The sequence below is a fragment of the Eptesicus fuscus genome, chromosome 3, assembly GCF_027574615.1.
Source record: "Eptesicus fuscus isolate TK198812 chromosome 3, DD_ASM_mEF_20220401, whole genome shotgun sequence".
Lineage (NCBI taxonomy): Eukaryota > Metazoa > Chordata > Mammalia > Chiroptera > Vespertilionidae > Eptesicus > Eptesicus fuscus.
The window spans coordinates 30,802,948-30,875,036 of record NC_072475.1 but is presented as its reverse complement, the minus strand read 5'-3'; the positions used below and the strand labels follow the sequence as shown (position 1 = coordinate 30,875,036).

General features: G+C 39.5%; 2 protein-coding genes and 1 pseudogene across 3 annotated transcripts; all 3 read right to left on the bottom strand.

Moving 5' to 3' along the window:
* Positions 1-1,527: 1,527 nt before the first annotated feature.
* SEC62 (SEC62 homolog, preprotein translocation factor) lies at positions 1,528-30,423 on the bottom strand. Of its 2 annotated transcripts, XM_008142278.3 has the most exons (8): positions 30,103-30,423; positions 20,022-20,130; positions 18,913-19,018; positions 13,348-13,552; positions 13,005-13,097; positions 10,534-10,594; positions 7,619-7,738; positions 1,528-2,746 (listed from the first exon to the last, which is right to left on the bottom strand). In XM_008142278.3, the coding sequence occupies exons 1-8, from the start codon at positions 30,136-30,138 to the stop codon at positions 2,277-2,279; spliced, it is 1,200 nt and encodes a 399-aa protein (XP_008140500.1). In that variant the 5' UTR covers positions 30,139-30,423; the 3' UTR covers positions 1,528-2,276. The 2 variants fall into 2 exon arrangements, with proteins under 2 accessions (XP_008140500.1, XP_028002390.1); XM_028146589.2 differs by lacking the exons at positions 20,022-20,130; positions 30,103-30,423 and adding an exon at positions 15,565-15,666 and having other exon boundaries at positions 18,913-18,998.
* Positions 30,424-48,535: 18,112 nt separating this feature from the next.
* SAMD7 (sterile alpha motif domain containing 7) lies at positions 48,536-67,290 on the bottom strand. Its single transcript, XM_008142275.3, has 7 exons — positions 67,205-67,290; positions 64,434-64,558; positions 60,832-60,910; positions 58,589-59,217; positions 57,172-57,293; positions 52,500-52,610; positions 48,536-48,730 (listed from the first exon to the last, which is right to left on the bottom strand). The coding sequence occupies exons 1-7, from the start codon at positions 67,288-67,290 to the stop codon at positions 48,536-48,538; spliced, it is 1,347 nt and encodes a 448-aa protein (XP_008140497.3).
* LOC129148090 (keratin, type I cytoskeletal 18-like) lies at positions 64,943-66,398 on the bottom strand (annotated as a pseudogene).
* Positions 67,291-72,089: the final 4,799 nt, after the last annotated feature.

The window sequence follows — 72,089 nt, the reverse complement described above, 5'->3', positions numbered from 1 at the left end:
ATTGATTTTAACAACAGTCACAAATGCACTATTCTTATGTGGACTCAGTTGGTGAAGTTAATCCTGCTTAGTTAGGCCTATTTATACTCACTCCACAATAAATCAATCCTACGTGATCCCAAAGCTTCACGCTTAGACTTTTCAGTAATATGGCAAACCTGAAGTTCTTTTTTTTTTTTTTTTTTAAATCACCATTTCATTGGCTAATGTAAACAGTTCTCCATGCTCTGGCATAAGAATATTTAATATTAGCCAACAAAGACAGCCACCTACTCTGAGGTTATATCAGTGGCAGCCTTTTGATTTTTATATTTGTTTAAAGTACACAACCTTAAATAGTAAGACACTGAGCTGAAATTTCTAATTCGCTTTCTAACAAAGAATGGCATTTCCCCCAGGGACTACCAGATATTTATAAAAATTTGTACTAACATTTTGTAAGAACACATAAACATTATTAAGAAGCTGACTTTCCTGCCATGCAACAAAGGTTTTTAAGAGGAGATGTAATACATATATTATAAAGAGCTTTAAGATAAATATTGAGTATTATCATAGTAGTAAAGGTTATTTTTATTTCAGAAAAACACTTTTGGTACCATTACCATAACCCAAAATAGGTAGTAATGCTACTGGTGGTTAAGAAGCTCAGAAGCTATAATTATGCATCTCTTACTGCGGAAATTATGCAGGAGAGCTCTGAAAATGTGAGGAGAAAACGCCCTACACTTAAATCAATAAATATTTACTAGGAGGAAATTTTTTAAATGACTGAAGCCTTTAGGTAGAGTTACATTAATACCAACCAGCCACACTTCTGTCCACTTACAAGAAGTATTATTAAGAAGCTAAAAAAAAAAAAAAAAAGCAATAAAGCTATGTGTAATAAAATGTCAGTTCACAGAAAGTATATTTTTTCACAATAAAAAAATTTAATATCTTTAAACACTTAGATGGGAAACAGCCTAAAGAAAAATCAAGACTTACACACTCCACCTATATCAACTACAAAGCAAAATGCTCTCACTGTGACTGAAGGAAAATAATTTAATGTTCATTATCAGTTTATAAGAGTATAACTCCAAGGAATGATTATGCTTATAAATAAATTCAATGCAAGATATAAAATCAAACTGCAAAACTAGTTCAAAGCAATTAGAGTCCAATGGTTTTCTTATGTTTTCTTGTATGCTCTTTATTTTAAATTGATATTTTAGAACAGTGAATTATCTTTCATAGCAGTGCCTCCAGGTCTGATAATACAGTACCCACTTCAGAATGTAGAGATTTAAGATAAATCAAAATGAACATTAAGGCGTACAAACAGCTAATTTAAGTCTGTTCTTATTTAATAAGGATTGTTTTAACTCATTCAAATACATGGAATGTTGGCACAAAACTTGAAGCTGCTGTAGAAAGATCACAGATGTTCTGTGGGTTATTGGAACTTCCATTTCTCTAAAAACATACCCTTAAATGGTCTTAATTTTACAAATTTAAGTGTTAGGAAAATGTCTAAATAATAAGTAACAATTAAAATAAAATGTTTATTTGTAAATTATATACAGAATACATTTTACTTTACGACAAGGAAATGGGGAGAAGAGCCATCACCTCCCACCCCACGCTGCTTGCTTTCTCTGTTGGAGATGACCACCCCTCTCTGAATCCGATACAAACCAGTCTGGATTTCCTAAGCTGGAAAAGGAGAATTTGTAGCTAACCTGCAAGTGCTGTTTCAGTGTACTAGCTGGCTCGTTTCCACAGAATGCTTTTGAACCCTGCTAACTCAGAATCTTAGAAATTTCCTGATGTAATTTTATAATCAACAAAAGTTAACTGTCAAAAACAGTGAGTTTCAGCATTTCATCTCAATGAAACTGTGAAGTGGCTACATAACTGCACATAATCTGAAATTTTGTTGTTTCTTTTTTTACCCATTTAACTATTTTGATTAGTCTAACAGTAAAAAGCCATACAACTATCAAAAATGCCATTAATCTAAATGTCATTGTGGAAAGTGCACCTTTGACAACTATCAAAATTAATGAGACCTATGTACTGTAAAATTATCAAAAAGATAAAACTTATAAATGGCTTTTGACTGTACCAATAATAGTATTCTATGAAATGAAGGACTGAATAGTCCCTGGATGTCAAATACATTTCAGTAAGTGGACTTAAAGAATGCTACAAATATCAGGTATGCATTATGATGATCAGCCAACATAGAAAATCCAACCTCTTGTACTTTTTTAGTCCCCAAATTAGGCAGATTATGATTTTTCATGTAAAGATTTAGTTGTTTCTCCATCATTGTCATCTTCTTCCTCCTCTTCACAATCACCATCTGTTTGTTGTTCCAATTCCTCCTTTGTGATCATTTCAAAATCATTCCCATTTCCACTACTGTGCTGGGATCGGTCATCTTCCCTCCTGTCACTGTCTGTGTCAGAATGCCGTTCTCCACCTGAGCCTTCTGTCCCATGATTTCCTGGTCCTGCTTTCCCCTCCTCATCTTCCTTTTTCTCACTGTCTGACTTTTCCTCACTGTCGGACTTCTGCTGCTTTTTGGTTTCAGACTTTTCATCTTTCTTTAAGTCTGCTTTTGGTCCTTTATATTCATGTGTGTACAGAGGCCTGAAGGAGTCAATGAAGCCCACATCAGCAGTCAGATTTGGCAAGAACCAAAAGTGGTGCCTTCCTCCAGTTATGAGCCAAATGATGAGAAATAGAATGCAACGAGCTGTGGGAGAAAAATCTCTCTAATTAAATAATTCAAACATTGACTCTGACAGCAGGGAAAAGTTATTAAGAAAAAACTGAGAAGGCATCCAGAGTGTTATTATTTGCACATTACATGCACCCTAAATTAAACAATTAAATTCTGATTAGTTTAGCAGCTATCACAGTATTCTAGGCACAGAACATTCTGTTCTGAACTTGAGGGCATAATGTTACAATGCCATTCAAAAAGTTACTTCTATGTCTTTTTCAGCTGGGTGCTGTTTCATAGATAGATACTTATGGTTTAGCAATTTTTTTTAAAAAATATATTTTATTGATTTTTTACAGAGAGGAAGGGAGAGGGATAGAAAGCTAGAAACATCGATGAGAGAGAGAAACATCGATCAGCTGCCTCCTGCACACCCCCCACTGGGGATGTGCCCGCAACCAAGGTACATGCCCTTGACCGGAATCGAACCTGGGACCTTTCAGTCCGCAGGCCGAGGCTCTATCCACTGAGCCAAACTGGTTTTGGCATAGCAATTTGCTATGTTCTAGTTCAAGAAGCACAGCCATCAGTTGCACATTAAGTATGGACAAGACCATGGTATAAGAAAAAGAAAATAAATGCGAGTAAGGAATGAAGGTATCTTAAGAAGTCTCTAAGAAGGAAAAAGCAGGGCTGCACGATGACTTCCCTAGACCTTAAGTACTTCAGCAATTCTCCATAAAAAATTAAAAATTATACTTTTAGGACCATATTGGCATAAATACAAATATAATACTGCATAGATTCATTACTATATACATGTATAGATATTATTATTTCTGATTTTTAAAAAAATGAAAATGAAAACATTGGGTCCAAGGCCACCTGCCTACTCTGTCTACAGGATAAGTCTTCTAAGTGAGAACCTTTGAACAGTAAGAGAATATTTTCCTAGAAGTTATACTTTCAAAAAATTAAAAAATTCTGCTTTATTACAGGACAAAAATCCTCTCCCAATATTAGGAAATAATATAATGCTAATGAAAGCCAGATCACTTAAACAAATAGGGTTTGTGGTTACCTCCAGAGCAATATATGACAAAACTGTGGTTAGTTAATAGAAGAATAAGAGAATTTTAAAGTTTATCATAATGAGTTATCACAAACAAATTTAGTTTCCTCTTACTTTACCAATTACATAGAGCTGAGTGATTTTCCTGTTTTTTTTTTTAAAGTCATAATGATTACATGAATGTTATAGACTAGTCAAGTATGTTAGTTTTTTTTGTTTTCTTTACAGACAATTATATCACTATTTTCATCTAAGGCCTAAAAGAAGCTCATGTATGCTTCTTCCATTATTTTGCTTTGGATAAATAAAAGGAAATGGTTTTAGCTGCCTTGACTTTTCTGCAGCGGTAATTTCTTTTCTTTTTAAATATATTTTTATTGATTTCAGATAGAAAGGAGAGGGAGAGAGAGATAGAAACATCAATGATGAGGGGGAATCATTGTTCAGCTGCCTCCTGCACACCCCCCTACTGGGGATCGAGCCTGTAACCCAAGCATGTGCCCTTGACTGGAATCAAACCTGGGATCCTTCAGTCCGCAGGCCGATGCTCTATCCACTGAGCCAAACCAGCTAGGCAGTAATTTCTATTTTCACAAAAGAATATAAATATTCTAAAAGACTGTGCTACAAACAGAAAAGGCAAATATGTTGGAAATTATGATTGAAGAATAAATTCCACTAATAAAAAATAATGAACATCTTTTAAGGAGGCTGCACAATTTTTCTCCAAATATAATTATGATGCTATGATAGGCTTTATAGGGTTGTAAGATAGATGGTTCACAGCATGAAATTTTCCCTCAAATCCAAGAAAAAGCAATACAGAAATGGCACAAATAAAATCTAAGTTCTCACCATATCTAAACTGGGCACAGCAGAATTCTAATGTTTTATGGTTTTTCTCTATGTGACCTTCAATTACCATGGTCAAAAGGGGAAGACTAATGGAAAAATCACTGTGACATATATTGTCATACTGTTTCTAACACTAAGAGTGACACATTTAGAAAATTGCCAAAGGTCTTATTTTAAATGGCAATATTAACAATACATATTCAAAGTAGCACCAAATATAATTTTGACCAATATATAATAGTTCATAGAATAATATAAGTGAAATACCCAGTTTATAAGTGGGCTACAGATCAAAATTGTTTGAAGTAGGTTTGGAACTGTATTTTCTAACAAAAACAACAAAATGTTGGGTTTATTTTCTGGTTTAATTCACAAGATTATTTAATGCACAATGCTATTTAAATCCATAGTATATTTTAAAGTAAAAAATTATAGAAAATACACTGAAGAAACATTTATAATCTCTTTTTAAAAAGTATGTTTTTACTGATTTCAGAGAGAGTATGGGAGAGGGAGAGAGAGATAGAAGCATCAATGATGAGAGAGAATCATTGATCAGCTGCCTCCTGCACGTCCCCTACTAGGATCGAGCCCGCAACCAAGGCATGTGCCCTGACTGGGAATTGAACTGTGACCTCCTGGTTCATAGGTGGACACTCAACCACTGAACCACACCAGCCAGGCAAGAAACAGTATTTTAAAATGCAAAACATTATAATAACCATAAATTATTGTGAATAGTGGTTTAAGTAAAAGATAAGCAAGTGGCCCTGGCCAGTGTGGCTCAATTGGTTAGAGCAGTGGTCGGCAAACTCATTAGTCAACAGAGCCAAATATCAACAGTACAACGACTGTTAATTTCTTTTGAGAGCCAAATTTTTTAAACTTAAACTATATAGGTAAGTACATTGTTATTAACTTAATTAAGGTACTCCTAATTTTGTGGAAGAGCCACACTGAAGGGGCCAAAGAGCCGCATGTGGCTCGCGAGCCGAAGTTTGCCAACCAGGGGGTTAGAGCATTGTCCTGTGTACCCAAGAGTCGCTGATTCAATTCTCGGTCAGGGCATGTACCCAGGGTGCAGTTTTGGGGGCTCAAACGGGAGGCAACCGATCAATGTTTCTCTCTCACACTGATATTTTTCTTTTTTTCTTTCTCTCTCTCCTCCCCCGCCCTCCCCCTCTCTCTAAAACAAACAAACAAACAAACAAACATCCTCCTGTGAGGATTAAAAAAATAAAATAAGCAAGTGGGTTAATTCTATTCAGTGGAGTTAAACCTTTGCTGAAAATTTTCAAAGGGCTTCTCAATTTTCAAGGGTTTGAGAATGGTGCCAGAAGACACCATTTGATTATATCTAATGTCAGATTAAAGTTATGGCTTCTCATTCTTGATACACTACCACTATTTACCTGCTTCACAGTATGTCGTGGCCTACAAATGTGCTGTGTTACATGTAAAGCATCAGGGGATTTTCTCAAGGTGACTAAGCTAGAGGAAGGAAAAAAATGAAAGGCGGGTGGAAAGGCTTCACAGTCAGAGATCTGATGGAAAAAAGAGGCCTGTGAAAACACGAGCTGAGCTCCTGGGCCCATGGATGGAGGCACCAACTCAGAACATACCTTGATGTCTAGGATGAAGGCATATACAGAAGGAAATTGCTTAGGGCTGTAGGAGTAATGCTTTATAAACATTAGAGTCTATAATTATCATAGAACCTCAGAATAACTTGCACTCACTTCAGATACTCTTGGTCAAAATATGTCCTCTAACAATAGGTACTAGGTAAATAATGTGGGTGTTGTTTTTAATTTTTATGCAGAAGTACTCCTATATGTCTTGGTGGAAAAGTTGACTTATCAGTTGGAAAAAATAATCAGAAATCAGTACCACATGCTAACATAAACTCAAGCATGTCAAACTCTATTTGGACCATGTTAGCCTTTGAGTTTGACATGCTTGCTCTAGATGGTTCAAGGAATTATATATATACAAATATAAAAAGTCACTAGACAACTTTGGATAAGGTAAGAAAAATTCCTTTCCCAAAGCGAAAAATTAAATTAGACCTGCCCACCCAATGTCAGAAAATCTTCAAAGACTAGGATTTTAAGTAAAATAATATTTGTTGAATTTTTTCATGGTAAGTAACATGCTCATTGTAAAAAATACAGACAAGTGTAAAAAATACCATTAAAATCATTCATAACTATCACCACTATTTATACTGATGTACATTTCCTTCCAGTCAAACCCTTCTTGGCATTGAGTGCTTCCATTTCAAAATAATCTTCCTAATAGACAAACCCCACTTCATTATTTTATTATTGTATGATTACTAGTGATGAGCATTTTTCATGTATTTATTAATCACTTATTTTTAATATCCTCTTTTAAACTGGGTTTTTATATTGTTTTGTTTTTAGCTATGAAAGACATCCAGAAATGTAAAAAAAAAATTACTTATGTGTTCTTGTTTGATTTTTAAAAAACATTTTAAATTTCCTTAATGCATCTAGAACTTATTTTGGCACATAGATACAAACTGATTTTTCCTAATGGTAAATCAATTGTTCAGAATCATTTATTAAATATATACAAAGAATTTAAATATTTAATATGTTTCTTTTGCCTTAAGTCAAAATATAAAAATGTTTTACTGAAAATATGTCTAACAAAAAACAATCATGGTAAAAATATTAACATCCTTGTGGTAGCTAATTTTTAAAGCCTATCAATGTGCACATTAAGCCATATTAAATCTTTTTTCTTCAGAATAGACCAAATCTAATCAAGCATATACACTACTCCTTCAAGTCTGAGTCAGATTTGGGATATGACCCAAAAGGTAAGTCCATACACTTTTTTTATTTACCAATTTAAATTATGCTGTTAATTACTGATGCTCCAGACTACAGTTCTAAATACTCAATATCTACCTTATTGAAGTCAGTTTTACTAGTAACAATACTTACCAATAGCAAGGAGAAGAATGCTGGCTACAAAACAGCCTGCACCCACACTGAGGTAATAAACACCCACTCTCATTTCTGCTGGCCAAAGAGGGAAAAGGGTGGCTGCTATCACTGCAATCACTGGAATAAGAAATGACAAAGTTACATAGATAACTTTTAGATTAAAATTTTAAATGGCATGGATGATGTAACAGTGAACATATTCCTAGGGTGGAAAACTGAAACATAAATATATAAAAACTAGGGGCCCGGTGCACAAAATTCGTACACTAGGGGGGTGGAGGTCCCTCAGCCCGGACTGCACCCTCTCGCAGTCCAGGAACCCTCGGCAGATGTCTGACTGCTGACTTAGGCCCACTCCCCACCAACAGTTGGACATCCTTAATGCTGCCATGGAGGCGGGAGAGGCTCCCACCACCAGTGTTGTGCTCGCCAGCCGGCTTCTGCCTGAGCGGCGCTCCCCCCTGTGGGAGTGCATGGACCACCAGGGGCAGCTCTTGCGTTGAGCATCTGCCCCCTGGTGGTCAGTGCACATCATAGCGACCAGTCATTCCTCCGTTTGGTCGATTTGCATATTAGCCTTTTATTATATAGGATATATTAAAAATTGCCATTTTTGTAGATAAAATATGGTCAATTCTCAACCATCTCCCATAATTCTCTTTAACATTTTAACTACTGTTCCTAAATTAGGTTAAGATTTTTCTAGTATAAATTACATATAGTTAGAAAAAAAGTGCTGTCAAAAAATGTGAAATTGTTAGCTCCTTAAATGATCAATTGCTACTGTTCTCCAGCAATGTCTACTTTATTTTTTGACTATAAGATATCTGTCTACTGAGCAGGGGAGCTTAAAGAAACAACAACCCAACAACAAAACTAACAACAACAAAAAAAGATTCAATAGATCCTCTCTAGAGATTCTGATTCTGGGGTGGAGCTCTGACAGATAAAAATTGAAAAGGTCACCTTGTGGTGACCTTTTTGGATAAGCTAAGTAAAATTCCTACCTCTTTCCCAAAGTGAAAAATTATATTAGACCTGTCCATCCTATGTGGAAAAATCTTTAGAGACTAAGATTTTAAGTTAAACAATATTTATTGGATTTTTTTCATGGTAACATATATGCATATTGTAAAAAAATACAGACAAGTATAAAAAATAACATACAAATCATAACTATCACCACTATTTATATTTAGGTGCATTCAGGTGGTGATACAGATGGTTTTTGGTAGTTAGGGAAACTGTATACAAGTATCTTCAGTTTTTTTCTAAGTACAGTGGGACCACACTGAATAATTGTAAGAAATTAGAAGTCTGATTATTAGGTCTTTAGAGCAAAAAAAGATCAGGATTCAAATTCTAGCTATATCATTTATAAGCTAAGTAACCCTGGGCAAGTTATTTAACCCTGTTGAGGCTAGATTACTTTATATTTAATATGTGTCTGCTCCTATTTTTTAAAGGTTGCTGTAAGGATGAAATGAAATAATGCATATAAAATATTTAGCAACATTACTAGTACTTAGTAGGTGATCAACAGCTATCAGATATTTGGGTTGGAATTATTTGAGTTTCAACTTTTTGAATAGGATCTATGATACCTTATTGATCAAGCTTGTTTAACTGCTTTTTTTTTTTTTTACTTGTTAAATCATTCTCTCCCTGCCTACTCATGCCCCCTACCCTGAATAACACATACCCATGGTTAAAAATACACACAAATAAAAACAAAGCAAAAGGTATAAAGGGAGGTCTTCATCCAATTCTTGGTTCACTCCCCAGAAGTTAATTAGTAGAGACTGCTTATATAAAATTAAATTTGTTACACAGAATTTTTTTCTACATAAATAAGCTTATACTAGTCTTACTCTTTTGCAATTTCTTTTTCATTTAATCGGTTCTAGATATCTATCAGTACATTCTACCTAATTCTTTAAAAGCTGTATTGTATTCTAGTGGGCAATTTCACCATTTTCCTTCAGAGTAATTTCCTACTGAAGAATATGAATTATTTCCAGTTTTATCCTATTATACACAACAGTTCAACAAATACCAAACTACATGTACATTTGTGCAACTGATTACAGCACAAGATAAATTAGTTGAGGTGTAATTGTTAGGTCAAAAGGTATAGGTATTTAAAATTTGAAAGATAGTTGCTAATTACCCTCCTAAATATAATCTGAAGGATTTGGATTAGAATCTATAACAGTGTCAATGCACACTTCTGAATAGACTCTTTGTGCAACTGTATTAAGAACAGCCATGGCCCCTGGCTGAGTGGCTTAGTTGCTTGGAGCATTGTCCCATACACCAAAAGGTTGTGGGTTTGATCCTTGGTCAGGATGCATATGGGAGACAACTGATTGATGTCTCTTTCACATCAATGTTTCTTTCGCTCTCTGTCTCTCTCACTAAAAAATGCAATAAAAATACATCCTCAGATGAGGAGAAAAAAAAAGAATAGCCATGGGATAAATTTTGAGAAGTAGAATAGCTGGGTCAGTGTATATACATTTAAAATCTGAAAAGGTATTATCAATTGTTGGAGAGTGTTGGTGCTTCCCATGAAGTTAGACTAACTTCATTAAGACTAGATATTATCAAACTCTGAAATTCTCTTAATCACTGTTGCTTTACTTTGTATTTATTATGAGTGTGATTAAGTATCATTCATGATTATTGGCTATGTATTTCTTTATCTGTGAGCTATCTTTACCATTTTTCTACCAGGTTATTAATCTCTTAAATATCTTTGCTTTAATGTGTTGCAAATACTCTCTTCATTTTATCATTTATCTTCTGACTTTAAAGTATATTTAAAAAAAATAACTTTTTTATATTCAATATTTTTCTTTATGGCATCTGCATTTTTATTTTCCTTTCTAAATTTTAGAGACTGTACTTACCAAGAATTAGTCCCATGACAAAGGTTTTAAAGTGAACTGGGTCATAGATCCACACGAATACCTAGAGGAATCAAGAAACCACAGTACTTTAAGTTTTAAGGTCACATTAGAAAGTTAAGCTCAATTCTGTTTTAGATCTACAAGAGTAATTTCCAACCTCTTAACATGTGAGAACTGCTTTTTAAGGTAAACAAATTTCAAAGACCTTTCCTTCAGTAGTATTTTGTTTTGTTTTTGTCTCCAGTTAGAAAATTGTTTAAAAAAACTATAAATTCTGTAATGCACTTAAGTAAATTTCTACGTACTTACATGCTTTTAACAATTTGTTCATGTGTGTAAACTATTACTTATTCAACCTGAAGACCAAAAATTTACAACCTTTTTTTCTTTAATATAATTATGTACACTGGCATGAGCAGAATAGTCTGGGTTAAGAGCACAGTTAAATAGATTCCAGCCAGGCTCTATTACAGATCTGGCAGCTCTCAACCCCACCCTGTTCTTTCCCATGGATGAGATACAAAAAACCACTATTAAAACATCACGCTTAGTGAACATAAAGATGCTATGACCCCCTGTAATAATTTCACTGCCTACTTCCCCAGGGAAGGTCTGTAGCCCATACACTGGAAACCACTGCTTTAAAGCTTAATTTACTTTATAGAACAGAAACTGACTTCATTCCAAACAATCAAACTCTGCATAATCATCATCCACAAAACTCCCAGATTTATCTCTTAATTTCTATAAATAACAATACTCCTTCCATTTCCTGGTTCTATTTTGACCAGAACTTTTTGGTACTGTCTTTTGATTTGGTTCTATTTTTAACACTGGGGGCTCCATTCTTCTTTTCTTTAACTATGCACATTTCCCCTGGAAATCAGATCCACAGACATCACTTCTGCCAGTTAGCATTCTAAAAAAACAATTTTTAAAGACATTTCCCACCTCTGTACGTTTGAAAGCATGCTTCTTTGCTACATCTTTCTACAGAATAAAATCTAGCCTTTTCAGGAATGCAAGCACCCGTGGTTTTGCTCAAACTACTTCATTTGCCTAACAGGTCTACAACACCTTTCTGGTGCACCTGGTAATGTGCTAATCATCCTTCAAGGCTCAGCTCAAGTGTTTAGGATCTTCAGAACTGCCTTATCCTCTTGATTACATTAACTATCTCTAATCTGTATTCTCACATCATTACACTTAACACACTGTAACACAGTACCATGTTTAAAAGTTTGTACATTTGCTAGACAATAAGAGCATCTAAGAAAAGAATATGTACCATGCTATTCCTAGAATCTATAAAAATATTTTGGCATAAAGCCAATGCTTGATGTGTGGTCTTCAATTATGTGGCTCTTAAGCATGGGTTCACATCAGAATCACCCTGGGACACATTACAGAACCAGAAAGAAAGACACACACACACACACACACACACACACACACACACACACACGAGATTCTCATGCAATTGTGTCCGAAATGAGCCTAGGGCACATATTTCCTGAAAAGCTTTCCTAGGATTTCAAACTCATAGCTCCCAGAATCACTACTTCTACTTTACATATACTGGTTTTGTATTAGGTATAGGAAGAAGAGATAGATCTTGAAATTCACAACAATTCAATGGCCAGTATATAACTAATACTTTTGTATTGGTTTAATGACTAAATTAACCATTCTGCTCTCTTTCCTTTGATAGCAATGGAAATCCTGCATGTTTGGCTGGGCAAATGACCACCCAGTACAAAAAGCATATTTCTTAAGATTTTACTGCAGGTAGGCATGACCATGTGACTAGGTTCTGGATAATGGAATCCAAGAAAGGAAACTGCCAGCTTCCTGGAAGGTGTCCTTAAAGGGGACACAGGTCCCTCATTTTCCTTCCCTCCTTTGGATGCAGATACAAGGTTGGCAGTCATTTGGGACCATGAGGGAATTATCCTTCACACGGAAGGGAGAGTTCAGATCTACCATTATCTGTAGTGCTTATCCTTCAGATTTCCTTGATGACAGAGAAATAAGCATTTATTTTAAGTAACTGTCATTTCAGGTTTCCTATCACTCATACACAGCTGAAACTAATTCTGACTGATTTTTCATAAATTTTGTCTTAATTCAGAGAAATTATTGATTTTTAAAGTATGTTTTTTATTTATTTTAGAGAGGAGGGGAGGAACGAAGGGGAAGAAAGAGCGAGAAAGAGAGAAACATCCACTGGTTGCCTCCTGTACATGCCCTGACTGATGATTGAACCTGCCAGCCTTTGGTATATGGATGATGCTCCAACACACTGAGCCACACTGGCCAGGGCCAGATAAATTATTGATTTTTAAAAAGAGTAAATTTTATATCTACATGGTTAGATTTATCTAAATTATTTTCTTAGTGAAAGCATTAAAGATATTTCTAAATTTTCCTATGGAAAACTGGATTTCTACCTATCAACTAGATACTCTCACCTCATTTCCATCCAGAAAAACTTGATCATCATGTGGCTCAAGCTTGAATTTTTTCTTAGTTTCCTTCTTTTTGGGAGTTCCTGGAGCTTCCTCCTATTAAAACACAAGTTAAATAGAAGAAAAAACACTTACAAACAAGCAAATAGGCAAAAAGCACTATGGCATTCACATAGTAAAAAAATCTTAATCTTTAAGATATAGAAGTAAAAATTCTCAACCATGGTATTTATAAAAACCGGAACATGCTTATCTTAAATGGTTGTTACATAGTATTTCAAGATTGCTCATATGCTAGTAATCCTGTGCACATAATGACTTTTGATTTTTACTTAAATGAAATCACCTTTTTGGATTCTTCCTTTTCACCATCTTTTTTTTTCTCTTTTTCCTTTTTGGTCTTTTCATCCTTTAGATTTTCTTTCTTGCTCTTTTTATCTTCTTCTTTTCCACTTTCAGCTTTTCCTTTTTCTTTTTCTTTTTTAATGTCTTTATCATACTTCATTTTCATTACTTTTAGTGCTCGATGAAAAAACTGTTTCTTTAAAAGCCTTTAGGAAAAAAGGTATGACAATTATAAGATACAGACTGAAAAGCAAAAATATCAAGACCTGAATAAAATGAGCAAGGGAAGACATACATTGGCAACTCACAGAGAAATTACAATTAGTAAGCCACGGGAAATAAAAACCAACCCCACCTCTAATAAAATAAAAAACACACACAATATAGCTAATCTGAGTATATAAAAGTTGTCAATCTAATTTTCATTTTTTAACTATATAATTTAGATTCGAGATTATATAGATTTGGAATTATCCTTATGAAATTTTCTCTAAGTTCATTAAGAGTAACCAAGACTGCTTTATTTAATGTTAAGTCTCAAATTTCTAACCTTATAATCCTACTGAAAAATCCTTACATTTGTCACCTAAAAGCCATCTTTTCAAATCTTATGTTCCAGTTTTAGTTTCTGATTTGTCTTCATTTCTGCCTAATAAAGTACAATCACCAAAACACAACTCACTGCCACCATCTGTGCCTATTAATGGTGATTACCCACCTTTCTACCCCTACCCCTGCTCAAGCACATCATACCACTTGTTAACTAGATGCCCCTCTCCTGCCAAATGATCACTTATTTCTGGTCATTATGTTCTACCCTCCGGAGCATTGGTTTTTACCTGGCTGGCTGGGCTTCTTTCAGCTGCCCAATTAGTACACCCCATGCACATCTCCACAAAGCTAACTTCTAGGTATCCTCACCTGGCCTTCTACTTGTTCAGAAGATCTATATAGCAAGTAATGTGCAACTGTCTGAAATATCCCCAAAGACTCCACCATTAATATCTGCTACACATATACATATGTATGTAAACCAACAAAAAATTGAAATGAGTCCCTTAATAATTAACTACTTATGAGTAGAAAGTGAGATTTAAGAGTAGTGGTAGGTATTTGAATATGAAGGAGGATTTCAAATTTTTACTCTACTTCAGAATTTCTTATAAAAATTTATAATGAACACATTCTAATTTTATTTACTTCTGTACTTATGTGATTTCCAGATTTTCTATCAGGAATATTCATTACCACTTACTATGAAAACAAAAATACATCCTATTCATTATATATTAGTTACAAACCAGCATTTCATATTACAGTTCATATTATGGATTTCCACATATGAAGAGTACATATATATACACATAGATTCTTGAGTACACATTCTCAAATGGTAATGTGTTTTATATAATTTGGATTTTCTTCTATATCATTTTAAGTGGAAAAATTTATTCTTAATAAAGTAATAAATAATTAAAAAAAATCAAACAATTTTAAGAGAAAAATATCTTTCCCTTAGTGAGTATAGACACAGAAGTGCACAGAGCCAGTAGGAAAATCAGCTCTGTCATCACTCCTGCACAGTTGCCCCACCGCCATAAAAGAAAAACAGACTATAACCCATCAAATTGTTGAAACGTTCACATTCAGCCCCGCTGGTGTGGCTCATTGGTTGAGCATCAACCCATCAACCAGGAGGTCACATTTGATTCCTGGTCAGGGCATATGCCTGGGTTACAGGCTCGAACCCCAGTAGGGGGCATGCAGCCTATTGATCAACTATTCTCTCTCATCACTGATGTTTCTATTTCTCCCTCTCTTTTCCTCTCTCTGAAATCAATAAAAAAAAAACCACACATAAAAATATTTTTACTTATTCCTTGATAGGTTTTCAGAGAACTTCTACTTCAACTCACTTTATGCCTCAAAAGTGAGATGACATTTACTATTGTAATAATATCAGGGCCTCCATAATTAAGCTTTCAGTACATCATATAGTACAAAACACTTACACAAAGCTCTCTGACACTTTCACAGAACTATTCATACTTTCCTATCTTAATTCCCCATACTTCCCTGTTCTGTGCCCTTTGCCAGGAACAAATGTCCTTTCTCCTATTGTTTGCTGGGTAATCAGCTATCTATGTCTCAAAATTTGAAAAGACACATTTTTCCTGTGAAGCCATTCTTGAAGTTTCCCCATCTCTGTCTTCCTTACGGAACACACTGCACTGTAGTAGTCATGAATCTTCTTTAACAGACTAGATTAGGTGCTTTGGAGGCAGGAACCAAGTCACAGTCATCTTTGTATTTCCGGGGCCTGGCATATAATAGATATTTGTTGAATAAATAAATTGATTAAAGGCAGCAAGTTATTAAATTGCTTTCCTCACCTTTTAATTTTTTTTAAAAATCTTCTTTAAGTTTAACAAACATTTATAGATGCCAGATATTTGTTTAGGACTTCCACCTATGTGACAATGGTGAGGTTTCATTAAATGCCCACATTGTGCTATGGAGTAACAGTAAAGTATAAAAGAGTCCTACAAGTGCCTTCAGATTTAGCTGCCAAGAAGTTAAAAAAAACTAATACATGCAACAATTCTAAAATAGTTAAGGGCTAAACTATATGATAGCAGCTTTATAAATACTGTAGAACTTTAGATACAAAGATTAATGTGGGTTGGAGGACCTGAAGAATATCACATGGTGGAGATGGAACTTGAGAGATATTTATATTGAAAAGCAGACAGGAGAGAGAGAACCATTTGGGAAAAGTGGCAGGTTATGATTAAGTAAAGACCAGAAGAGAGAATGAGTGTGGCATATGAACAGGAGTCAGAAGGACATTACTGGACTGGGGGTTGGCGATGCAGTCACTGGGAGAGTTAGGATGGTGCCAGATTAAAGGCTGAAGAGTTCATACTTGAAATAGGACATAAAGAAGCACTAGGACATATTAGATAAGTTTGTTTTGCGTATTATCCTACACTTTCTTGTTCTGTTTGTCTTCAGACTCCCTCAAGCCCACTTAGTAGCTTCAGAAAATGAGACTAGAAAAGTGTCCTCTTGTACTTTTGTCTATAGCCAAGCAGGAATCCATGAGGGCTGGCCATCATGAGGCCTCCATGGTTGTATTAGAAGTGGCTTTGAAGAATTTAAGTAGTTATGCGTCCCCATTTTAGTGCAGAAAGGACAAACAACCTGACATGAATGGGAATAACATACACAATGAAAAATGAGTGTAAATCTAGGACATTTTCTGTAATCAGGTCTTTTGGGCTTTTCATATAACAAGGTATCAATACTCCTAAAAGGCCAACAGATGTGGATTAATCCTGGCTGCTCTCCTCAGAGATTTGGGCTTATAGATTTAATATTTAAATAGTTCTATTTTCCCTGCTATTTGAAAGTAAGAGTTCCTAGGAAACCTTTTGTAAGCTGAAAGGGAGCAAAATAAGGGTATCCCTTGCTTTTCAAAAAATTTGCTTTGTGTCACTTCACTTTAGTACCTATTTTTGTTAACCTAAAGAAATCTGAAGAGGATTTTTGCTTTTACAAATAAAGCTGTTACTGTAATAATGTAGGTCTTGCCCTAGCCGGTTTGGCTCAGTGGATAGAGCATCGGCCTTCGGACTGAAGGGTCTCAGGTTCAATTCTGGTCAAGGGCACATGCCCAGTTTGTGGGCTCGACCCCCAGTAGGGGGTGTGAAGGACACAGCCAATCAATGATTCTCTCTCATCATTGATGTTTCTCTCTCCCCCTCACCCTTCCTCTCTGAAATCATTAAAAATATATTTTAAAAAAATAACATAGGTCTTTTGCGAACTTTCAGAAAGCAGAGGATACCTGCATTGACAGGTGAATCCTTCATCTTAATTTTTGCTTCATTTAAACACATCATCATTTTGTTGGAGGAGATAGTATAGCATGCAGTGGTTAAGAGCATGAACTGTGCCCAGGTTGGTGCGGGTCAGTGGTTGAGGTCACAGTTCAATTTCCGGTCAGGGCACATGCCGGGATTGCAGGCTCGATCTTCAATGGCAGGGGCGTGAGGAGGCAGCTGATCAATGATTCTTTCTTATCACTGATGTTTCTCTCTCTCTCTCTCCTTCTCTCTTCCTCTCTGGAGCAAGACTGTTGGATTTAGAATTCTGGCTCTGATAATTAGCTGTGTGACCTTGGGTAATTTACATAACATTCTCTGTTTTTGTGTTTATTACATCGCTTAGTTTTTATATCACATATAAAAAATCTATTTTGAGGCAAAGCAGGGAAATTTGTACTTTGGAGTACTAAACATACAAATGGCTGTACAGAAAAATACCAACTATACCACTGTTAGCTCATCCCTGCTCCAACAATGAAAATTTTATTGCTTCTGAAAGGTCCATTGGTGACTCTAGTTTTTAACAACTAAAAATTTTAAGAAAAAAAAAATTTTAAACATGTCTTTATTGATTTCAGAGAGGAAGAGAGAGGGAGAGAGAGATAGAAACATCAATGATAAGAGAGGATCATTGATTGGCTGCTTCTTGCACGCCCGCAACCCGGGCATGTGACCTTGACCAGAATTGAAACCGGGATCCTTCAGTCCACAGTCCAATGCTCTACCCACTGAGCATACCGAATAGGATAATTTTAAGAAATTTTTAATAATTCTTTAACTTTACAGCTTTAGAAACAAGGTTGTGAAGTAATGGTTTTTTAGAGGAGCCTCATGTGGCTGATACTTATAATTTCTTTAGACAATATACTAGTAAAGTGCTATGTGTACCTCCCTACCATATATATAAAATAATCTAAAATGTCAAATTTCCACCTACTATAAACTATAGTGTCATAAAAAAAACACTTGGTTCATCAATAGCTTAATAAATATGCATAACTATTTAAACCAAAGGGAAAAAAATGAAAAGAAAAAAGTGTACTTATTTCCAAGAGGAAACTGATTTTTGTATACCACTCACCATCAAAAGTTTTTCCCAAAGGAGTACTTATTATGAAAAACATGAATATATTACTGAACTGTCTATTCTTCATTTTGGAGTCAAGAAAATAGATGTTGCAGCTGCCTTGCTTTTACAAGGAATAAGTTAGCCATCACTAAACAAAATATGGAAGGGTACTGGCTAATGCGCAGTGTGTAGGCACTCTAAGAACAAGCAAGCAAACAAAAACCCCAGGAACAACAGGTCTATTAGAAATCCCTGCCAAATTTTAGAAAAGACTCCCCAACCATTTGCTCTAAAAAAGAAAGACGTTCTTGTTCACTGTAGGCACTGTTGTATGATTTTTATTGCTGACCTCTTTGGTTTAGTCAGCCTGGCAAATGTACAAATGTTAATAGAACACAAATAAAAATCATAAAAATACGATAGTCTAACACCAAATAAATGTATTTCTAGAGGTACTGAAGAAATCCAGTTTGCATGTAAAAGCTATGTTTGAGCTATGTTTTAATATCACTAGGTTTATTGATGAAAATGGGTAAGAAGCTTCAGAACTATGGAGAATATTACTAAGTTACTATTTAGTTATCCTTCACTAAGAAATAAACACTACCTGTTGCAGTAGTCAACCACAGACTCCCTTGTTGTAAATAAAGCTTCCTCTCCTTTCTTGGCCTTTGCCCACTTTGAATCCAAAAGGCAATCCACTGCTTTTGAAGCTAAAGAAGAAATTTATTATTTTAAATTTAGTATACATAGAAATTTATGCCTACCCAAATAATATTTTCTAAGGCAAATTTCAACATAATGGCATCAGAAAATAAAACCAAATTCAATAGAAAATTTAAGTCTGACATGATCATGATAAACAGTTCCTCAAAACCTCAATCTGTGAAGCATATCAGTAAGCATCTTTTTAAAGTAATGCTGGAAAATAAATTAATTTTAAAACATTAACTAAAGCAAGATTAATGGGAAAATTTTCTAAACAAAAAATTCAAAATAAATATAAATATCACTCATCGAATAATTACAATTAAATGTAGGCTAAAGAAACCAAAAATCTTCCTCTCCCCCAGTAATAAATTCTGTCATTATGCTTTTAACTGTGACCCACTGAGGAATAAGTTCTGAACAAGCTACTGCTAGAAGCAGCTAAATATATTAGTTCTGAAATGAACAGCACATCAATTTTTCTAAACTCTTAATGAATATAAAAATTAATCATTATATTAAAGAAAGGCAAGTAAATTTCTTTTCTATAATGGCAATTCAATCTTAATGGGTCAAAGAGGCAAACTCAACTACTGTTTATAAGCTATGGGACTATGTTATAATAACATTAGCTTATAATAAAGGTGTTGGATTATGTGAAGATCCAAAGCTCCTAAATTGGTTCCAACAGGATTTGCTTCACACTGAATTCGACTCCAGAGTTTTACAAAATGATTATCTTTAAGTACATGTACTATCTGAACAAAAGGTAGCATTAATACTGAAAATAAATTCTATTTTAAAATTTCCAAGAAATGTTATTACAAAGTACATTCTATTATCTTATTATTGATAGTTTCAATCATAAAAAGAAGGAAAAGGACAATCAATTGTCATCACCCAGCTTCCCTAATCACACTTGTAAAACACTTTTAAAACATCTACATATCCAAATTTAGGTATCTTCATAAGATATATACACTAATATATACACTCATATAATCCTACCAATAAAATAATCAACCCGATGACCCATCATATTGGTAGACTTCGTTGGACAGTTGAATCGAAGATACTTGGCTACAGCCTTCTCTTCTTTAGATGGCTCACCAACTTCCTGCAAAGTAAGAATATTAATTTAATGTAATCATTTACTTGATAAATTCATATACTAAAGAATAATTTACAGATATGTTCTGCAAATCTTTTTAAGTGGAACATAGGGCTTTCTTTCAAACTTTCTCTGGAGTAGACGTGGCAATCTATACAAAAGACAGGATGGAGAATTTTTAAAATTACATGTCTTTCAAATACAAGTTGATAGAGCCAAAACCTGACTGCCTCTTGGCCTCAGCCTCAGGCATTTATTTTGAGTTGTTTTTCCAGTATGGTAACTACATTGTACCAGTTCACCTTCACTCTTGCCTGGTCTCTTTTTATAAGCCACAAAGCAATAATTCAAAAGGTTAAGCGGATGCTAACAGTGAGTGCCCAAATGTCAAAGTAGAAACAGGTGCCATAAATAAATATTAAATAACAACCAAAGCCATGTACTCTGGACAATGAACAACAGACCTTAGGAGCAGTTCTCGGATTAACCACAGATGGCTGCCCCAGTGTGGTAGCCATAAGGATTATCTGAGGTCTGAGATGCTGAAGATTTATACGCCCTTCCCTTTCCTCTTGTGATTCCAAATCCCAGATACTGTCTGGGACTCCTTTCTCACCTTGTCTTGCTTCTTTTTTTCCCTTTTAGGGGTAAAGCAAAAATAAAAATGCAATAGATAAATTACACTCTTATTTGAAGAACTGTTCATAGAAATACATGGAGAGTGTTGGAAAGGCTGCTTTAATCCTTCCCTCTTTTCTTTCTTCCATTTCTTCCTCTAAATTTTCTCTTACTTTCTTCATTGTTTATCATTCCCCATCTTCTGTTTATTTCCTTACATTATAAACTACTTCTTTGATAATTCCTTTTGTGTACTTATTCTCTCCACCCATATACTGAAGAAAATGAAGGCAGTCTACATTTGTATTATACACACACACACACACATACACACATATACACATATACATACACTAGAGGCCCGGTGCACAAAATTCATGCACGGGGGGGGGGGGGGGGGAGGGTGCGGAGGGTCCTCAGCCCGACCTGCACCCTCTCCAATCCGGGAGCCCTCAGGGAATGTCCTACTGATGGCTTAGACTGGCTCCCCATGGTTCTCTGCTCTCTGCGGGGCCTGCCTGCTCCACACCATGGCAATGGGCAAACAGGCCCTGCTGGGTGCTGCCTGCAGGCCCGCTTGCCTGCTCACAGGTCACTGTGGCTACAGCCAAGCAGGCCCTGCTGTCAAGCTGAGCGGTCGCCCTCGCCTCCCGGGGCGGCGATGGTCCCAGGAGGCTGTGGGCTTAGCACCCATCCCTGGGACCTAGGCCACATGGTGCCGCCCCTCCCCCGGCCGCTTGGCGCCTGTGTATGCAAATTAACCAGCCATCTTTGTTGGGTTAATTTGCATACTTAGTCCTGATTGGCTGGTGGGCGGAGGTACGGTCAATTTGCATCTGTCTCTTTTATTAGTGTAGACATATATATATATATATATATATATACACACATACACATATATATATATAAACTTTTAGAAGTTGTCTTATTGCTGTAAGCTATTGAAACAAAAGTACTGTCTTTAAGTACATGTTTAAGCATAATACATAAAGCACACAAACAATATTTCTAGCAATATATAATCTAAATGTGACTAATTTTAAGAAAGTCTGTTTCTAAATGAATAAAGAGCCAAATAATAGTAAAGAATTATTTGCTAAAAATCTAGGATGCTGAGAACAATTAATGCTAAAGATACCTACATTTCAGGCAAGACATTCTACTAACATACAATAGAAAAAAATAAACTACCTAAACCATCTGTTTTTTGAGTCAGTTTTCCCACATATTACAGATAAGACTGAATTCAGCTATGTTTGATGATGCTAAGGAACAAGTAACAAACCACGGTTTCAGCTTTAATTTTATCCTGGAAAGGGGTGATTTGTTAGATGAAGTAAAAACCTGTGCTTTAGTTGAGTCACCTGGCAGCTACTTCTCATATTTCTTCCTTTGAATTTCCCAGCTCTACTTCCAGTAGCCCAACTGACGGTGTATGATTTTTTTAAAAAATATATATTTTATTGATTTTTTACAGAGAGGAAGAGAGAGGGATAGAGAGTTAGAAACATCGATGAGAGAGAAACATCGATCAGCTGCCTCTTGCACACCCACTACTGGGGATGTGCCCGCAGCCAAGGTACATGCCCCCTTGACCGGAATCGAACCTGGGACCCTTGAGTCCGCAGGCCGACGCTCTATCCACTGAGCCAAACCCGTTTTGGCTGTATGATTCTTATACTCTGCTACTACCCCATTTGTGGGTTATAATTTGTGTCAATAAAAATTAAAAGCCCAAACCATTCAATACAAATAAAGATTAGAGTAAAACCCAAATATTTATATAACTACAAAACCTTTAGTTTTATATATAAAAACTAGAGGCCTGGTGCACGAAATTCGTGCACGGAGGGGGGGGTGTCCCTCAGCCTGGCCTGCACCCTCTCCAATCCAGGATCGCTCTCGCAATCTGGAACCACTGGCTCCTAACTGCTCACCTACCTGCTTGCCTGATGCCCCTAACTGCTCTCCCCTCCTGGCCTGATCCCCCTAAGTGCCTAACTGATCTCCCCTCCTGGCCTGATCCCCCTAACTGCCTGTCTGCTCTCCCCTCCTTGCCTGATTGACCTAACTGCCTACCTGTGCTCCCCTCCTGACCTGACTCCCCTAACTGCCTATCTGCACTCCCCTCCTGGTCTGATCCCCCTAACTGCCTATCTGCTCTCACTTCCTCTCCACGCGCTCTTCGAGCCCCCGGAGCAGGCGTGCTGAGAGCTCTCCGCCGTGGCCCCGCCCCCATCCATTTTGGCCAGTTTGCATATTCCTCTATTATTAGTATAGATATGTATCACAGAAAAATAAAATCTTAAAATATTTCCAATTCAAAATCTAACACTCCAAGCTCACTAACATCTATAAGGTTCATAATGATTTGGTTTGGAGCCTAGTCACAAAATACATTTCTGACATGCTAAACGGTGAAAATTCTATACTGCAATTTTTGAAATCACACTAAAATATACTAACATATGTTAGTTTCATATGTTGAATGATAGTACTTAATTATGCCTGTGCAATACACTGCACTTCCAGAAGTCTCATGGATTAGTAATTAATATCCTGTATATTTGTGATACAATCAAAAAAGTATTATTATAAATAGTTGAAAATAATGAGATACTATAATTGGCTTATAAAAAAATTATATTTTATAATCATATCCATATATGTTCATTTCCCCCCTAATTTGACATATCTGTTGCAAATTTAAAGGTTTACCTAATTAACTGGTAAGTTGTTACCAGGATATGCTTCATTAAAAATTATTGTGGGTGAGAAGTCTCAATAAACAAAAATCATTCAAATACATACTTACTGAGTGTTTACCCTATATTATCTTTGGGTGCTATACTTAATGCCAAAATTCTGTAAAGCATGATACCGATACTTTGTTACAACTATCTAAAACAGCAATTATTATTTTTCAAAATAAGTGGTAGGAAAAAAATATTTTAGGAGTAGGATTATCAAGTGGATGAAAATATCTATGAAAGACCTCTTGGAAGAGGGAGCTTGATTTTGAAAAAAGAACAAGTTTGGGGTAAGTTGAACAGACAACATAAACATTATGGCTGAGAATGAGCACAAAATTTGGCTCCAAACAGAAACAAGTTAGGAAGCATTGTGAGGCTAAGTATGTAAATAAGTAAGTTAGTAAACAGAGCAGGGCTAAAGATTCTTCCTGACAGTTTGAGAAATTTCAACTAATTAGTATTCAAGTAAAACACAATGTCATACTGGACTAGGAATGAGAAGAACTGTGGACATTTGAAACATTTCACATGTAGAGCAGATAGGACCCTATGATAAAGGATGAATGAAATGGCTGAATCAAAGAAGTCAGACCTCTAATTTGATCAATTGAAAGTACAGTTTTCCAATAACAGAAATTTGAGAGGAAGGTGATTCTGGGGGGAAAAATCATATCAACTTTAGGCATGACAAGTCTACACTCCTGCTAACACTCATTTACTGAGCACAGGCATAAATGCATTAATCTACTGATTGTTGATGGAAGCATCAACATGTAAAATCTCATTTTAAGATACACAAGAAACTGAAAAGTCCATTCTAGTTTTATACAATAGGGAATCTGATACTACATGAATTCACAACATTTTTAAACCTCATTTTAACAATTAACTTAAAGTTCACCGAAGTCATTCCCACAGTGCAAAACAGATTTAAGTACAGTTGACCCTTGAATAATGCCAGGGTTAGGGTAGCAGAACTCCTGTGCAGTTGAAAATCCCACTACCCCAAAACTTTACAGTTGTCCCATGGCATCCAGAAAACCCAACGGATACCAAAATCCCTGGATGCTCAAGTTCTATATATTAAATGGCACAGATCAATAAATGCATACAGTCAAAACTGTGGATCCACTGGTTGAATCCACACACGTGAAATCCAGGGAAACATATTTATTGAAAAAGATTTGCGTGTAAGTGGACCCACACAATTCAAATCCATGTTGTTTAAGAGTCAACTGTTATCTATTTTCATTCCTTTCCCCTCCTTAATAAAGCAACAACGAACTACTAAGCAACAATGAACAGAACAGACCCAGAAAACATGGGTTTGGATAATCTCTCCCAACTAGACACAGTTACTTATCCATTTATACTTAAAGTATCAGTATCTTCCCTTGAAACTGTAACTAGTGAATTCTATCAAGACATTGGTTTAACAGAACTGACACCTTCCTTGCTCCTTGAAGTTCAAATCCTAAAGAAGTTTCTATTTTCCTTTGTGAATTATGAAATAAATGTTCATTATACCACATATAAGTTATATGTATTGTAGGCTGTCTTTAATGAAAGTATAGAATTTGTGCCCCCTGCTGAGGCTTTGAAGCCAGAAAGACTGAATGCTCTATAAGAGTGCCAAGGGAACATGACCATGGGGACATGACCATGCGAAGCTGGTAATACAGAAGATCCTGCCATGGAGACTTCACTCTCACTGCTCCCCTACTGCAGCCTGAAGAGTATAAAAGTCCTACCCTCTTCCTGTTTATGTATAGACTACAGCATGTCCCCTTTTATTCCCTTTTGATGTGAACAAATTTTCCGAAAATTTCATAACTTTTCTAGAAACCTAACAAAAAGTGAGGCCTTTTGAGAATGGCAGGACCCACTAATAGGAGAAACCAGCTCATCAACCCTCAGATGAAAAGAACTTTATGTAGCTCAATGAATGAGCTCAAATGTCTTAGAATGAGGAAGTGAAGCACCAATGTTTTGAGGCTGGACTACCATCTTTGCACTCAAATACCAAGATGCTAGTTGCTGCAACTCACAATCCAAAATTATATAAACTAAAAGTTTGGTTAGAACACTCTCGAGTTATTTAACAAATACTATTTTACTTTGTTCCATTTTTCTTTTCTAAATTTTATTTTTTCCCATCACCATTTATTCCCTCTATGCCCTTCTCCACCTCCCCTTACCTCCCACCACCCCTGCAGTCACCACACTGTTATCATGTCCATAAGTTCTCCCTCTTTTTTTCTTTTTGCTCAATCCCTCCACCTCCCCAGCTCTAGCCCCAAAGCTGCATTCCATGTTTCAGCCATGTCTTCTTTGAGAGCTGAGGAGGTCGGCAGAGTCTGCTCCCGTGGCTATTTTTACTTTGGACTACATCAACACTCAAATACTATAATGAGATAAGAATTACCTTTTCTATATATACTAGAGGCCCAGCGCACGAAATTCATGGGCAGGTACAGTCCCTAGGCCGGGCCTGCAATCAGGGCCATCTTCCCCAGCTGCCCGCAGCCGGCCCCACCCCCAGCCACCACCCACCCCCGGTTCCCCATTTGCTATCGGGTGATGGGTGCCTGACGGCTGGGGGAAGGAACCAAAAGGTGGTCTGTGTGCCTCATAGTGACTGGTCCAATGGTCGTTCTGCCATTAGGGTCAATTTGCATATTGCCCTTTTATTATATAGGATAGAGGCCTGGTGCACAGGTGTGGGCCGGCTGGCCTGCCCTGAAGGGGGCCCTGGATCGGAGTGGAGGGTCCCCGCTTGGGGGTGGGGCCGGCCAGGGTGAGGGGCCAAAGGTGGTTTGCAGGCCAGCCACGCCCCTGGCTTTGTCCAGAATGACATCTGGTCTATCTGGTCTAATTAGCATATTACCCTTTTATTAATATAGATAGCTAGTATTTAAGAACTTAAGGTAATCTTTTTGAGGAAAAAAAGTTAAATCAAGTCAGTAAGCCTCAGGCTTCATTCAATCTTGCAGAAGTTTTAATTTAGAAGAATTTTAAAAATCGCTAGTCAATAGAAATCAACTGAATTGAATTGTCGAGTGAATTGAGCAAAAAAGAAAAAGGTTAGTTCACAAAATGAATTTGTATCTTCATACAAGTACTATAAAAATATTGGTGAAAATGCAAATAGGGTTAACAGAATAAAGTCTGAAAGCTGGAGGGGACCTTCGATAAATCATTTGCTTAAAGTCACACAGCACATTACTAATAAAGTTTGGCAAGTCTCTGTATCTTAACTCTGACAGTGCCCTTCTGTAATACCCTCTTTGCTTCGATCCTATTGTAAGCCCTCCATTAAACTTCTGGGGATAGTTCTCACTTAGGACCTGCTTCCTGGGTTTCTTCTTTCTTCAGAAGGCCCCAGGGAGTCAGATTGTATAGTCCTAAACTTTCTCTTTTCTGAAATTAAGCATATTGGCCCAAGATAAGGCAGAATTTTATTGCCAGGGGACAGTTGGGTGCAACCAAATTAACTGAGATGCAGGTGATAAAAGTTCTAGGAATTAGTAAGCCATTTAATTTTCTAAAACTCAATTAGATATTTCCATAAGCAGAATATTAATTGGGATAATTCTCTCATTAGCATGGGCAAGTCATGTTAAATAGGTTATACAATTTAATATAAAGATTTCAGGATTAAAGTATTTCAGAACAATTTATTCTTATTTTATCAATGGTGAGGTGGAAAGAATATTCAACTGAGAATTAAAAGACTTGGTCTAAATCTGGTTTTACTATCTTGATGAGTGATCCTGGGTGAAGTCACATAACCTCCCTGAACCTGTTTATCTGTAAAATAAGTATACTGGTTTGGAGCAGTAAGTTGTATACCTAGTAATATTTTTTGGTTGAGGTCCTAAAAATAGCTTAAAGGACAATGGGATGTAGGGGTGACAGTAGTGAGGTACTTAAGTGATAGGGCTTTGGGGCCTCCACTCTGCTTTTATATAAGAACCACATTTGTGCAAGAGGATTCCAAACAAACCCTACTATTTGAAAATTCTTTTGAACTCTAAAATTTCATGGTACTGTACAAGGATTCTAAATCAAGTGCCCCTTTCTAGTAAGCGGCACTTTCTGTTAACTTATATGCACTTACTGTATGTCCTTAAAAATTTACGTAATTGCGTTAAGTAACAAAATTATTTTTAAATGTTTCATCAATTTAGATTGAGATCACTTTCACTTGAGAATCTCAATCATTAAAAATTTTCCAATATAATGTCAATGAATATATGTAGTTTACTTCTGGTGTTCAGTGACCTGTAAAGTGAGTCCAAGAAGAAAATGTGACAAAATAGTCCTCTTGCTTCCAACTTTGATGGGATACAGAATCTGAAATTATGCTACACTAGAAAAGAGCAAATGAATTAGCTACTTTTTAAAAACCCTGAACTTTTCTATATCAATCATTCCCCCCAATGTACAAATTACAATTCACCACTAAATCTTTTCTAAACAGAAAACATCAAGTAACAAACAACAGGAAACTCAGTGGATATTACAGACCTTTTTGCCCCAAAGTCTTAGAATAGAATCTTTTCTATAACTTAAACTCTGAACTTTGTCACTATTTTTGATCTTTTTGTCTAAAGTGATGCTAATAGTATAGTTTCTGAGTCTCTGGGATAAATAAGAAATTGTTTAAGATATTGTCTACTCTAATTTGTTAAGACTTTACAATAGTTTTCCAAATAGCACTCCCAAGATCTTCACAACATTCTAGCAAACTAGATCTAGAAAACTATAATGAAAAAAATTAGTTTGATTTAGCAGCATGCCAAGCTGATTTTTAACAATCAGATCCTCACATACTTATCTGATCTTCAAATACACAATAGGAAGTAAAAACCTATACATTATACTCACAGTCTAATGGTTTACTTAATGAATCGGCAGGAGTTAATCTTTCTTCAGCATATCAGATTACTTAACAAAAACCAAAACAAGCCATCATAAATCCTTTATACTTGGGAAGAGGGGAAAGGAAGGAGTTCTGTGCCAAGCACTCTTTTAATGTATTTTTTCACAATCACCCTATGAGGTTCCTTTTTTTTTTTTTTCTTTTTAAGGTACATATTCCTTTTTACAGATTTGGAAATTGAGGTAAAAAGTTAAGTAACTTGCCTAACGTTACACAGCTAACAGTTTGTGAAATGGGTACAAACGGGCAGTCTGGCTCAAGTTTTAGTTCCTCGCCACTAACCACTACAACACAGTTTCTTAATAATCTACCTTTCTATTTAATATAAAAATCACAATTGAAATAGAGCAGCTATTCAAAAAGTGAATTAAGATCACTTTTACAATAGCTGACATAGTAAAAACAATGTTTATGAAAAGGCATAAAATGCTGCATATGTGTAAATATAAGGAGCCTAGTATGCACAAATTTGACAAATTCGAGATAAATGCTAATAAAAATCTTACATATTTATACCTGATCACTAACACTCAATTCTAAAAGACTACAAATAATATAATTAGAAACTTCGTCCATAACCTTAAGTCTTGATTTTTATGACCTGCCTGCACCCGGGAGAACTGTTTATGACCCCCTTCTGCATTTCTGCCCAACTCCAAAGTTCCAAAGTTTTCAGGAGAATTTTAACTCGCAAAAGGCTCAAGTCACCTGTGATGGTAGGCCGATGAAGGGGGTCGTTTATTTCTTCAACGGGGTTGAATAAAACATTAGACAGAAAAAGTCATTCTAAGCAATGCAACAGCAAGGAACGGAAAGGCAGTAAGTGTAACCATTGGTGATGAGTACATTCACCATGTACAACACATACTATCCATTTATGATGACAGGTGAAGGTTTCTAGGCACTTGAGCTGGTGAGACTAGGAACATCCCGAGGCTAAGAGGTGCCATACCTCTAAATCCTCTCGGTAAAGGAGCCAGACTAACAGGAAGGGGGGTGGGGGTGGGGGGGACCGCAGGGATGAAATGCCCAGGTGACACACGTGTGGAACGAGGGAGGGATGTTATGTAGGTTACGAGGATGACACACTGCAAGGTTTCTGGGCGCGACCAGCTCGCCGCAGCACCAACAGGGTTGTGTTTGTTTACACTGTGTTCGCCCGAAAGAAAGCCGGGGAGCTACAACTGGACTACCAGAGGGATGCCATAGAGAAGAACAGGGAGGGTTATACGCCACCGAACAGCTGGGTAGGCAGATGGGCGCCCGGGCCCGCGGGGGCAGCTGCCCAAACCCAGGCGGCTCCCCTCCCACGGTCCTGTTGGCGCACAAAGAACCGGCTGCCTTGGGTCCATCTCCGCCGGCTTCCACCCTCAGGACCGTGGCCTTCCCTTCGAGGTGGCTAAGGCGACAGGGGCTGGGGTGCAGAGGGGAGGAGGCCACGCTGCCCCAGCACCTCAGCCTCGCTCTCCGCCGTCGCCAACACCACCTTCCCCCCCGCCAGGCCCCTCACAACAACGCCGCGCGCCGCCGGCGGCCGGGAGACAGGGCCCCCGCCCGGCCTAGCCGCCCGCTCAGCTCGCCCTTCCAGGAGGCTCCCCGCCCCCCGCTTCCTCCACTCTCCAGCGCCCGGAAGCCCCCTGCCCCAAGGCTCGGCTCTGCTACCTGAATCCGCTTCTTGTGTCGCCTGCGTTCCGCCATGTTGGCCGCTCCGCCCGGTTCCCTCTGACGTGGAGCGAGGAGGGGGCGGCGGAAACCTCGCGAGAGCCCTCCGCGGGGGCCCGTTATGTAACCCGCGGGCCCGGGGCCCCGCCAAGGGGGGCGGGGGGAGGCGGGCGAGGGGCCGGGACCGGGCGGCCCTGTGGGCCTGGCGGCGCCCTCTCTCTCCCCTCCTCCCGCGGCTCCTTCGGTTGCGGGAACGGGAAGCCGCTGGGACCCGGAGGAAGAGGAGGCGGAGGAGGAGTGGACCAGAACCCGAGGGCTGTCAAACCTGTCCGCGCGCCTGAAGCACCTGGGAAGCGGCTCAAATACAGATTCCCGGGCCCCGCCCCCTGGGAGTCGGGGCGTTTGCAGCGGAGCCGGCCCCGGAGCGATTTGCTGAGACCTGCGGCGCTAACTATCTTCCCGACTGCCCGGCCCCACGCATTCCCCCCCCCCCCCCCACACCCCGCCCCCCAGCAAATTCTCCTGACTCCATTTTAAAGATGGGAAAACCGAGGCCGAGGGGCGGCGATCGGAAGGGATGTCTCGAATGCTCCCCAATTGGTAGCTGGCGGAGCGGAGACCTAAGCCAGTTCTTTTCCGAACGATCGGCGGGGTCGCTGGGCTCATCGGAAACGAACCTCGGCTTCTCCATTCTGTTTGCCGGGTTGCTTCTTAAAACTCACCTGGAGAAGGCGAGAGTCAGAGAGAACCTAGAGCAGCAGCAGCAACGAGTAAGACGAAGAGGAGAAAGAAGCTGCGAGTGAAGCAGACTGAGGGTTCTTCACGTCTGGTGAATTACTATTGTAAATAATTATTATTATTATTATTTTTTTAGATACAAGGAGAATGGGCTTAGATGGCTAGTAAGTGTTTAGAAATTCCCATGACTTGAGGGAGATTATAAAAAATATATATAGTTTATTGATTTTTTTTACAGATAGGAAGGGAGCGGGACAGAGTTAGAAACATCGATGAGAGAGAAACATCGATTCAGCTGCCTCCTGCACGTCCCCCACTGGGGATGCGCCTGCAACCAAGGTACATGCCCCTGACCAGAATGGAACCTGGGAACCTTCAGTCCACAGGCCCACACTCCATCCACTGAGCCAAACCGGTCAGGGCCTTTATGGAGATGTTAAGGCATTTTTAATTATAGAACATTGAGAAAATACAGAAAAGTAAGATGAAGAAAACAAAAAAAATCCCAAATTCTGCCGCTCAAAGAGATGATCATTTTAGTTTGTTTTCTTTTAGTATTTATTCCTACTTTGTGTGTGTATTTGTTTTTATATTTATACATTTTCCTCTTTTCCCTGTATATGTAACATGGTAGCGTTTTTTTTTTTTCATTTTATGTTCTGTTGCAAGCATCTATGATATCATTACAGAATTTTTCAAGTTTCCCACATTAAATGTGTAACCTAATAAAAATTAAATATGTAACTAAGGCAAATAGCGGCCATCTTTTTATAAAGTAAGGTAGCTAAAGTTCTGTTTTGGACTATGCACTGCTGCACTCGGGACAGGACCAGCCAGCCATTTAGTCCCTCTGTAATCTACAGTTAGGGTGTGTGTGGTCAGGGAGGGGGAGAAAAAGTGATGATTCTTACCAATGAACCCAAAACATAATATAGATTATGAAATGTCTGTTTCCTTCAGGCCCTCTTCCCATCCAAAATGATGGATCTGTTTTGTACATCGGAGAGCTGGTTTATAAATGAAAATGCTGTGTTTACTAGATAGTGCCTAGAACTATGATGGGGAACAAAAGTCCTTTGTAGACAATTACTGCCTCTCAAGCTACTACTCTACCACCTTTTTCTTACGAAGAGCTTTAATTTACTATCCCCATGTTCTAATTGACATTTACTTCTTAGACTACAACAATTTGGTTTCTACCTCCACCATCTATAATAATAAAAGCATAATATGCTGATTAGACTGGACAGCCGAACGACCTTCCTGATGTCATTCCGGATGTCCTTCCGGACAAAGCTGCCGTGGTGGGGGCTGAGGCAGAGGCGGTTAAGGGTGATCAGGCAGGCAGATGAGTGGTTAGGGGCAAACAGGCAGGCAGATGAGTGGTTAGGGGCAAACAGGCAGGCAGACAGGTGAGTGTTTAGGAGCCAGCGGTCCCGGATTGTGAGAGGGATATCCCCTGCAGGATTGGGCCTAAACCAGCAGTCAGACATCCCACGAGGGGTCCTGGATTGCGAGAGGGTGCAGGATGGGCTGAGGCCCCGGCCCCGTGCACAAATTTTGTGCACTGAGCCTCTAGTTCATTAATAATTCCCATCAAATCCAATAGCTTCTTTTTTACTAGTATCTTAGTAAGCATTTGACAACATTGACTATTCATTTCTTGCTTATTCTTCTTCCTTGGCATTTATATCAAGTTCTTCCTTCCTGTTTGTTTCTTTTGGGCTCCTCTCTTTACCCAGCTCTTACATGTTTTTGGCCACCATGCTTCCTTGCTCAGCTTCTTCCCTTCTCTTTTCTCTATGCATTCTGGGAATTCTCATTCATGCTTACAGCTTAATTCCAAAATACTGCATATATGTTTATTTCCAGCTGTGTTCTGGATATCTCCTAAATGTCCAACTAGAGATCACCATTTTCCCCACAAGACCTTCCCCTTTTATTTTAAAACTCTGACACCTGCATCATTGTTCACTCAGTTACTCATGATTAGAAACTTTGGAGGTATCTCAATCATGCTTCTCTGTCAAGGAGTCACCAGTCCTATTGATTGTACAATTGAGATGTTTGGCATTCTAACCTTCCTCATCACTCCTACTGCCATTGCTTTGATCAGGTCTTTATCAGTACCTTCCTGAACTATTGTTACAAGAGCCTCATAATCATTCTTCCCAACTCTACACTTTAGATTACCTTCCAACCCCTTGTTTAACCACTGCCCCCACCCACTGTTACTCCCCAGTTGTGTATGGCAGCATTAAGGATGGCTAATGTTCTCACCCAAGTGTCAAATTTCTGGATCCTCCTGCCATTTAATCCTATATAGTAAAAGCCCAGCGACTGAAATGACGAAACAACCAGAACAACCAGAGATGAGAATGACCACAGCCCCTCGCCCCGGCCGGCCCCTACCCATGCACCAGGCCTTTATCCTATATAATAAAAGGGTAATATGCAAATTGACCCTAATGGCGGAACGACCAGAACGACCGCTGGACCAGTCACTATGAGGTGCACTGACCACCTCTCGGTCCTTTTCCCTGGCCATCAGGCTCCAATTGCCTGATGGCAAATGGGGAACTGGGGTGAATGGCAGCGGGAGGGGGAGGAGGAGGGGGGACGGCACAGGGCCAGGGAGCAGGCAGAATGGCCAACCTATTGGTCCCTCTCCCCCCGGCCGTCAGGCTCCAATCACCTGATGGCGAATGAGGAACCGAGGGTGGGTGGTGGTGGGGGGCAGGGCTGGCTGCAGGCAGCCGGGGAAGATGGCCCTGATCACAGGCCAGGACTAGGGACCATATCTGCACATGAATTTTGTGCGCTGGGCCTCTAGTATTTATATAAAATAATTCAAATACTCTTGACAGAGCCCCATTTACTAGTGTATCTTTGATGGTGGTGGTGGAGAGTTTCTTCTAGCCACTTCTTGCTCTGATTTTCCTTTGAATTTGAATATCATTCCTGTCATCTGACTTTTATTTCTTTTCTGAACGAGGAGTATTGCCCCTCTTTCTTTTTCCAAAGCAAAACCAGGACTTCTAGATTTGGATATGGACATGGGAGAAAAATCCTAATATTTTTCCTTCTTATATTGGCCTCAAATAAATTTCAGACAGCTCTTGTTCTCAAGTGCTAGTTCAATAATGCTGATTTCTCTGAAATAAAAAGAACAATAGGCCAGTAGATTTTATGGAGTGAATATTTTAACTTTTAGGTAATTAAATAATTTGGTAGAGGCAGTGGTAGTTATGGGTTAACCCCAATTTAAAGCTACTAGTTATTCAATTATTTTTTTCTTGTATATCTCTTTAAGAAATTACTAAAATACTGTATAACATTTTATATTCTTATGCGACATGTAAAATGTTCTGCTTCCCGTGGCTCCAATTATTTTTCAACATGTTGCTTCTGAGTTATGCAGGATTTCTTCATTGACCCTGAAAATGAACTCACTGCATTTGAAGTGATATATATTTTCAGACCAAACAGGGAGAAGTACTAGATTCCTTCCCTAACCTATACTTCCTAAGGAAAGGGATTTGGGTGTCTTGATTTTTAATCTGTCAAATGGAAAACTTTCCTCTTCTACCTGCCTTCCACCCAGGAATTGCTGGTCTGAAAGGCCATTGTATTTAGTGTTTGTCATAATAAAACAGCTCCCAGTAGAGGTCTATAAATTTTGTTACAGAACAGACCAGGATCACCTAAATATTTTCGCATACAATTACTATTCTGACCTTCAACTTTTGGTAATAAAATAAATGCTGAGAGCTTAGAATGTGCTTTTAAGAAATGCTTGAATAATCCAGCACATGACTAATCAAAGGCAAGGTTTGCTTGTCTAATCTTAACTTCAAGAGTAAAAATATTTCTTTTATTAATATGTATTTTTTTTACTCTGCTCACAAACCAGTATTGTAATAAGTAAATTTTGCTCAGCCATAGCAAAATTTATTTTTAATTTTCTTCAACTACTAATTTTGACATACTTTCAGTTATGAGAAAGTTGCAACAAAATAGTATAAAGAGTTCTTATATAGTATTCTTCACCCAGTTTCTACAAATATTATCTTCTATTATGATTGTACCATTTTCAAAATAGGAAATTAATTTGAAAAAGTAATCTCCAGACCTTATTCAAATTTTATCATGTCCTACTAATGTACTTTTTCTGCTCAGGACCCAATCCAAGATCTTGCATTGTAAATAATTTTCATTAGGTTTTTTTTTTTTTTAATCTACCTTAGAAAGAGGAAGGGAGGAAGAGGAGAGAAAGAAAGAGAGCTAGAGTGAGAGAGAGAGAAAGGGGGAGGGGGAAGAGAAATATATATATGAGAGAGATTATCAATTGGTTGCCTCCCAAACACACCCTGACTAGGAATCGGACCTGACACCTTTTGTTGTACAGGAATGATGCTCCAACCAACCAACCAACCAACCAACCAATCAAATGAGCCACACTGGCCAAGGCTGGTTAATTAGTTTTTTTAAAAAAATTTATCTTTATTGTTGAAAATATTACAGATGCTCCCTTCTTTCCCCCATTGACCCCCTCCACGCCCCCCCCCCACCTTCTCCACACTATTGTCAGTGTCCATGGGTTATGCCTATATGCATATGTTTTTTGATTAATCTCTTCCCTAGCTCCATCACCACCCCCTTCCCTCTGAGATTCATCAGTCTGTTCCATGCTACCATGTCTCTGGATCCATTTTGTTCATCAGTTTATTTTGTTCATTAGATTCCACATATGAATGAGATCATGTGATACTTGTCTTTCTCTGACTGACTTATTTTGCTTAGCATAATACTCTCTAGGTCCCTCCATGCTGTCTCAAAGGGTAAGAGATCCTTTTTGGTTCATTAGTCTTTAATCTGTGACCAGTCCTCAGTTTTTCTTTGTCTTTCCTTGACTTTTTGAAGAGTACTGGGCAGGTTTTTTGTTGTTGGGTGTGGGATTTGTGTGTGTGTGTGTGTGTGTGTGTGTTTGTAGAATGTTGCTCAATTTGGGTTTTTCTGGTATTTCCTCATGATTACATTCAGGTTACACATTTTTGGCAAGAACATTTCAATGCTTCCTATCAGGAGGAACGTAGTCAGTGTGTTCCATCACCAGTGGTGCTTATTTTGATCACCTAGTTAAGGTGGCATCTGCCAGGTTTAATCACTGTAAAGTTACTGTTCTCTTTAAAATCAGTAAGTATCTAATCAGGAAATAGTTTTTTTATTAATTTATTTGTTTATTTATTAAATTGGCTTGCCTTTCTAGAGGCCATCACTTAGGAATGGTTTTTGAATGAGACTTAACATGGTAACCTTGAGGTACTGTACTCTCCATACCACCCCCAAAGAACTGCTCCCTTTGAGGATATCTGTGTAACTGAATCTTTTGAAACGGGGGAGTGGTCTGGAACATAGTTCATGTGGTTTTTTGGAAAGGACCTACGGAACATCTCTCACTATGAATCTGTTTGCATCCACTGCTGTATAACAGGACCCAATATCTTTCCCAGAAAAAGATTCTGGACTCTGTAAAGACATGCACAACATGTGTGATGGACTGGCCTCACGAGGGCCAGAGTTTTGAAAGAACAATGTGAGGCATGAGAACAATGGGACCTCCGTGTAAGAGAAAAAGGAGCCTGATCCAGCAGGTCAGACCCAGAAACAGCACGCCCTTCAGAGGGGTGTTGACTTTAGATCACTGCGGTAGAAGTTACCTCCACAGAGACCTCTGCCAGTAGGTATGACCCTTGGTAAAAGTTGCATAGTGTATTATTTAAAATAACTGTGGGACTCAATGTTCTGATACTTCGGGTCCATACAACCTTATTGTGGAACCCCGTGGAACCTGAGTGTAACCCAGAGGGAGTATTCTCTTTCTTCTCCTTCGTACGTTGTGAGATCAATGTTTGGACCTCTAACCTCCTGGGCATCATTACAGGTCCAGCTCCACCACACCAGCTAGCTGCCTGGCTCTAGCTCAATGACACTAGATATAGCTGTAGGTATTGTTGAGTTCCTGCCCTACTAGTCCTCAGGGACAGCCATGCACAGGAGCAGTTTCAGCTCTGTGTGATACTTCTATGGAACCATCGGCCCCTACTTCATCTTACCAGATTAGAAAATAAAGATCATGACTGACTCATGGGCTCATATAAGATCCCTGATAATTCTAGCAAATTTCCAGAAGCACGGGCACTGTTAAAAATTAGACTTCTTAATACAGTTGAGCAAGTGGAAGTGAGGTACCATTGACAGATATATATCAATGGGGCTTCGTTTGCACCCATTGTCTTAAAATAGTGAAACACTAGGATTCTAGACTTAAAACAGTAATTTGCCTTAGCCTACTTGGTTTCTAGAACACACACACTAGCTATTTTCAACCTGTAAAACCGAAAGTTCTTCATGAAACATTATCTGCTAGTTGCAAGTGAATTATAACAATTGCCTCTACTATATTCAGGTATTTTTCCCTCATATAACTCTGTGCTAATCCAAGATCCATATGCTCCGCTTTTAAAACTTTACAAGTAACCCAGAGGCAGTATGGCTACTGTGCCGCTGAGTGTCCATCTACTAGAAAAATATTACATGAGGGGAAGCATGGACTGCCACGACTGCAAGCCTTAGACCCATCAGCCTTTGCCTTCCAGGAGCTTGGAAAATTCAAGAGGCAAAGCGAGTCTGAGGGAACAAGTTCCAAAGGAGCTCAGGAGTTGCCACTTATGTGTGTGCTGGGTTTCTTCTGTTTGCTCCTCCAGCTTCCCTCCCTGCCCTTCGCCATTACTTTGTGACTCAGTGGCTACATCCGTGAGCTCCCTCCCCCTCTGGCTTCTGGTGACGTTCAGCCAATGGAGAGCATCGGCAGGAGGAGGAGGTGGGAGGAGAGGTCAAGTTGTTTAGTCTGCTGGTTCACCTCTCTGCCGGGAGGCAGTAGTGTGGCTGTATCCTTGGTTGAAGGTCACAGTTCTTGCTGGTGATCCTTCCCATTCAGATCTCTCAGCTGGGGTTCTGGAGACATTTCCCTACCCTCGGCCCTTCAGGCTTAGGCTCCGGCTGCTATGAGCCTGAGAAGGGGACACAGACCAAACGCTTTCTTAGAAAGAAGAGTATCAGCAGAAGCTGGCACGGGTATGCAGTCACAGGTAGTTACTCAGAGTTCATAGAGATTGCCAGCCAAATCCCAGGACGGGGCAGCTGCATGCCATTGGCTCAAGGGAAGGACCAGGAGCTGAGGCAATGCTGGATGCCCCTGGTGGAACTGGCTTGATGAAGGAAACACTCGGGGTCAGTTCTCTCTTCTTCCAGAGGTAGAGAATGAACAGGTAATGCCGACAGGTATTTTTTTTTTTTTTTTTGCTACTTCTTATGGTGAAGTATTACAAATTACAACTCTACTGATATGTTTCACCTACCAGATGAACAAAGATCAAAAGTTTTGATAAAACTGTGTTGGTGAGAGCTGGTCCAACAGACCCTCACTCATTGCTGGGGAGAGTGTTATTTCTTTGTTACCTGAAACACACACACACACACACACACACACACACACACACACACCCCTCTCTCAAATGTAGTATGTTAACATTTGCAAAAAAAAAAAAGGGTAAAAAGAGTAGTTGTTCATTTTTACTTATTACAGGAGGGCAATTAGTGGCTGGAGGACAGGAGGTTTATCACTGCATACCCTCTTGAGCCATGAGACCATAGGCACTAATTTTTTTAAACTGTAAAACATAAATTTAAAAAAGCAAAAGAAATAGGAGGAGCGGCAGCAGCGACTGTGGCTAAAGACAGAGGACTGCTCTATTAGCAGTGTAAGCAGCAGTGGCTCCCACCACTGCAGGGACTGGAGGGCCCAGCTGTTAAGCACACATCCCACTTGGCCACAGCAGTGGTGGCTGGGACAGCAAGGCCTGGCCCAGGCCCCAGGAATCAATGACAACACTTCCAGGCCGGCCCGGCACCAGGTGCTATAAGCACAGGGGCCACGTGTCCCGATCTAGAGGAAATGAGTAAAAAATGAGTGCATTTCACCCATCATGGGAAAGAACAAGCCTGTTCTGATTGATTATTTGGAAAAAGCAGACACTCCGGAAGTGGTGCGTTCCAAAGCCACAGCGCACTTGAGTGGACAAACTTCTAGGAGCAAGGTTTTCCAAGTGTGGTTCCCTCTCCCATGTTTAACCTACCCTCCGCTGAGACAGGGCGAAGAGACATGCAGGGAGGAGACCTCGGCATAACCCGGGTCATGCTGGAAACATCTCACTTCTGAAATGCTCTCCAGGAATGGGTATGGTGTTTTGAAACGGCTCTGAGCTTGATGGGAAGGAATGGATAGGCGGTGACAATTCATAATCCCTTTCCTCCCAGACACTTGAGTTACTAATCATTTTCCTGTCTCAACCTGTTTTGATATTAGGGTTTCTGTTCCTTCAGTTGTTCAGTTCTTCAGAGAGCCAAGTGGGGCTGTGCTTAGGTTTTCTTAAGCCCGAGGCCAAGGCACCCTGGGTGGTCTCTAGTTTCTCCCAGAGCTGAGGCTCCGTGAGAGCATGGGCAAGGAGGGGCTTGCTCCTCTATTTGCACGGCCTGTCTTACCCCATCTTCCACCTCTTGGGCAACAAGTGCTTTGCACTATTTCTTTCTTTTAAAAAAAAATATATATATTTTATTGATTTTTTACAGAGAGGAAGGGAGAGGGATAGAGAGCTAGAAACATCGATGAGAGGGAAACATCGACCAGCTGCCTCCTGCACACCCGCCACCGGGGATGTGACCGCAACCAGAGTACATGCTCTTGACTGGAATCGAACCTGGGACCTTTCAGTCTGCAGACCGACGCTCTATCCACTGAGCCAAACCGGTTCCGGCTGCACTATTTCTTATGGCCACTTTACTCTCTTGCTTGTTATACCTGGCTGTGCTTAATAAGAGATAAATTGCTGTCATTTGGTATAACATGGGACAACAGAGACACACTCACTGTTTACCTAAAGGAGAGATTAATGAGAGAGTCAAAAAACATTTTAAAAATATTTTTCTAACTTAGAAAGTGTAAAAGGTGAAAAAAAATTTTTTTGAGAGGTCAGCTGTGTTATATCTCATACAAGTATTTCAAAAGTTTAATGGGAGCAATTGTCTATTGTTCCACAGGGAAAAACAAAGTGCTTGGAACAATGAGATGCTTTTAAGCACATTTCACATTATCTTGTTATTTTTAACGTTGACATTACAGTGTTATTAGAAACATTGTGCCCACAGTGAAAGTCTTTTCATTTGAAAAAATCAGAACTGGTGTGTATTTTGCGGTCTTTGGTTACAATAAATACATCATTTACTGATAGTGCCCTTGGTCTCCCTCAGACTCTCCATTATATGAAATTGGCAGGAGGAACCAATAAATGTTTGGGAACAGAGAGGTATACCATCTCCAGCATCACATGAAAGAAAATACTTAGTTTGGACTTTCCATTATTCATCAATTTCCTGAACACCTACCCTGTAGGGACCATGTTAGATACCGTGAATCAAAGATGAAAAAAGTTAATCATGTGCAAAGATGTAAATGATGAACCAATTATTTATTTCCCCTTTAGGTTCTGTATATTTCAGTGGAGTTAGTTTTTGCTTTGGGCCTCTGAAAGTTCTCATATATTTATTTCAAATATTTAGAGTGCTAAGATCGAATTCAGAAACAACCAGTAAACAACTCGTCTCATTCTTTAGTGTTCTTAAACAGCAAAATGGAGCAAGAAAAACTTTTTCTCACTTCTCCTGCACACAGATTTATTATATTATAATTAAGGCAGCAATCTGATTAATGAAGTCCCTCCCAGTTCTCATAACCTTGATGTCATCATTTGAGCTACTACATTGGCTGGAAACAAGATGTCTATATTTTTTTTTAGTTACATGATTCAGTAAATTCCGTTGATATTTAAGCCAGTTTGAGTTGGGTTTTCTAAGTGTGTGTGTGTGTGTGTGTGTGTGTGTGTGTGTGTGTGTGTGTGAATGAGCACACTTAAACAAGACAATGGAGGAGAATGAAATACGGGTGTGGGTGGGGTTAATGGAAGCCAACAAAAACTAATGGAACCTTCCCATTGCTAGGCCTGAAATGACAAGGGAAGAGGCTGGCTTCCCAGAATCCAGAGCTTGGGAAGAGCCATAGCTGTAGTTGCTAGAGGGGGCTGCCTGTCAGGAGTTACGGCCTTCCTGAGGAAAGCAGCCTTGCAGGGAAGGGACCTAAGACATAAATACTCTGACCTCTTTTTTCTCCTATTCCCTTTCCCTCTTCTATTGGTATTTCCTATTGGCCAAACCCAAGTGAAAGTCGGAGCGAAAGAAGGCCATTTGATGAAGTCCAATCAACCCCACCACTTGGGGCACTGAGCATGGTGGAGAGAGATGGACAGAGAATCCGGAAGGGCCATGGAAAACCTTCATCATCTGATGATTCTAATATATTTTTTTTTACAATGTATTTTGGGATTCTAGAGAAGAGTTAATCAAAAGAAATTAGTATTGCCCTGACCGGTTTGGCTCAGTGGTTAGAGCATCAGACTGTGGACTGAAGGGTCCCAGGTTCGGTTCCGGTCAAGGGCATGTACCTTGGTTGTGGGCACATCCCCAGTAGGGGTTGTGCAGGAAGCAGCTGAATCAATGTTTCTCTCTCATTGATGTTTCTAACTCTCTATCCCTCTTCCTTCCTCTCTGTAAAAAATCAATAAATATATATATATATATTTTAAAAGTACTTCTCTATTTAAAAAAATTAGTATTATGATCACATCATATAACTTAATCCCATTTGCTGACCATTTGTTGTTGGTGGTACTTTGAAATAATGCAGGGATTTAGAAGTCATAGTTGCTGCTCTCAATGGGCTAATAACCAAAAGGGTGAGATGAGCTATTACAAATGAAAAACAAAATTAAGGGTCTACACAAACATAAAAATTCAGACTTCAGGCATGAACTGGTCAGTGTATCCAGCCCTCCTAGCCACAGGGCTTGAGCACAGAAGCCAAAGAAACCATGAGACTGAGTGACTCCCAGGAGGTTGTGTCTATTAGGAGAGACATATGTTTTTCCTTCTACCCTAGGATTTGAGAATGTTGGGTCTGGACAGCTGCAGGCCTTTTACTAGCAGGAGAGGAGGCCCTGAGCTGCTCAGGGCCACTTTAATAGAACCTAAAGATGAAGTCAAAGGAGAAACTGGATCCTTGGTGGCATCATTTGAACTACTAGAAAAGCCTTACCTGAAGCCAGAAATCTAGACTTTTTGGTTTCAAAAGTTTCCTTTCTAGTTTAAGCCAGTTTGAATTAGGTTTCCTGTAATTTACATTATAGAGCATCCTAATTGATTTCCTGTAATTTACATTATAAAACATCCATCTTAAAACAAGATAATTAAAACAAAATATTATTTTAAATAAAATATTTTAATGTTCACAAAAAGTGTTTGGGTCTTCACAAGAATTCTTATAGTTTATTATTATCCTTTTTTAAAAAAAAAAAGAATTCTCACCCTAGGATATTTTCCCATTGATTTTTTAGAAAGAGGAAAGACAGAGAGAACTATTGATGTGAGAGAAACACATTGATTGGTTGCCTCCTGCATGCATCTTGTCCAGGGCTTGGGCCAGGGAGGAGCCTGCAACCGAGTTATGTGCTCTTGACCAGAATCGAACCCGGGATCCTTCCATCCGCGGGCCAAACCGGCTCAGGCAATTGCTATACTTTAATCTTAAATTTTAAAATAAAACCCTGATTTTTGAATTAACAAATATTTCAGTGATAGTAATCATAGGAAGTAACCCAATCTGATCATTCATTTTGAAAAGGGAAGTAGTACTTAGAAACTATTTTGTGGATGTCATTTGCCTAATGTTGGTGAGTGTAGACAAAGGCTGGTGAATTATGATTTTTTTATGTTTCTGGTATGGAACAGTCACCAGGCCTGAAATAAAGACTTTTGTTCATATCCTACCAAGAATAAAAAAATGTTGCTTTTTATAGATTTCTCTTTGAAGTTGCTGATATCCCTCTCATGTACAACCTATGCAATCAGATACCTGATTCTTTCTGATTCCTGAGCTGAGAATCTTTACTTATTTGTTTGCTCAGTTAAATGAGTGGTTTTAGTGGCAAACCATTGGGGTTGATACAAAGTACATAGAGCCAAGATAATAATTTAGGACAAGCTGAGTGTTAAAGGATTCTAAACCCACTGTAATAATAATCTCATAAAACAATGAACAACCTGTTTATCATTTACTTTATTTAAAAGAAAACACACGAGAAAACAAAAAATAACAATGTAACATGGACAAAATTCCTTTCTGCTATTTTGAATGAAGTTGTTTCTATTTACTCAGTGTCTGGATATCTAAATGTGTGTCTGAAAAGAAAAGGTTGTCATAGTAGAGGTCTATAATGAAGTCTTGAAATTAAAAGGGAACAGTTTTCAACTATTATTAATCAAATTGTACCAATGCTTTTTGTACTTGAAATTTCTGCCTTTTAAGTGAAAGAAAACTGCAGCAGAGTTCTCTTATCAAAGCAAAGCACAGTGCTGCATTAGACATAACTCTAGTAAATATTGTGCTGCCTTCACAGAATTGCTTGGATTAGTTATTTAAATGCAAAACAACAGGTGGACAGTTTAGCAAATTATCTGCCGGCCCATATAGAAAGCACTGAAATTTCTAGTTTCCACAGAATTCTTTGCAGTGTCAGAGAGCATTTTTAGTTTATTATGTCATATACATCCAAACTTTGCCTTAAAGGTATTGCATAATGAGTCTTGTTAAATTCATTAAATATCTCTATGACTGTATCAGTAAAGATGTAGAAATGCTTAAAACAGAATTTATGGACCCAGATGAGTCAGAGAGAAGAAACAGAATGGATTGCAGACACAGAAGAAAGGCTATTTCAATTGCACATGTAAATACAGCTCATCAATTGTGCATCCTAGTGTATATGTGTGTCTGAAGAGGCGTGTGCCCTTGAGCAAAGGGGAGACTATCACCAGATTTCCCAGGAATTTGTGTATTTTCCCAGGACCTTGGGGCAGTGAATGGGAGACTGCTTGAGATAATCACTATAGGAGAATCAAACAATTTAGAGGAAAGAATGGATGGCTTACTACTACAGGAAGTGCTTAGGAAGTGAGGAAGTGTGAATTTAGAGTGGCTGGGTTGGTGGCCAAAGGAATTCAGAGTCAAGAGTCAGAACAAAGGATGTAGATATATCCACTGTCAAGCTGGTCCCTAGGACAGGGAGAAACATCCCTCCACAGAGTGAGGTGGGTGAGACTTCTGAGAAATGAAAGATTCTCACAGTGGGTAAAACTCTCTGGGTTTGCTTATATGGAAAAGGCAGAACGAGAACTCAGAGCCCTAATTTAGGAGACCTGTGAGATGATTTCAACAAGAGGAAGTGGTTGGGAAAGAGGAGGGGCCATGAACAAAAGATGGATGGCCATCTGCCAGTGTGACTAGAAAGAGTGAATCCAAAGCACAGTTTGTGGTGTACCTTTTCCTCTACCTGGAAAATAATAATAATAATAATAATAATAATAATAATAATAAAGCTTTCCTCTTTTCCTATGAGTCAAAGTAGAGGGTCTGGTCAAGAATGGACTACATGAGTGAGGGGTGAGTCAGTGGTGTTTTTTCCTTTGGTGGCTGGGAAATTAGCTTTAAAAAATAGGTGCCTAGGTTGTTGGGTCACAATTTTCCTAGCACTATTGCTTATGCACCTGATAACCTTAAGAAATGAAGTAATATCTCCTCACTCCTCCACACTCCATCTCCACCCCTGGACAAAGAACATGCTTGTTTACTGCTTGCTATAAAATTAGTGGGTTCCCCAAGCTCAGTGTTCCTTAGCTGTGAAGCAATCCATTGCATGGGTAGGCAATCCACTTCATGTGTCATCTGTGTTGTCCCCATGACACTTGAGGACAAAAGGAAATATGCTGACGTTCATGATGTTTATTGTGTCATGTGTAATAAAGTCCTTTGTCTCTGACCCAAAAGTCTTGAGTATTCTGCCAACTTCCAAAAAATGATACTAGTGAGTGGTAAATTTATTATGTTGTTGGTAAAGTAATCCCAGATCCAGCATATATTATTTTATCTGTACATATTTTAGTATACATTCCAAGAGATAAGAACTCTTAAAAAACTTAAGTAAGATGAATAAGTTGTAGAGAATTACTGTACAACATTGTTCCTACAGTTAACACTATTTTATTGTGCACTTAAAATTGTTAAGAGGAAAAATTTCATGTTAAAGTCCTTACCAAAATAAAAAAAATCCTCCAAAATACTAATATCACATTTTTAAAAATACAATAATTCTTTAATAAAACTGAATATTTTTAATTGTGTTCAAATTTCTCCAATTGTTTCATTTTTTATAGTATATTCAATAGGCATCCAAATATTTATATTGGGTGACTTGAATCTTTAAAATATTTTATTGTAGTAAATACCTAAATCTACATATATATCATAAAATTTGTAATTTTAACTATTATCAAGTGTATAATTCAGTGGCATTAATTACATCGACAATGTTGTGCAACCATTATCACTCCTATTTCCAAAACTTACCCCTGGGTGATTTGAATTTTTAGTATATCATTTAATCTACTGGTTTTTCTTTTCCCTCTGTTTTTCCTTGCAATTTATTTGTTGAAGAAAATCAGGTAATTTTTACTATTACCTGATTTTCCCAGAGTTTGGATTTTTCTATTTCATAACTGTTCCATCAAGAGGCATATAATGGCCCTAACCAGTTTGGCTCGGTGGATAGAGCGTCGGTCTGCGGACTAAAGGGTCCCAGGTTCATTCCGGTCAAGGGCATGTACGTTGGTTGTGGGCACATCCCCAGTGTGCAGGAGGCAGCTGATTGAGTTTCTCTCTCATCAATGTTTCTAACTTTCTATTCTTCTCCCTTCCTCTCTGCAATAAAATATATTTAAAAAAAAAGAGGCATATAATGTCTGGTTGTTTCTCTTTTTGTGATGTCAGCAACCATTTATGATTATTGTCCAGATCCTTTATTTTTTAAAGGTGCAAAATGGTGATATTTGAATTCTATTACTGCTTTTTACTAGCTCTAATACTTCCATAGAAGAAACAGGCATATTGTTACACACACACACACACACACACACACACACACACACACACACACACATTTATTCAATCTGTCTAAACAGAATATTTTATAAGTCAGAAGACCCTATTTAGCAAACACAGTTTATTGTGTTTGGTTTTCAAACATGAGAGAGATTTTTGTTGTTGGCATTGCTGTTGTTTAATTCTCAAAGGGGTACAGAGTATGTTCAGGACTAAAGTAGCATTTGTGGAAAAGTTAAAGACTACTTCCATATGAGTGAAATTTTCACCCTCCAAAATCATTTCTGTTACTAAGGTGGGTCTTTTGTTGAAAGATAGCTTATAGTCATTAACCTGGAGAGAAAGCAATCTTAGTGTGACAAGCCATTTCAATCCCCCTTTCTTCCAAAGAAGAGTGCTGAGAGCTGGGGAGAGCCTCCTTTGCATGTGTCCCGGGCCCTTTTTTATGCAGGACCTAAAATTAATCACAGTGCTTTTTCTGGTGATGGTGCATGCCAGGATGGCATATCGGAATATTTTCTTAGAGCAACAAGGAGACACATCTGTTCAAGTGAATCAGTTACCAGCTCAATTGACTCATCTAGCAGGAATAACAAATTCAAAAGCCATCATATGGACTGAACCACATAACTTCTTTGCCTCTAAAAATATAAATTAAGCTTCTCTTTTTTATCCACACCCCATAGCATCTGTTAACTTACATTTGGTATACAGCAGTTTCTTGTGAAACTTCTGTATGCTGGGAATTAGAGCAGTTGAAAGGTCATGTGACAAAACTTCTTGGAATTTTAAAATTTGGAGGGATTCTGTGTGTGTGTGTGTGTGTGTGTGTGTGCACGTGCGAGCATGTATGTCTCCAGAGAGAGTAAACAAGCAAGTCATATGCATATTTGATAGTATAATGTAATATAAAAGCAGGGAAAAACCTGCTTTTTTATATTAAAAATAAAGGAAAGAAAAGCTCAACTAAATTAGATTGATTTGTAGCGGAATGACTTCAAGAACCCACTCTTCAAATCAGAGAAAAAAGCTCACACTCTGCGAAAGCCTGATTTCTTCCAATGTGGACAAGCATGTTATATATGTTTATCGGTGCAATTTGTTTGTTTTAGTTATCTATTGCTATGAAACAAATTACTCCAAAACTTAGTGGTTGAAAACAACACAGATTTATTATCTCACAGTTCCTACGTGTCAGGAATCCGGGAGCAGCTAAGCTGGGGACCTCTGGCTCAGGGCTGCCATTCAAGCTGTGGGCAGGAGCCATATAGTCATCCCAAAGCTTGATTCTGGGAGGAGCCCCCTTCAAGTTCCCTCCTGTGGCTGTTGGCAGCCCTCAGAAGATCCATTTCCAAGTTCAATCACATGGGCCTCTCTATGGGGCTGCCCAGAGGCTACTTCAAGAGAAAGTATTCCAGAGAGTGAGAGGGAGCACCCCAGGCAGAACCCCGCAGAGTGACATCCCATCATGCCTTTCATATTCCATTCATTAGAAAAGTCAAGTCCAGCCCACTCAAAAGAGGAGGGGATTGCATAAGGACATGAATGTCAGAAAGCAGAGATCATTGGGGGTCACCTTAGAGGCTGCTTACTACAGTTTCTTTATTTTAAATGTAAATTAAAAAAGAAAAGAAAACACATTGCCATAGTTAGAAATTCAAACTGTATAAGAGGGTAAGAAGTAAGCCTCCCTCAGGACTAAAGTCCCCTGCCTTGAGCAAACTTGTGTCAGTTTCTTGCGTATCCTCTCAGAGGGTCTCTGCTGGGTGTGAAGTTGGAAGAGTGGAACTCCACACACAGGGTGCACGCAGAAAGCCACTTTAATCTTCTCCCCTCCATCCTGCCGGTTCAACCTGCTTTGCAGGGATAACTCCACTCCACCCCTTGGCTGAAATCTGAGGTGGGCATTATGCCTTTTCATGGCCCTCTCAGATAAGGAGGAGCCTGCCTGTTATTTTTAGTCATAACGCAGTTTTATGGCAGATAGAAGGAAAATGCTGACTAATAGCTGACTCCGAACTTTGAGGTTGAAATGTCTGCCCTTTCCTATCTTAAAGCAGAGGCTTTAAGCCTGGAAGGCCGCAATGGGAAACGGTGGAAGCTTGTGGTCAGCTTCTCTGTTTCTCTATTTTGTACTTCGCTTTCTCTTCTGCCTCCTTCTGTCTTTGTCTCTTTCTGGGAGATGGGAGATGAGTGAAGAGAGGTTAAGGAGCTTCTCCCACGCCCCAACCCCCAGTATCAGCTGTTTTGGCTTCTTCAGAGTTTTCCTTAAGGAAACATACACCTGTAGCTTTGATTAGTGTTTGCACATTCTCTCCTGCATTTAGCGTGGGCTTTCAGGGATTTGCCTTCAGTCACCTTGTGCTGAGGTCACCTCCGGAAGCCTCCTGGGCAAGGCCTCCTCCAAGACAACTTCGGGAGGGCTGGCTTTCTCTCCCTCGCAGCCTCCACCTGGTCCGGGGAAGCCCTCACACACCCTTCAGAATATCCTAGACTTTGGAAAACTAAGACTGTTCTTGCTTCTTGAGGGTTTTAATTTTTCATACTATCTCGCTCGATTCCTTTAGGAATTATTGTATCCTGCGAACAGGTCCTGTCCAATGTGTCACCCCAGGAATTAAAATCCAGAAGAGGGGACGTGGCTGCTGGTTGATCAAATGCTTGTTTCGTGTGGGTAGGAAGGGAAAAACTTTTCTTGTAGAACGTACTCTCCATATGCTGAGATACCTTTGAAGACAAAATAATTATAGTAATTAAGCCTATGAATTCTTTCAATAACCCAGCATACTCTGATTGGCCACAGAGGGCAGGGAGGCTGGGGTAATTTCAGGCTTGGGCATCTGTATAGTTGTGGGGGACATGATTCTAGGACACATTCTCTCAGATTCATACAGTGGCACTGCTGTAAAACTGGCTATCAAGGTGGTAGCAACTTTCCAATTCCCATTCCTAGTTCTGCTGTGGCTCATCTGCACACATAATTATTTCACTTTGAGTTCACTCCATCTCTCTCTTTTCAATGGTCTCACAAGAGGTCCCACAGGCACCCCCCTCCACCTTCCCCAACACCCAGCTGGTCCTTCTCCTGGCTAAAGGCTGGAATTTTTTGGACAATCTCAGCACACAGCTGGCCTTCAGTTGACTTAGTGTTGAGACAGAAATGGAGCTGTTAGGACAGTTAGTGCCCCAATGCTAACCATTGGGCTCCTACACAAACCTGATCCTGAATGAGACCCAGGAGATTCTATATTGTTCACAATGTCACAGCTCAAACCCAGCATCCTCCATGCTAATAATATTTGAGTTCTCAAATACCAGTAATTCTTTTTTTCCCTCCTACCCCTTTCATGCTCAGTTCAGGTCCACCTTCTAAGCCTCTATTCTGGAGAAAGGGTTTCCTTCTTAGCAGGCTCTCTATAATGGAATATTGCCTTTGATCCCCATTTTGGAGATTGAGACTTTATCTTACCCACCAAGATATCTTGTCTGAGGAACTCCTGCCTGCTCACCTCCTAGGTCTTCCAGGGGTTCCTCAGAATCTTCCAATTCTGCTGCTTCAGTTGGACCCCTGGACCTTCCCAATCCCAAGGACTCTACAGCCATTCTGTTTGGTTGAATGTCTGGGATCAGCTGGACCTCCACTCCCCCACCCTCCTACCAGCTTCTGTGGGAGCCCTGTCCTTTATGCTGGCAGATGGCTCTAACAGCTCAGCTGCGCTTCCTGGAAGCACTTATACGTATCAGATCCAAGCACAGCCTCCTGAAAATGTATAGGGGGCAAAGCTAACAGCAAGTGAGGAGAGGATTAAAAATGATTTGGAGCTGGCCACATTGTAAGGTCAAAAAAAAAAAAAAATTCCAAAGAAATAAATCAAAGCCAAAGTAAAAACCATGTAGTGTCATTTAAGTATGCCAAGAGATATAGCATCCTCACCAAAAAGGAAATCACTTAAAAGTGAATACCATATTGTACCACTGTTAATTTCTTAATTTTGACAAATGTGCTACATTATGTAAGATTTTAATATTAGCAAAAGCTGAGTGAATGCTGTACTATCTTTGCATCTTTTCTGTATCTAAAATTATTCCAAAAAAGGCATTTTAAAAAAGAATAACAATGGAAATATGAAAGTATTTGCATTATAAATAACACAATTCTTTACCTTAAATTTTTTAGGCAGATAAAAATGGCTTTTGAAGGACATTTGAAATCTCAGCTCCTGGCATAAACATGCAGTATAAAAAGATGCCCTATAATGCAGTATAAATTCTGGGAAGAATTAGTTGATGCTTCATGGAAACCCCTTCTTTCAACAAATAATTTTCTACCTGCTACAGAGCTTGCATATTCTAAGGATACAAGAGTCAACAAAACAAATAAAGATCTCTGCTCTCACTGGATTCCTGCATTAGCCTTCAAACAATTCTAGTGGGGGCAGAAGGAAATCAGCAACGAACATTAACATAACCAATAAATAAATTATGTTGTATGATTGAAGGTGATAGGTGCTATGAGGAAAAAAAGAGCAGAAAAAAAGGATGGTAGTATGCATGAGCTGGGCTGTGTGCAATTTTAAGTAGGGTGATCAGAGCAAGCCTCACGGAGAAGGTAGAGGGAGCAAAGCATGAGTCTATCAGAGGGAAGAGCATCTCAAGTAGAGAGAATGGCCCTACGGTGGAGCCTGCCTAGACGCTGAAGTAGCCAGAGGTGTGTGAGAAGAAGCAGTAACTGTCAGGGAGAAAAGTAATTCTTTTTGTACTCTGAAGGAGATGGGGAGATATTGCAAACTTTTGAGCAGAAGAATAACATGGTCTGTCTTAGGCACTGCATAACGAAAGGTTTCAGTCAATATTAAACCACATATACAATGGTAGTCCCATAAGATTATAATGGAGCTGAAAAATTCCTTTTGCCTTGTGATGTCATAGCCATTGTCATGTTGCATTACTCATTTGTTTGTGGTGATGCTGGTGTAAACCTACTGCGCTGCCAATTGTATGAAATTACAGCACATACAATTATATAAAGTACATAATACTTGATAATGATAATACATGACTGCGTTACTGGTTTATGTATTTACTATATTTTTATTGTTATTTTTTAAATGTTTATTTATTGATTGACTGTAGAGCGAGAGAGGAAGGGGAGAGAGAGAGAGAGAGAGAGAGAGAAAGAGAGAGAGAGAGAGAGAAAGAGAGAAGAGAGAGAGAGAGAGAAAACCCCATTGATTTGTTGTTCCACTTATTTATGCATTCATTGGTTGAGTCTTATATGTGCCCTGACCGGGGATTGAACCCACAGCATTGGCATTATTTTAGAGTGTACTATTTCTACTTATAGAAAAAAGTTTCCTATAAAACTGTATGCCCGTGTTATGGTGGCAGCAACCTCATGCATCTCGTATTTACCAAGTTTCCTGATTGTACCATTTCCTCATGTGCTTGATTTAATCCCATGTTTTGTGCAATGACATGCTGTACAGGCTTGTAGCCTAGGAGGAATAGGCTACGCCATATAATCTAGGTGTGTAGTAGGCTATCCCATCTCAGTTTGTGTAGTGCACTCTATGGTATTCGCACAGTGAAATTGCCTGAGGACACATTTCTCAGAAGTATCCCCATTGTTAGCTGTGCATGACTGTACTAGAAGAATAATCCTTCACTGCTTTGTGACTAGGCTCTGGCTGGGCGAGGGCAGAGCAGGGAGAACAGTGGGAAGGTGAATGCAGGAACCCAATGAAAGACGATGGTGCCTTAGACCCGAATGAACGTTGGAGGTGGTGAGAAGTGGCACACTGGAGCTTAGCTTGTTCCAGTCCTGAGAGTCAACTGTTACATCTTTAGGGAATTTGCAAGCCAGTTGTTAAATATGCCACTGTTACAAATTAAATTTTATAAACTTACAAGTAAATGCATTATGTTATAATATTGCATGTAGACTGTAATAAAAAATTAAATTATATAAATTTACAATGTAAAATTCTATATTGGAAACTAAAGTAATACATACCTAAAACTCATCACTTCTTAACTGCTTTACCTAATTCTCTTATCATTCATTATTATCTCTGCTGCTGAGGCTACTTGTGTCTATTCTCTTCACGTGGCACTCTAAAATGGGATGCTGCTGTGCATCTCTTCCCAATTCTGTGTCCAGTGACATTACATTGAGAGTCTGTCAGCCATGGTGTGAATATTTACACTGTAGAAATTGACAGATGCTACAAGTCTGGGTTCATTTTGTTTTTAAAGCGAGCTGGTTGTTAAACATTTGCTAGCACACCACTGCGTTGTGCCTTCCCAACTACACCTGGGAATGTGTGCTACTACCCCATTCCAAAGCTTTCAGGTTCCCCCACTTCTATTATGCTCCCACCCAAAGAGGGGAAGGAAGTTAAATAGGCATTAGGAATGTTACAACAGGATGAAAGTAACATATTTCTCCTCAGCTTCATACCCTCAATAGATAGCTAGCTATGAAAAATCGCCATACCTGCAATTGGATCTTTAGTGCCGGCCCTAGCTTTAGCCCCATAGTGCTTCGAAGATGCTCCTCTGTGAGTAATGGCAAAGTTTCTCCATCAATTGCATGATCTTTAAATACCTTAGAAAACACAAAAGATATTAACTTTGTCTCGGTGTCTTTTTTAAAAGTTCTTGTTTTATGTGCAGGTAGCTTAGTATTGGAGGAAACATTAAGATTGCCGGGGAATGACACAACATTTTATAACATTTCTTATTTCAGTTACTCTCTCTTCCGTGCCCCAGTAGCACAGTGTTTATGCTCTTCAATAACTCTTTGTGGCGACTGTTTCTTTGTCCATCCTTGTATGTTAGAGCCCCTGAGGCATCTGACCCAGGTCCCCTTTGTTGTTCCTGATTCATCCCGGTCTCTCTCTGGGCTTCAGTGAGTGTCTCTCTACACTGCAGGCTCTCTAACGTATATCTAACTTGGAGGCCAATGATGGCAATTCTGCCTCTTAGATGGCGTATTTATCGGCCAGCCCCATTGTTTCAACCTTGAATCAAATTTCACTGTTGCTCATCTGAGGAGGCTCTCCCACCAGTCTGGCCACCTTCAACCTGTTTTCATAAAAGTAACTTGAGTGACCCTTCTGAAATAAAGCTAATCACAGCACTTCTTAAAACCTCCACTGTCTCTGGGATGAAGTCCATCGCTGAGTCTTCAAGGATCTTTGTGACCCGGCCCCTTTTCTCACTCCAGTCTCCTGTCTTGCCATTCTCTCCTCTCTCACCTTGGCCCTGGCCCTCTCTGGGCCACTAGAAACTGCTCTCAAAATCCCAACTAGTTACTTCTCTACAATCTCTCTGGCTCCTAGTCCTTCCTGGAAGTTCCTCCGTTGCCTCTCTCCTGCCTCACTTCCTTCCTCAGCTGGTCAACTCATTGACAGGTCTGACTTTTGATGCCTCTTCCTGCAGGAAGCCATGAGGCGCTCCTGGGTGTTCCTACCACGCACGTACCTGCCCTCTCCCCGCACGTCTCACCCTGACGTGAACCCCTTACTAGTGTCCCTCTTCTGGGATACAAGCTCCCAGGGAGGGGAACCATGTTTGCCTTGTTTCCGCTGTGTGTTCAGGCCTTGGCCGGATGCCACAGGATCAACTAAAAACTGGAATCTGCTTGGGAAGCTTCCGTGCCAGGAACTTTGTGTGCTAACATATTGTAGCTATTTGCAAAAATATGTTTATTAAGCAATTGTTTCTCTTCCTATCTTAATTAAGCAAATCATAGAATGGCTAATATAAATTAACTTAATTTGGGCCAAAGAAAGAAAATGGGCAGTTTAGGTTAGTCTTGTAGCCTTCTCTTGGGAAAATGGATGATCTCTCCTAGGTTTTCTGAACTATAAAGAATAACTTAAGGGTCTCTTACCACTTTGAGAACTCCTAGGGGCTCTTGACTAGAAGCCATCTGGCTCAATAGCCTCAATGTAGAATAATTATAATGGAAAGAGCTAGATTTGTGGTCACACGTTTTTCAAGTACTTATTCTTTTAGCCACCTTGATGTCAATCTTATTTAACTGAAAAATAGGGCTAATAGCTTCTTTGCAAAATTATGCTATAGACTAAATTTAAAAGCTAATCCGTAAATGATGTGCCTAGGATAGTGCCTCGAATATAGTCAACCCAATAAATTATAGGCATTATTATTCTAATTTTTTTTTTTAATAAACGAGAGAGCAATGTAGAGAAGGTTAGGGAGTTGCCTGAGAAGAACAGCTTGCCAGTTAGGGAACCTACAAAATAGCATATAGTTTATGATTCTGAGCCAGGATTTTCCCTGCGTAATTCCACTGCCATTCAGAAAAAGGAGTGCTGACAAAAATAGTGAAGTATATTGATGGTGGAAATTTTGCTTATTTCTTTTTCCTTGGTAGGAGTTCCAGTGAGCAGTTAGGGACTATCAGAAAGCACCAAAAAAAGAGAAACCACAGGGGTACATTTTCAGAGGCTGTGTGGCAGCCAGGGCCTGACATGCGTGAGGCCTGAACCCTCAGCCTTGGCAGATGAGCCCTGGGCCTGAGGCAAAGACTCAGAACATGCCACTGTCTCTCAGAAGATGTCCCATTCTCATTCTCCTGCGAGCAGCTTAGGCCTACAGCACCATATAAATGTGCACATAGTTTTACTAATTTCAGTTATGGACTATTGCGTCTGCTGAGTTCATTTACTTAGACAAACAAAGGTGTTGCAGGGTCTCCTGGATGTCCCTAAACAACCCCTTCTCTACACCTGTTTAAAGGGGTTCATTTGAAAGAGAAAAAAATAAATAAAGGGGTTCATTGCACTGGGGTTTGGGTTTTAGCTGTGGTTATGTTTTTTTCTGAATTTCCTTTTCTACCTGCAGGAGGCAGGTGGAGGGAGATTGCCGAGTAGACACCTAAGGCAGAGGTGAGGAAGAAGAGGGTGGGGGACAGTGGGTGTAACCCCGACAAGTCCCGGGGCTGTGAGTAAAAGCCAAAGGTACGTTTAGACAAGGGTACTTGTGAAAGTTGTGCACAGGCAGTGCTGCTTAGGAGTTTGTTGCAACCAGACTGCACCCAGTGGCATCCAGAAGAACTCTCCCATTTGTACAGAACACAGTCACTCACCGTGCTGGGGCTGTACCCAGGAGAGCAGCAGCGCCCCTGTAATTTATCTCACCAGTAGTTCCCGGGAGGGAATGGGCTTTAATGAGGAAACAAGAGCAGGACTTGATCCTAAACACATTCGAGAAACACCTAGAAATAATCATTTCTGCTTCTTGGGGTGGGGAAGGGAGAACTGACATCCTGTTGGTGAGAGATAATGAGTCAGCAAAGTTTGGCTATTGGTGTCTATGTAACTTCCAAGAGAACATTTGGAATGATAAAGTTTGAAATGTAACCTTATTTTTTACAAGAGTGGTTTTTATAAACTGCACTTTAAAAAAATATTTTTTTATATTGATTTCAGAGAAGAAGGGAGAGGGAGAGGTAGAAAGAAACATCAATGATGGGAGAGAATCATTGATCAGCTGCCTCCTACACATCCCCCACTGGGGATTGACCCCTTAGCCTGGCCATGTGTCCTGACAGGGAATTGAACTGTGACTTCCTGGTTCATTGGTCAACACTCAACCACTGAGCCACACCAGCTGGACATAAACTAAACTTTTATGATTGGATCACTGACTGATTAATAATAATGAGAGTTCAAACAGATTCAATCCATCAGAAGTCAGCCATAAAAATAAAGTCAGCAATGACATGTACATTATATAGGAGGTTGCTTGTTTCTGGCTGATATAATGATGAAATTAGCACTTACTCAGTATTGACAAAGTGCCAGGCACTCTTTATTGTTTACAACATTCCTTGAGAGTATATTATTCTATCCCCATTTTACATATGAAAAAACTGAGACACAGAGAAGAAACGAAAATTATCTTAGATCACATGTCCAGAAAGTGGAAAAGCCAGGATTTGAACTTATACTTTCTGGTTTCATAAGTACACTCTTAATTACTACTCCACATAACTTTTCCGTAAGTCTCATAAACAAAACCAAAAAAAGAAAAATACTTAATAGCATTACATGAAGAAAAATATTCTTACACCAAGATCTGAAACACCATGATCTCTAACATCAGTTAATTATGATGTTGTTAAATCATAATGTCCTTTTCTTGCTTTTTTCCTTTAATACATAAACATATATATTAAGACAATGATACATGATTTAATAGGCACATTGTTGCTTGAAATTGTGTAATTAAATCACTTGAAAAAGTAAACCATATGCATGAAAATGTAGCATTGACATAAACTTCAAAAACTTGCCAACCCATGATTTTTGTCACTAATTTTCCCATATGAATGAAAGTACTCTTCATTCCACCTATCCTGACATTAACGGAATATGTATTTATCTGTGCAGTTTTGTATATTGTCCTAACATGAATATCGAATTTAAGAACAGTTAATCTCCAGTTTTTCAGACTGTTGCCATCTTGTCCTTTTTATTTTATTTTTTATTTATTTTAATATTTTTATTGATTTCAGAGAGGAAGGGAGAGGGAGAGATAGAAACATCAATGATGAGAGAGAATCATTGATCGGCTGCCTCCTGCACGCCCCCCCACTGGGGATGGAGCTCGCAACCCAGGCATGTGCCCCCAACTGGAATCGAACCTGGGACCCTTCAATCCGCAGGCTGACGCTCGATCCACTGAGCCAAACCAGCCAGGGCTGTCTTGTCCTTTTAAAAATGAAGTATATATTTTCATTTCCTATTATGAGTAGCCTAAAACTTCTGGTACTGAAATATGTGTCCCTAAGGTATTTGTTTATGGAGGAATAGGGAAGATACTAGACATTTCTCATTCTTTTTCGATCTTTGGTCTCTGAATCTCCTAATTTGGGGAGAATTCCCACCTCTCAGGAGTCTTGATAGAACAGAAACTAAAGCCAGACATGGGCTTTGCCAGCTGGGGTGTGGGCATGGGACCATCCCTCCACCAAACAGAAGCTCCTGTGCCAAAATGGCCAATGCCCAAAAAGGGGGGAGATTATTAGGAATCCTCTCTGGGGGCAAAGTGCAAGTTTGACTGAACTCATTATAAAGGAAATATATTTCAAAGTATCTCGCGTACTTCTATGAAAATACTTAAATTCAGGTCACCTGAGCATAGTCTGAACAACCCGGGAGGCCGCGGATGAAGCTGTGCACATCGCTCACGGTCCACTTCTGAATATCGTCATCCAAAGACAGAGTCTCCCCTCTTGTCACCAGTACCTGTGATCCTTTAAAATGGAAAGACAGTTATTGGGTGGTATAAAATTTCCAGGGGAAAGGAGGACACTAAGAGCACCGTTTTATGTACAGTTACATTAATTTCCTCATATTTTAGTACCACGAAGTGGTCCTTTTATAGAGATCTACATGTAAACTCCTTCAAGAATATTAAGAGTTATTGAGAGGTGTTTTCTAAAAAGCTTAGCTGCCTCCTTTCTTTTCTTCCTCTGAACAGGGATGGGGAACGTCCAGCTCGAGGGCCATATAAGGCCCACGAAATCATTTGGTCTGGCCCTGCCAAGGCATTAGCAGTGAGGTGGGCGAGCTAGAAGAGGTCGATGGGGGACAAAGGGCGACATATGTAATACTTTCAACAATAAAGATTAGGGGAAAAAAGTTTGACCAAATATAGCGGGCTAATTTTTAAGTTGATAATTTTGTATGGCCCTCAAATAATGTTGTAAATATCAAAGTGACCTTGGCAGAAAGAAGGTTCCCCACCCCTGCAAAAAGCTCTTTAATGACAACATTATCTTAAGTAAACAAAGACGTTCCAGAGCGGCTTCCCTCAGATTCCAATAGAAATGCCCTGTGGGTTTCGTTCTGGAGGTTAACACCACCATGTCCTATGATGTTTTGCAATTTATCATGCTCTCTAGGCAATGTAGGGATTTAGTCGCATCTTCATCAAAACAGCAAATTCACACTTTGTAAGGAAGCAGTTGGTCTGGTGGCTAGAGCATGACCCCCTCCAATCCCTGTATTTTAAAATATTTTTATCTAAAGAAGTTCTAGAAAACTAGAACTTCAGTGTTTGGAGGGGGAAAGTGCATTTATATTTTTAGGTCAGAAGGTATCATTAACAGTAATGGGCACTGAAAGTGAATGCTTCTGTTTGTCTATTGTTTTACACTCAAATACAGATAGAATTCATACTTTTAAGCAAGAAGCCCCTCTATTTTGTGTTGAAGAAATTAACAGCAAATTAAATTAAATTTTTAATGAAAAATTCTGGTAGGTTGTCCCATCTTCCTCATACTTGCCTACCTAACCTTGGCTGTAAATTCTCTACATAGCTGTATAAAGAGAGATTAGTTTCACCGATATGGCTTCTTAGAACTAAAGTAATAAAATGACTTCAAAAAGAGGTCATTCTAAATGGGATTAAAATAAAGGATATTAAAATAAAGGATAAAAAGAAGCGTGATGGTTTTAATTCACTATGTAATTACTTAAGCCTTAAGGACTTGAGGATCTGTGGTTCATGAGAATCTGCCATTGACCTTGCTCCCTGGATACCCACCTGGCAAAGATGGTTGAGGAACTGGAGGGTAAACCCCATTCTTTTCACCACAGGCTGCAAAAACCTGCTCTGAAACCTTCTCTCTCCCACCATCCCAGGCCTTTGCGTCCACAGGAGCATCATGAGTTCCCCAGGGTTCTCTCTGGGTGTGCTCCAACTCTCTACAGGTATTGGCAAGAACTGCAGTTGGCTTTTCGTTGACTTCGCTTGACTTCTGGTTGTTGAGAGCTTCCGTTTCTGGGTCTTTGGCATACTCATCCTCTTCATAGGGAATCACATGAACCTGGCCTATGGATTTTTCTTCTGCTTGACTTTTGGAACTCTCAATATCACTGTCTAGAACTTTCTGATTCCCCGTACCTCTCCTGAGACGACGACATTTCTGCCCCCAGCCCTCTAGATAGCGTGGACCAGTTGCCACTAGCATGGGATTTCCATGAAGACTTCTCAGGGAGTGTCTGTGCAAATGCAGGTCACCGGCAGGGAGCATGCTCCTGCCATGGCAGGTGGCTGGGCCACTGGGGATACTGGAGCCATAGGGGAATGGTACCCCCAGGCCTGCAAATCCTGTGGGATTCATTTTGTCTATTCTCCTTTGCTGGTAAATGGCATGCATTTCCATTTCCAACCTAAAACAAAACAATGTATTTTATACAACCCAAGAAAACCATTAGAAATAGAATTTTATGGTGATGGAAGGAGACTTGACTTTGGGTGGTGAACACACAATACAATATACAGATCATGTATTATATGGAATTGTACACTTGAAACCTATATAATTTTATTATTTTTATTTTTTATTTTTTAAATATATTTTATTGATTTTTTACAGAGAGGAAGAGAGAGGGATAGAGAGTCAGAAACATCGATGAGAGAGAAACATCGATCAGCTGCCTCCTGCACACCCCCACTGGGGATGTGCCCGCAACCAAGGCACACGCCCCTGACTGGAATCGAACCCGGGACCCTTGAGTCCGCAGGCCGACGCTCTATCCACTGAGCCAAACCGGTTTCGGCCTATATAATTTTATTAACCAGTGTCACCCCAACAAATTAAAAAAAATTAAAGAAATATAATTTTAATGGCCCTCTGCCTTCCCTAGCACCTCTGTTTTTCTTGTGAATCTTCACACTATCTGAAGTTTGTTGCATGGAGACACGAATCCCCCACAAAGCCACTGAGAAGAGAGTTTGGGTAAGACCTGAGGGTGAAGGGCATGGCTGTAGTCACAATGGTAGTCCAAGGCCAGTCTGTAGAGACTTACTCTAATAGATCTGACAAATTTAACAAGTTTGCCTGTGACATTTATATACATTTCTACTATAAATTAATAATGCAGCACTGGGCAGTTTCTTGCCAGAGATTAATCTTCAAAGGAACTAAAGTTCTGGAAGAGGTTTTTAAACCCTGCCATACAATTTTAGTGGGACTCAAGAACCAGAGTAAGTCAATGCAAGTCTCAACAGTTACAAATTACTGCAAGTAACAGGGGTTGGGGTGGAGGAGGAGAGTGGAGGACTTGGTGTTTTGCTTACTTTACTTGGCTTATTGGTCATCACCTGGACCCCTTAGGTTTGGTGGTAAGAAAATTGACCCTGATGCCTTCTTTCCCCACAGCCATACCCTAGTTATTACTGTTATATTTCCTTTCTCCTGCTGGGCTGACATGGGGGGCTGCCTGGACTCTGCTGGTGTTGTCCGAAATAGGAGTGGCAAACTTGGCTTCTATCTTTGAGCAGAATTGAAGTCATTTAAGTTAAAAAGGCCAGCATGAATTTCAGAGGAATCACTGTTAGGCATTTTAATTATGAGACATTGACAAACGATTATGGTCTGTAAACTTGGTTTCACTATGTAATTTCTAATCTTGCTTTTATCTTTAACCAACGTGTGTGTGTGTGTGTGTGTGTGTGTGTGTTTATAATATTCTTGAAGTATTTTTCTAGGTAATCATAATTAATCAGAGTGTATATATATATATATATATATATATATATATATATAGAGAGAGAGAGAGAGAGAGAGAGAGAGATACATAAATATATACATATATTCATTCAGAATGTATATATATGCACATATAAAAACATACACAAATACAATAATATACAAATATAATAAATGAATGAATGTATATCGTATGTAAAAGTATATATAACTATATATATTTACCTATCTAAAACAAATGAATAAACAAACAAGTGAATGAATAGAAAATAAAGCAACACTGTTACATTACCTGGCAGTATGCTGCCTTTGAATCATTTCATTCTTCCTGGCCATTGCCTTTAAGGATTCAGGTGGTAAAATGCCCCAACCTTAAGAAAGAAAATCAACATCCCGCCCCACAAACAAATTAACAACATTCATTTGAAAATAATAAAATAAAATATAATGATTAAAATAGTATTTGCAAAACCACTAGTTGAGCACAATGTTGGAAACAGTATCATTGCACCTTAGAGTCATGTTGGTGAGGGCATCATAATAACACTAGATACTCTTTCTTTAAGATTGGTCCTTGATTGGCGACATTGCCTGCCATCAAAAGGAAAAATATAAAATAAACTGTGGATCTCTTGATCTCTTGCTTTTGAAGTAAAAATTGATAGCTTTTTCCCCGGCCCCTTTGGTACAAAAGGAATTAGTTGACCTTTAAAAAAATGTAACTAAGTGCTTCCTTGATGCACTGAAATCTCTGGAAATAAATGCATGAGCTAAGAGGATAAAATATTCAGTTCTCTATCTGGACATTTTGGTGCATCTGAGGAAAATACTTTTTCTTAAACGATTTCAACGGAGTGGGGTAGCAATTGTATTCCTTGTGTCAACCTACTAAAATGTCTTTAAATAATGACAGCATAATCAGAATTCAAGGCTCTATTCTTGACTAGTAACATAACACTATATTGATTTTTTTCTTTATCTGCACTCCTAATGCACCTAGCATCTATACTGGTGCTTCTCAAACCATTTACGGTGAGATAATTCTTTTCTTTTTAAATTTCCAATCCATCATGGACCAATCCTTTTTAAAAATACAATAAAATGATGTTTTAGAAAATGGAAATAAAGATAAGAATAAATACAAGCAAAAACATTTTAAATCTTTAGATTAATAGACATAAAATTACCCTTCAAATTGCCGTGGAAGTTTCTAAGCCCTTACTCTCCATTTATACATTTATTTGTACCAACACTTCACAAACCAGCACAGATCCACAGAGTACATTCTAATAATAATAAGTACACAAATTGTATTTATTATACATAGTTTTGTTCAACTATATTTTTACTTGTGTAAATCTGTTCTCCCCAAAAGGAGGATAAGTATCATGAAGGCTAGACCTGCTCCTTATACTTGCTCGGTACTGAGCTGGTAGAGCTCATTAAACGATTAATAACAACCTATCTTGAGATAAAGCACACTGTATCTTTTTTGAGGTTCTTTGTCATTTTTAAAAATCAGAGGTTAGATGAGGTAACCTCTAAAAATCCCTCTAACTCTAAAGCTCTATATTTTTATAGTTGAGTGGCTTCACAATATTCTCCATTAGCTGGCTGACATGCATGAGAGTGTCAGCTCATGATGTACTGCCCAAGGATGGAGAGAAAGTCCGTGTGAGAAGTTCAGAGTAGAGAGCACAATTCTAATGACCTACATTTAGGACCTTTTGAAATCTGGCCTCATCAAACCTATTCCAAGTTTATTTCTCTTTCCCAAATAAGTGACCTCAAACTTAGTGCTAGTCTAGCTGCAATAAGTCACTCCCTATCTAACATCCCTATTTTTGAAATAGACCCCTGTCTTAATTTCTATTTTGCTAACTGACTTAGAAGCTCAGTGTCTATAGGATGGAGGGCCTACCTTGCCTGTGCTTATTTTCCCAAACATCAGCCTTGAGGTGGGGACCTGACTTATGGCCTTGGACAGGTGATCAACCTGCCTGTTTGTATCCAGATATTGGCAGTTTCTGAATTCTTCATCTCTAAGAAGGACACTCTGAGTCTGTGGTCTATTTATCTGTTGCCTGTAACCATGGCTTTATTATTTATTGGGTTCTTGCTGCCAGACGGGGCTTCCATCCAGAATCAGCTGTCTTATTGGTCCTTGGGCCACTCCAGTGTGGGTGTCTAGTTTCATATCTGGTCCTTGTTCAGACACCCAGCCTCACTGCCGTGGACCCATGTATTGTGGTAGCTCAAACCCAGGCAGGCCAGTGTCTTCTCTGGCCCTGGTATCAATCATATTTCTTTTTTGGGTTGGGCTTGTCACTCCTTTGTATCTATTAAGACTTGTTGGAGTTGGGAAGCAGGGACAACCAGAAACTCATGAATTTAGTTTTGGCGAGATAAGATGCATCAGTTTGATCTTCAATATGGTGAGGAAATCCTCACCTCCTAGTCTTTCTTGCCCCTACCAGTCATGTTTTCACTGCTACCACGCTACTAAAATAGCTCTTATCAAGATAACTAATGACCTCCACATAGCCAAATCTAATCATATAGTCTTAGTTTTCCTCTACTTGATCTATGAGTGGCATACTTGACACAGTTGCTCAATTTCTCCTTAAAAAATTTATTCCCTTGTCTTCCAGGCTTCCATACTCTCCTGGGTTTCTTCCCACTCACTGCTTGCTCCTTCTATATCTCTCTTGCTTGTATCTCCACAGCTTTTCAACCCTCTTAATATGTCCCAGGGATCATTCTTTTAATGTCTATCCACATTGACATTTGGATGATGATCTCATCTACACTTATGTATGCTGATAACTTCCAAAATTATATGGCCGGTGTCTCCAGAAGTCCTCCCTGGACTTCGGCTGCCTTCCTGACATCTCTCACTGATTGTCTATTAGGGATCTCAATTGTAATATGAACAAAACTAAGCCTATGATATCTCTTCTGCCCCAAGAACTCTTCCTCTCATAGTATTCCTCAAATCAGTATATAACAACTTCACCTTTCTGGTTACTCAGACTAAAATTATTTATGTCATCCCTGACACTCCTTCTTTCTCAACTCTCATATCTAAACTATGAGAAAATCCTGCTGTTTACCTTCAAAATAATTACAGAATCCAACCACTTCTTACCATTCCTACTGTCACCACCCGGGGCCAATCCATAATTATCTTTCAACTATTCTAATAACCCATTTACTCCCATCTATTTATTCCCAGAACTTTGTCCTGTTAAGTTTGACCCCAAACAGCAGCCAGAGTGGTCCTGGTAAAATGTAAGTCAGACCATGTCACAACCTTGTTCAAACTCATCAAAAGTGACCCCCTCTTACTCAGAATAAAAGGCAAGTCCTCTGCTCTAACTGGTTTGGCTCAGTGGATGGAGCATTGGCCTGCGGACTGAGGGGTCCCAGGTTCGATTCTGGTCAAGGGCATGTGCCTTTGTTGCAGGCATATCCCAGGGGGTGGGCAGGAGGGAGCTGATCGATGTTTCCCTCTCATCGATGTTTCTAACTCTATCCCTCTCCCTTTCTCTCTGTAAAAAATCAATAAAATTTATTTTTAAAAAAGGGCAAGGCCTCACTATGCCTGTTAGGCCACATATAAACTTCCCTAAGCCCCTTTAAGTCTCATATCCCCTCTCCTCATGACCTCATCAGTTCCTTATATGTAAGACAGACAGTAATATTGCAGATTTTCATGTTATTCATCAGTAAATTGATAGTCGGAGAAGTGAAGCAATTTCTACTTGGTCACACAGTGGTAGAACCATAATTTAAACCTAAGTCCTAACTGCAGAAACTACAAGTATAACTGCTATATCCTTCAGCCTCCAGTTCACAGTGGCTCCACAGATGAGAGCCATTGATTGTTCATACCTGAGTAGAAACGATTGGACATCATGTTTGGCATATTTGCATTTGGTTGAACAGAGGATCCAATTCGGTATGGAACACAAAACTGTCTTGGGTCAGTTGGAGCCACAGTGGAAGGCAATGCATCTCTAGGGAAAAAAAAAAGATATGAAATAGATAAAATGAGAATGTAACTGTACAAAATTCCCATTGCATAGGCAATGAGATTTTGTTTTATTGCCACATTGGATTCTATCATCTCTTCCCAAAATGAAGTACAGAAGTCCTGCACTCTCTGTTGGTTTAAATAGAAATAGGGTAAGGAAGATTGGAGGAAGGACTCTACTAAGGAAGGATTGACCCAACTGACAACAACAGAGAAAATAGGAAAGAAAAGTTTTAGGGATGTCTGAAAGAAAAGATCTGATTTTACATGACCAACATAATATTCCTTTTTTAAAAAAAATCTTTAACAATCTCTGAACTTTTTAATTGCCCCCCCCCCCTTCAAGGAGTTCCCTGCTTCTGCTGCCTTAACACCTCAAAACTTTGGTGTCATTGATCTCAGATACCACTTAGCCACCCACAATCCTGCAGGTGATGGTCTTTTGGATGGATTGCGTGGAGTTGCTGTTGTCCAGGGTGTTATCAGGAAAGTTCTTCCCTTCTTCCAGCAAGAGGGTGGTAGATGGCTATCTCAGCTTCCAGCTTGACCTTGATGTTCGGCAGTGTCTTATACTCTTAGCGCTGAGCTGCCCCCCCCTGTCCTGGTATGGGCCAGCTCTGACTCCAGCTGCAGCAGAATCCTACTGAGTTTTTCCATTTGCATGGCATAGCGTGTCTCTACTTCCTTCAGGCTGTTTTCCAAGGTGGCCTTCAAATTTCTCATAAAGTCCAAGGACTGGATCATATGTCTTAGCTCCATGAGTGTCATCTCAGGAACTCCTATCTCAGTGGTCTGCAAGGTGACCACTGTGGTGCTCTCTTCAATCTGCTGGGACCAGTACTTGTCTAGATCTCTTGGTTCTTCTGAACCATCTGGTAATAGTGGGCCCAGATGTCCACCATGATCTTACTGAGGTCCTGAGATATGGGAGCATCCAACTCCACAGTCAACCCAGAGTTGATAATCTGGTTCATAGACCAGCTTCCTCCCAGTGTTCCTTCTTCAAAAAGAGCAGCTACTCCTTAAGAGTCTCGATCTCTGTCTTGTCTCCAGCTGCAGCCAAATGATGATATCAGTGACCTTCCGAAGCCCACTGATGCCATTTTTCCATAGACTGGTACATGGCCAGCTCTGTCTCATACTTGACTCTGAAGTCATTAGCAGCAAGACAGGCATTGTCAATCTGCAGAAAAATGTGGGCATTGCCCACAGAAGTTGCAAAGATCTGAGCCCACACGTCCTAGATAGTCTCTAACCCAGGGTCCCTTTTTCTCCAAATGTTCCTGGATTTTGCTCTCTAGCCTCCAATGATCAACTTCCGGGCTCCTCATCCTTTCCAGATAGGAGGCCAGGTGGTCATTCAGGCATTGCATAGTCTCCTTCTTGATCTGGATGCCCCTTATGCCCATCAGGTCCCCGACCCCCAGCTACCCTGGACCCCCAAGCTACCCTGCATGCTCATGGAGAGGAACACAGAGATCCAGGAGCCCAAGCTCCCAGGGCCTGCATAGATGCCAGCCATGCTGCTGGCCAGCCTGGCTAGTGGTTGGGTCACTGCATGGAGCCCAGGGTCCGGTAGTTTGTGAAGAAACTTGAGTGGGTGCTAAGCTAATGTTGTCTGGGAGGCTGATGAGAGGCCATGTCTTGGGTTTGAGCCACCCCAACATACTGTTCTGACCACAACACTCTTTTCTCATTTACTGGAGATATTTGACTTGGATTTTGACATCTGGAACCAAAGTTTGACTTCCTGGATAAATAATTTATTTATTTTGCCAAACTTCAGTGCTCTCTAGAAGTCAAATTTATTGTTCCTACTTCATGAACAGGGATAAATAATAGATGTTTACTCTTTCCTCAGAATGTCAAAATATTCTAAAGAAGGTAAAATAAGAAACTGCCAAAATGTGCAACATAAATATTGATACTGTCACTTTTATTGAAAAGAAAGAATTGTTCTATCACAGGAAATCCAGGGTATCCGATTATTATGGACTAAATTGTGTCCCCTAAATCCATATGCTGAAGTCCTACTCCACAATGTGACTGTATTTAGAGATAAAGCTTTTAATGGGGTAATTAAAGTTTAAATGAGGGCAAAAGTGTGGAGCCCTAATCTAACAGGACTGCTGTTCATATGAGAAGAGGAAGAGATGCCAGGAGTGCACAAGAACAGAGAAAAATGTCATGTGAGGACATGGCAAGAAGGCAGCTGTCTTCAGGCCAAAGGAGAGAGTTCTCACCACAAATCAACGCTGCCGCCACCTTGATATAGGGCTTTCAGCTTCTCAAACTGGGAGAAATAAATTTCTGTTGTTGAAACCACCTAGTCTGTGATATTTTGTTATGGCAGCTCTCATAGACTCTACCAATGTTCGTACCCACACAATTCCTGTCACATGGTAAAAGTGCTTGCTAGCTATTTGCTGAGTATGTCAAGGCCTCAAAGGAGAAATGATGGGAAGTGTGTTGAAGGTACAGTCAGCAGAGTATCTTGACGTGAATTATTGCGCCACTGTTCACTGAAATAACATTAGACCATAAAACAACGCTGAGGTTAAAACCATCCAAAAACTTAATGATTATCCATGTTCTCCTTTGACCATAATATTATGTTGGAAATAAATACCTATCCACAGGCAGAGGTTCAAATGGTGAGGGAACCAGTGGGATCCTTTGCTGCCCTGATGCTGTCAATAAAGGGTTCATGGCCATCGTGGGATTTATCATCAATACCTCTCGCCACTGATGGAATTCTAAAAAGAACCAGATAGATATGTTAATAAATAACTCTACTTTTGGAGAACTATTTGAATTTTTCTTAACACAATGAACACCTTTTGTATTTTCCCAATACTTGGGAAAACTAGAACCACCAAGCTTTCAGTTACACAAAAACCGCTCCATTGTCAGCACCCAGATACAACTGTAGAACTCAGTGTTTGATGTGCCCTTGAAACTTGTTGCAGAGCCCACAGGTAATAGCACAGCAATAACAAAATTAAACCAGCCCTGCAAGATTCCAGAAATACCAGCGTCCACTCTTACAGCTTAATTTGATTTGTGTGTTTCTAGAGGTAAAAGTGCATATACTCTCTCTTATGTTCAATCTTTGGAAAAATATTCCTAGTAGTTAATAAGATTAAGACAAAAAAGAAGGGGGAAATCTTCTTAATGGCTAATAATATATCTAATTAGAAAGGATACAGGCTGAAAGCATGAGACTGTATTTAATTAATGCAAGTGACCAAGTTATATTCAAACATATATAAGCACAAGGATTCATAACTTTCTCTTCAGAGCCTAGGGATCAGAAAAAGAGACCCTTGTTAAGGGGATAATATTTTGCCTTACATTGTCTTGTTAATTATTAATGTCCTTTGGATAATTTTAAACAAGGATAGGTCAAACAGGTTATTTTAGCTTCTCCTGCATCTTCAGTTGTACTCAAAACAAACAAACAAACAAACAAACAAACAAACCAAGACACCAACAACTATGTTTGGGAAAATAAAAAAGAAATTTGGAAGAAAAATTCTGTTTTTCAAAGTAGTGATCTTTCATTCTTTCTTTCTTCCTTTCTTGTGTGTACATTTGATTTAAATTTTAAATATTTAATACAATCATATGATTCAATAACTAAAAATATAATGGTATTTAAATAAGCAATCACTTCTTTAGCTTTTTTATCAGACAAACCTACTGACAAAATTGTAAATTCAAGTCCATGGGTCACTTAACATTTGCTTTCGCCATCTATAATAAAAGAGTAATATGCTGGACTAATTAGACTGGACATCTTCCAGATGTCATTCCGGACATCCTTCCTGATGAAGCCGGGCCCAGAGGGAAGCAACCCAGGTCCCGGGTGCCTGCCGGCGGCCAGAAGAGGGAAGCCCAGGTCCTGGGAGCCAGAGGGAAGCCGGTGCCGGCAGCCAGGGGAAGGAAAGGCCTACTCTTGCACAAATTTCCATGCATCGGGCCTCTAGTATATCTATAAAAGTTTTAATGTTTTTTTGTGTTGATTTATTTTCACTGTATTTCTGTCAGGAGTAAAATAAAAATATCTACTAGGTGCCTGCCAGCCATGGTGAGCATGCCAACAAAGAATGTGGGCTGGGCATATGTCAGACATGGCTTGCGGTTCTGGCAGGGACACTGCCCTGTGGCTTGAAATCGCAGGTCCTCCACATGAAATTTTGTGCACAGCCACCTTCTTCCCCTTAGTCCAGTACACAACAGAATGATGTGGGATACAACCTGGTGGTTCATTTTGAAACATTATGAACTTTGACTTCTGCCACAAGTTGTCTTTTGAAGAAGTTTGAATTTACCAATGAATGAGATAGAATCTTTGAAATTATAAAATGCAGTGCTCATCTTGCATTTTTTGGGATGCCTGAGATAAATCAGGAGGACGGGGAAGGAAGACAGGGAGCAGTGCAGAATTCCTTCGGAGCATGGATTGCCTAGACGTTGACCACCCCTCTTCCTCACACATGCCAACTTAGGGAAATGCCATGGAGATTAGTCACCAAAAGCAGATGAGACTGTTTTATTTGGGATTTCCCCTTAAGCAGGCTTTGAGACAAGAGATTGAGTGCAGGTAGTTATTTGAGGGGCGATCCCAAGAAGCCCCCATAAGGGAGTGGGAAAGTAAAATGAGGAAGGGAAAAGCCAATAAAGAGTGAGTTATGTATGAGTTACTACTGTGAGCAACTGGTGCTGGGGACCCTCTAAGAATCCATGTGGTACACCCCTCAGAAATGTCCCAGTGAAAGACAAAGTGTTGGCTATTTACCCAGCAATTAATTTCTGTCAGGACACTGCTCCCTCGCATCTGGGTTATGCCTGAGCCTGATCCAGCAAAGTCCTATGGTGCAGAAGAAAGCCTTCAGACTGAGAAGTTGAGCAATGCAGGTGCTCGAGATGGAAAATGACCTCCATGGCTGCAGGTGAACTCAGAAGTGGACCAAGGGGATACGGGATAGGGCAGCAACAGTGCCTAGTGCAGCTGAGACAAAGTGGTTACCTTCCAGTGTCATTCCATTAGACAGTCGGCACAGATACCTTTCTTCTGGACTGCCAGGTTCGCCGGGCACAGCCATATTTCTACGAGGCTCTGCAGGGTCCATTGTCTGCAACAACACAGCAGGATTTCCCCCCGCCCTGTTAGTCACATATTCAGTGAGATAAGTGGGGGACACAAGGCTATCCGGCTAATGGAGATAAAGTAATGAGGCACCAGAGACAAGTCTCACCTAATTTAAATATAATTTAAATCTATTCTTGATACCATATCTATTCTGGGTCCTATGGTTCTTGGGTCTGGCTTTTTCTCTTTATGCGACGCCATGGGAAATGAATGTAATCTATAAAATGTTGTTACACTTTTGATATGGTAGTTTATTATTTTTTAACCAATCCAATCCACCAAGTTTTTACTTAAAATGTAATTTATCTGAAATTTCTAGGGAAATATCCCTATTATATCATGGAGGTCTCTGGAGAGGACAATGAGTCACTGGCACCTGCCACCTCTAAGTGCTATGATTCTGGGCTCCACTTGGCTTTCCTAGTTTCTTTGGTGAGGGGGTGTTTCTTTACTTACTGCTATCATATCTATTGCTGCCCCAATTTTCATTAAAAGACAACATTGCCTGGTATTATAGACTGAATGTTTATGTCCCCCTTCCCCTCCTCAAATTCTTATATGGTAACCTAATCCCCAATGTGATGGTGTTGGAGGTGGAGTCTTTTGGGGGTGATTAGGTCATGAAGGTAGAGCCCTCATGAATGAGCTTAGTGTCCTTAGACATGAGGTCGCAGAGACCTCCCTGGCCCCTCTGCCACATGAGGACACAACAAGAAGATGCCCGTCTATGAACCAGGAAGAAGGGCCTCACCAGACACTGAATCTGCTGGCACCTGCATCTTGGACTTCCTGCCTCCGGGGATTTTCTGTGTTTATAAGCCACCCAGACTATAGTATCCTGTTACAGCAGCCTGAATGGACTAAGATGCTTTGTTGTTGTTTTTCAGGTTATGCCTGTTTTCTTTTGTTTTCCAAAATTATACATATAGCTATATATATAAAAGGCTAAGCGACCATCTGACCATCCAACTGGTAGCTATGATGCACACTGACCACCAGGGGGCAGATGCTCAATGCAGGAGCTGCCGAGCTGCAGTGCTTGGCAGCTATGGTTCTAGGGTGACACACCCTAGAGAGGAGGGAGCCCGATTCCGGGATGCATCACTTGAGAACCGCCCTCTTACAATCTGGGACCCCTCAGGGGATGTTGGAGAGCCAGTTTCGGCCTGATCCTCGCAGGCCAGGCCGAGGAACCCCACCTGCTGGAGGGACCCCGCTCACTCTGCAGATGCCCTTCGAGCCCTGGCACCACCCCAGGTACGGCTGGCTGTGGAGGGACTGAGGGAGGTTGGCTCCAGGGCGTGTCCAGCCCATCTCGCCCAGTCCTGCCCCGCCAGCCACCTTCTAATTAATTTACTTTCAATGTGCATGAACCTGTGCACTGGGCCTCTAGTATATATATAAATGATAACTTTATATTTTTAGGTTCATAACAAAATTGAATAGATAGCACAGAGAATTTGCCATATACCGCCCCCCCCCCCCCAATTTATAGCCTTCCCTAGAGTGGTTCATTTGTTACAATTGATGACTCTACATCGACACATCACTACCACCCAAAGTCCACAGTTTACCTTAGAGTCCAGGCTTAGTGTTGTACATTCTATGGGTTTTGACAAGTGTATAATGACATGTATTCACCAAAATACAGAACAGATTCACTCCCTTCAACCAAATTATATTTTAAAGCAAATACTATCAGGACACTTCCAAAGGAAATATTCTGGGATTGGCCAGATTTTTCCTTTCATCAGCCAGGTAGATACGTGAAGCTCCAAATCTAAGTTTCTGCATATGCACCATTTTGGAGCTACTGCGTCATGAATCTTTAAATACTAATTTTCACATTTTCCGGGAATCCTCTTTATAAAGAGACACACACACGTAGACAAATTGTGAGCCAAGGTCACTTTGCTATGGCAGATGAAATGCTCTTGATTCAAAGTGCAGACTGGGATATGCGTTTTAAACGCGGAGCGTGTCTGGCAATCCCCAATGCGGGAGTGCCCTGTGCTGAGGTCTGCATTCAGCGGGATTTCTCTGACCCAGGGCTCTAATCCGGGATGCCCAGCACTTTAGGAGGATGAGGACTCCTTAATCTCTGTCTTCAGACTCTTACCCTCAACAAACTCCTTCAGGCAGCACAAAGACGACTTAGCTAGTGCTAATTCTGTCTCAACTGATTAGGGCAGCAGTAGTAAGACATGAACTTCATGGACTGAAGCCCTTGCCAAGTCAGCAGATATTTACTGAACGCTTGCCTGGTGCACAGTAGCCAGCTGCAAATTTGATTCTATTTCATTTTTCTCACTGAAATAGAATGAAATGGCTAGTCATTAAAGTCAGTGCAATTTGAGTT

Bases quoted from the DNA above. Each gene is read 5' to 3' on its own strand.
- SEC62 (XM_008142278.3), bottom strand. From the start codon at position 30,138: ATGGCGGAACGCAGGCGACACAAGAAGCGGATTCAG. The intron at 13,098-13,347 runs GTGATTTCATTT...GTGTTTTAATAG, and splicing joins AAAAGGAAGAATCCAAAAAG to GAGGAAGCTCCAGGAACTCC. The intron at 10,595-13,004 runs GTGAGAGTATCT...TGATTCCTCTAG, and splicing joins TTTTTCTGGATGGAAATGAG to GTATTCGTGTGGATCTATGA.
- SAMD7 (XM_008142275.3), bottom strand. From the start codon at position 67,290: ATGGCCATGAACCCTTTATTGACAGCATCAGGGCAGCAAAGGATCCCA. The intron at 64,559-67,204 runs GTATTTATTTCC...TTTTTTCCCTAG, and splicing joins GAACCTCTGCCTGTGGATAG to AGATGCATTGCCTTCCACTG. The intron at 59,218-60,831 runs GTAATGTAACAG...GTTTTGTTTTAG, and splicing joins CAAAGGCAGCATACTGCCAG to GTTGGAAATGGAAATGCATG.